The sequence below is a fragment of the Erithacus rubecula genome, assembly GCF_903797595.1.
Source record: "Erithacus rubecula genome assembly, contig: scaffold_542_arrow_ctg1, whole genome shotgun sequence".
Classification (NCBI taxonomy): Eukaryota; Metazoa; Chordata; class Aves; order Passeriformes; family Muscicapidae; genus Erithacus; species Erithacus rubecula.
The window spans coordinates 1-66068 of NW_027635796.1; the positions used below are offsets into that span (position 1 = coordinate 1).

Sequence of the window (66068 nt, forward strand, 5' to 3'; positions counted from 1 at the left end):
GGGGCGGAAGGAAGAGGAGGCGGAGGTGGAGCGCGCCCCCTGGCGGAGCGGAGGTCTCGCTGGGAAATGAGCGAAGGGCGGGGCTTGTGCTGTAGGGGGCGGGGCTTGCATAAAGGGGCGGGGCTTATTAATAGTGGGAGGGGGTCGCACAGGGACCCCCGCCCGAGGTCGGTGGGAGTCACGGGGTGAATCCTGCGGTTCCCTCTGCGATAATGGAGGTGTCGAGGGATACACGTGTGACCTTGACGGGACCCTGGTGTGAACCCCCCTCCCCCTCTGACCCTCCCCCATTGTCGGGATCTCCAATGACCCCCCCACCCCTCCCGTACGACCCCCCTAATGTCACATCCTACCACCCCCCACCCCCAAATTTCCCCCCCCCCCCCGGTCCCACGGGAAAGAGGCGCCGGCAGGAAAAGGAGCCGCTGGGTTTATTGGGGGAGGGGGGAGGAGAGGGAGGATTTTGGGTCCCCCTCGGCCCTCTCGGGTCGGTTTTTTCCTGATTTTGGTCCTTTTTTCCCCAAATCCAACGGCGGGGGCGGGTGGAGGGGTGAAGGCACCTCGCGGGTGGTGGGGGAGGGGAAGGGGGGCACGGACCCGCCCCGAAGGCGCGTGGGGGGAGGGGGGAACCACCCCGACCCCTGGGTCCTCCCCACCCCCACCCCCAGGAGCTCCCAAGGGGGTCGTGGCTCTCGGGGTCCGTCCACCCCCCCCATCCCCAAAAAATCCCATTCCTGCACCAAATCTGCCCTTTTTCCCCCCCTCCCCAAAAAGCCGCGGTGCCGAAAAAACACCTTAAAAAAAGCCAAAACGCCCCTAAAAGGTTCCCCCGAAATGTCCTCAGAGCCGGGGCGCAGCGCCGCCGCCCGCGAGGGGTCCCCAAAACGGGCGGGGGGAGGTGGGGGGGTGTCCCAAGAAGAGGCCGCCCCCTCCCCCTTATCAAGACCCCCCTCCCCCACCATGGGGCACCTGCCCCCCCCGGTAGCCCCGCACGCCGGGTGGGGGCAGCGGGGGCGGCGGGGGCGGGGGGGGGTACACGGTGCGGATCCCCCCCTCCTCGGGGGCGCGCAGCGGCCTCAGCGCCAGCCGCCCCCCCCCTCCGCCACCGCCTTTGGGGGGCGGCAAGGGCGGGCCCCCCCCCCCCCAGCCCCATCCTCCTCCTCCTCCTCTTCCTCCAGCACCCCCCCCAGCACCCCCAAAACCACCCCGGCCGCCGCCGCCGCCGCCGCCCCCAGCGCCGCTGCCGGGGGGAGCGCGGGGGGGCGCAGCGGCATCTCCGGGGGCGGCGGCCGGGGGGGGGTCCCCGGCCCCCGCCCGCGCCTGGGCGCAGAGCGGGGGAGCGGCGGGGGGCTCCAGGGCGGCCAGGCACACGCGGTACGGGGCTCGGGGCTGCAGAGCCCGCACCACGTACTCGCCGCGCTCGCCCCGCACCAAGGTCTCGGTCACGGCTCCCCCGCCGGGCCGCAGCCAGCTCAGCCTCAGCGACGCCCCGGGAGGAGCCGGCGGCCACCGGACCCGCAGGGCCCCTCCCGGCGCCGCCTGCACCCACAGCCCCGGCGTGGTGGCGGCGGCTCCTCCCGGCGACGCGGCGACGGCGGGGGACACGGCGGCGACGGCGGGGGGCGCGCCCCCTCCCGCCGCTCCCCCCGCGCTGTCGCACGCGTCCATCTCGCCCCGCAGCTCGCCCACCGGCAGCCCCCGCAGCCGCGCCGGAGCCTGGCACAGCAAGCCCCGCACCTCCAGGCGCGGCGGGGCGCGGCGGCGCAGCCAGTCCCGCAGCCAGGCCAGGTTGCAGCCGCAGAACCAGGGGTTGTTCCGCAGCCCCAGGTGGCTCAGGCTGCCCAGATCGTCGAAGAGCCCCCTGGGCAGCGTGGTCAGGTTGTTGTCCGACAGGTCCAGCCGCTCCAGCGCCCTCATCCTGGCCAGCGCTCCGGCCGGCACGTGGCTGATGGCGTTGGCGGCCAGCGAGAGGCGGCGGAGCCGAGCCCGGGGCAGGTTGGCCGGCGGAGCCGCCAGCGCGTTGCGGCCGAGCGAGAGCTCGCTGAGGTTGCCCAGGCGGCTGAAGGTGTCGTCGGCCATGCGCTGGTTCGCCAGCAGGTTCCCGTCCAGCACCAGGCGCCGCAGCGCGGGCAGCCCCTCGAAGGCGCGCAGCGGGATGGTGTGGATGCGGTTGTCGTCCAGCCGCAGCTCCTCCAGCGCCGGCGGCAGCCCCGCGGGGACGCTGCTCAGGTGGTTGCGAGAGAGGAAGAGGAGGCGCAGCCGGCGGTTCTCGGCGAACGCGTCCTCCTCGATGCCGGCCGCCGACACCGAGTTATCGTCCAGGTGCAGCCGCTCGAGCAGCGGCGCCCGGGCCAGCGCCCGGCGGCACAGCCCGCGCACGTTGTTCTCCTGCAGGTGCAGCTCCCGCAGCGCGGGCGGCAGGTGAGCGGGCAGCTGCTCCAGCGCGTTGGCGTACAGGTACAGCACCCGCAGCGCCGGCAGCCGGCCCAGGCGCGCCGGGATCCCCGCGTCGCCGATGCGGTTGTTCTGCAGGAACAGCGTGGTGGCGCCGGGCGGGAGCCCCTCGGGCACGGCCGTCAGCCCGCGGTCGTTGCAGTAGACGCGGCCGCCCGAGCAGCGGCAAACGGCCGGGCAGGCGCCGCCGCCGCGGGTGGCGATGCCCAGCACGGTGATGGTGGCCACGGCGGTCAGTAGCCCCGGTGGCCACCGCCGCGGTGCCCGGGGGACGGGAGGGACGGGGAGGGAAGGGGGAGGGGGGGCCATGGGTGGACGGGTGTCCTGTGGGGGGAGGGGAGGGGGGGCAGCGCTCAGGTCCCTTGTGGGGTGTGGAGGGTGATCCCCCTCCCCAGCGTGACCCCAAATGTAAGGCAGGACCCCCCCCCACACTCAATATCCCCAATCAAAGAGGGGTCAGGACCCTCAGCGTGACCCCATAGAAAGGGCAGAGCCCCCCTTTCCCTGTTATAGGGATCCCCCCATTACAGGGAACCCCTGTTACAGGGTATCCCCTTTATATGGCACCCCCATTATTGGCACCCCCATTACAGAGACCCCTCCCATTATAGGGACCCCCCATTATAGGGACACCCACATTATAAATAACTGCTACATTATAGGGACCCCCCCCATTAAAGGCAACCCCTGTTATAGGGTATCCCCTTTTTATGGCACCCCCATTACAGAGACCACCCCATTATAGGGACCCCCGTTATATGGACCCCCACATTATAAAGAATTTCCCCATTATAGGGACCCCCCCATTACTGACATCCCTATTATGGGGACCCCCATTATAGGCAACCCCTATTACAGGGAATCCCCTCATTATAGGAATCCCCCCCCATAAGGACCCCCCCCAAATACTTCCCACACCCTCCCCCCATAGGGGTCACCCCCGACCCCATAGAAAGGGCAGGAACCCCCTCCCCGGATTTTAGGCACCCCCCCATTATAGAGACCCATCCCCCCAATACTTCCCACGCCCCCCCCCGCTCCCCATCCTAGGGGGGTCCCGGCCATCCAGGTGTGCTGGGGGCGGGGCCTCACCTGGCTCCTCTCTCTCCTCGCGGGCTCCAGGCCGTGGCTACCGGCCCCGGGGCTCCATGGCCCCCCCGCCCCGCCGGGGGGGCCCCTGAGGGTGGGGAGGGGGCGTCAGGATCCACATGCGACCCCCCCATCCCCCCTTCAGGTGACACCTGCCAGGACCCAGGTGTCCGGACCCTCCCCCCACCCCTCCGAGGGCCAATTAGCAGCGTCGCTAATGAACCTCCCCTCATTAGCAGCGCCTCGTTAGGGACCCCCCCCCCCCGGGACATTGGTGCCCCAGAGACCCCCTTGCGTCAGCCGCGGCCTGGCGGGAGGGGTCAGGTGACACCGGGGGGGGGGGACACAGGTGACACCCCTGTGACCCCCCCGTGACCCCCCCGCCAGCCCTGGGGGGGCTCAGGGCGGTTTTTTGGGGGTCCCATGGAGATGGGGGGGGGTCGCTGCTCTAAATCCTGATCCTGCCCCCCCACCGCACCTGGAGCAGCCCGGGGGGGGGGTCCCAGGGGGTTTTTGGGGGGTCTGGGGGTGCTGGTGGGAGCGGGGGGTGTTTTGAGGGGGGGTCAGGACACCCAGGCCCCTCTTCCCTCCCCTCCCCCCCCCGCACCCAGCCCGGACGGTCCCTCCCCCCCCGCTGGAGCATCCCCGGGTACCGGGGGGGTTTGGGGGGGTCCTGGGGGTCCCGGTGGGATTTGGGGAGGTCGTGGGGGGGCTCAGGGTGGGGGGAGGGCTGCGCCCGGGTGTCCCCCTCCTCTCCCGGACGCTTGGGCCCCTCCCCCCGGCTGGAGCATCCCTGGGAAGTGGGGGTGGGGACACCGCGGATTTGGGGGGGCTGGGGGGGGTCGGAAGGGGTTGAGGGGGAGGGTCTCTGTGTTGGGGGTGGGGGGGGGTCGCTCCGAGGGGCCACGGGCGGGAACGGGCCCCGCTCCGGCCGAACGGACCCTCCCCCCCCAGGGCTGGAGCATCCGCGGGTACCGGGGGGGTTGGGGTTGGGTTTGGGGGGTCCCGGGGGGGTCCCGGGGGGGGTCAGGGGGTCCTTACCGGGTGGTACCGGGCGGCGCGTGCGGGCCCGGCGGCGGCGGCGGCGGCTGCGGGCGTGGGAAGGCGGCGGCGGAGGGGGGGCCTGGGGAGGGGGGGCCGGACCGGGACCGCCCCCCGGTGCGGGGGGATTTGGGGAGGGGGCGGGAAAGATCCAACCGGGACCGCCCCCCCCCGGTGCGGGGGGATTTGGGGAGGGGGCGGGAAAGATCCAACCGGGACCGCCCCCCCCGGTGCGGGGGGATTTGGGGAGGGGGCGGGAAGGATCCAACCGGTACCGCCCCCCCCCCGGTGCGGGGGGATTTGGGGAGGGGGCGAGATGTGAATCTGGAGCACGGAGGGAATTTGGGGAGGGGGCGGTGGTGATTCCCTGCCTCGGATTTTTCGGGAGGGGAGTGGGAATTGCACGAAGGGTTCCCTGTTTTCCCTCGGTGTGGGGAGGGGCGGATTTGGGGGTCCCGAAGGTGGGGAGGGGGAGGGTCCTGCCCTTGGCTGGGCGAGGTTTGGGACCCCCCTCCCCAAAATTTCCCCCCAGACCCTTCACTGGGTGAAACTCTCCCCCAGCCCCATTTCCCCTCCCAGCTCCCCCCAAGGCAGGCGAGGGGACCCCAAGTGCCCCCCCCAAATCTCAGAGACCCCCAAGTGTCACCTCAAAGGGTCCCCAACTTCCTTCCCCCCACCCCCAGCCTCAAAAGTGGGTCCCCAACTCCTCAATTTCCCCCAAGGGGGGGTCCCAACCTCCTCCCACCCCCTCAATTGCCCCAACTCCCCCTCCCCACCCCAAACTGCCCCCCACAAAGCCCAAATCCCATCCCTGCCCCCTAAATTCCCCCTCCCCACCTTAATCTCCCCTTCCCCACCCAAATTGCCTCTAAAGAGAGTCCAAACCCCCTCCCCACTTACCAAACTCCTCCTCCCCACCCCAAACTCCCCCATCCCACCTTAATCTCCCCCTCCCCACCCCAAATTGCCCCTAAAATCCCCCTCCTCACCCCAAACTGACCCTTAAAGTGAGTCCAAACCCCCTCCCCCCCCCCCAAACCCCCCTCCCCACCTTATCCTCCCCCTCCCCAACCCCAAATTCCTTCTAAATAGAGTCCAAACCCCCTCCCCAACCCCCCTCCCCAAATAAACACGCCGAGCCCTCGGGACCATTTCTTTATTGGGATCACCGGGACGGGAGCGGGAGCGGGGGCGGGGAGGGGCGGCCGCAGCGGGGCCGGGGGGATTTTGGGGACCCCCGGAGCGGGTTTGGGGCTCGGGGGTCACTTGTAGAGGATGTCGTAGTGGCCGGGGCGGTAGAGGAGGCAGACGCGGGGCTGGGAGCCCTCGGGGAACACGTGCGGGTTGGTGGCGCCGCCCTCGCCCCGGTCCATGTATTCCACCAGGATGGAAACGTGCAGCGCCCGCGCCAGCGCGATGATGTGGATGTGATCGCTCTCCTTGCACATGGGCTCCACCTCCTGCGGGGACAGACGGACACGGGACAGACGGACACGGTTATTGGGGGACAGAGGGACAGGGGACAGAGGGACACGGTTATTGGGGGACAGAGGGACAGGGGACAGAGGGACACGGTTATTGGGGGACAGAGGGACAGGGGACAGAGGGACACAGTTATTGGGGGACAGGGACAGGGGACAGGGTCATTGGGGGACAGAGGGGACAGAGGGACAGTGTTATTGGGGGGTGAGGGGGACAGAAGGACAGGAATGGGGTTTTTGGGGGGTGAGGGGACAGGTGACACAGATAAAGGGGACGGGGAGATTGGGGTGTGAGGGACAGAGAAATGGGGTCACCAGGGTATGAGGGGACAGAAGGGACATGGGGACAGGGGGTCATTGGGGTGTGAAGGGACAGAGGGACACAGGGACAGGGTCACTGGGGCGTGAGGGGGACAGAAAGGGGGACAGCAATCACCAGACACAGGGGACACAAAGGGACACGGGACAGGTGTCATGGGGGTGTGAGGGGGACAGGGGTCACCAGGGACAGGGGACAAGAAGGACAAGGGGGGATGGGGGACACAGGGACCAGGCTGAGGAGCAGCTGGGGGGGCTGGGCAGACATTTGGGGGGCAGCAGGAGCCCCATCAATGCCCTGGAGCTGTTGGGGGTCCTGCAGGGCACCGTGCCAGCCCCACCTGCCACACAGGTGGTGACACACCTGCCAGGTGTGCTGTGCCCAGCCTGATCCTGCTGGCTGAGCTGCCAGGTGCCCCAGGTGGCCCAGGCAGGTAACCCAGGTACCCCAGGGGACCCAGGCACAGTGACACAGGTGCCCCAGGTGGGCCAAACAGGTAACCCAGGTGGCCCAGGTGCCCCAGTCAGCCCAGGCAGGTACCCCAGGTGGCCCAGGTAGCCCAGCAGGGTGCCCCAGGTAGCCCAAGCAGGTAACACAGGTAACCCAGGTAGCCCAGGTGGCCCAGGTAGGTAACCCAGGTGGTCCAGGCAGGTAACCCAGGTAGCCCAGGTGGCCCAGGTATGGTAGCCCAGGTGGCCCAGGTGGTCGTACCTGCTGGCAGAACTCCTTGATGCTGCGCCCCCCCTCGAGGAACTGCTCGAAGAAGCGCCGGTGGCGCTGCAGGCAGCCCGAGGTGAGCAGCCGCAGGTAAACCACCAGGTAATCCGAGGTGGCCGGTTCGTTAAAGGCCGCCAGCAGCTCCGGCAGCGGCACCCGGCGCTCCACGCGCTCGATCAGCTCCATCAGCTGTGGGGACACACCTGTCACACCTGTGTCACACCTGTGTGACACCTGTCACACTGCATCACACCTGTGTCACACCTGTATCACACCTGTGTGACACCTGTCACACTGCATCACACCTGTGTCACACCTGTATCACACCTGTGTCACACCTGTGTCACACCTGTCACACTGCATCACACCTGTGTCACACCTGTGTGACACCTGTATCACACCTGTGTCACACCTGTGTCACACACACCCGGCGCTCCACGCGCTCGATCAGCTCCATCAGCTGTGGGGACACACCTGTCACACCTGTGTCACACCTGTGTCACACCTGTATCACCCCTGTGTCACACCTGTATCACACCTGTCACACCTGTGTCACGCCTGTATCACACCTGTGTCACACCTGTATCACACCTGTGTCACACACACACACACCTGTATCACACCTGTGTCACACATAGACACCTGTCCCTGTCCTTAACCCCATGTCCCCCCATGTCCCTGTCCCTGTCCCTGTGTCCCCATGTCCCCCTGTCCCCATCCCTGTCCCTGTCCTGGTGTTCCCATGTCCCCCCATGTCCCTACTGTCCCTGTCACCCTCTCTGTCCTTGTCTCTGTCCCCGTCGTGTCCCTGTCCCTCTCCCCATGTCCCCCATCCCTGTCCCCCTGTCCCTGTCCCATCTCTGTCCCTGTCCCCCTGTCCCTCTGTCCCTGTCACTCCCTCTCCCCATGTCCCCCTGTCCCTGTCCCCCTGTCCCCATCCCTGTCCCTCTGTCCCTTGTCCCTGTCCCATCTCTGTCCTTGTCCCCATGTCCCCATCCCTGTCCCTCTGTCCCTGTGTCCCCATGTCCCTCTCCCCATGTCCCCCTGTCCCCATCCCCCCCTGTCCCCATCCCTGTCCCCATGTCCCCATGTCCCTGTCCCTGTGTCCCCATGTCCCTCTCCCCATGTCCCCCTGTCCCCATCCCTGTCCCCATGTCCCCATGTCCCTGTCCCTGTGTCCCCATGTCCCCATCCCTGTCCCCATGTCCCCCTGTCCCCATCCCTGTCCCCCTGTCCCCATCCCTGTCCCCAAGTCCCCGTCCCTGTGTCCCCATCCCTGTCCCCATGTCCCCCTGTCCCCATCCCTGTCCCCATGTCCCCCTGTCCCCATGTCCCCCTGTCCCCATCCCTGTCCCCATGTCCCCCTGTCCCTGTGTCCCCCTGTCCCCATGTCCCTGTCCCCATGTCCCCCTGTCCCCATGTCCCCATCCCTGTCCCCATGTCCCCATGTCCCTGTCCCTGTGTCCCCCTGTCCCCATGTCCCTGTCCCCCTGTCCCCATCCCTGTCCCTGTCCCACCGTGTTGTGGAAATCCTCGATGGTGAACTCGGTGAATCCCTGCGCCACCAGCTCCTCCTTGCTGCGCGCCGACACCTCCTTGAACCTGGGGGGGCACGGGGGGCTCAGGGGGGCACCCCAAAAATACACCCTGATATCCCAGAGGGGCAAAGAGGACACCCCAATATCCCAGGGGAACCAAAGGAACACCCCGATATCCCAAAGGGGCAAAGGGACACCCCAACATCCCAGGGGGTCTCTGAGCCCCTCTGGGCTCAGGGGGCACCCCAAAATCACAGGGGGCCCAAAAATACACCCCAAAATCACAGAGGGGCAAAGGGACACCCCAACATCCCAGAGGGGCTCAGGGGGGTACCCTAAAATCCCAGGGGTACAAAGGGACACCCCGATATCCCAGAGGGGAAAAGGGACACCCCAAAATCCCCGGGGGGTCTCTGGGTAGTTTGGGAGAGTCTCAGAGTGTTTTTGAGGTCTCAGGGTGTTGGGGTGTCTGTGAGTGTTTTTGGGGTTGTTTTGGGGGTCCCAGGCTGTATTTTGGGTTCCAAGGTGTGTTTTGGGGTCCCAGGTGTATTTTGGGTTTCCAGGTGTGTGTTTGGGGTCCCTGTGTGTATTTTGGGGTTCCCAGATGTGTTTTTGGGGTCCCAGGTGTGTGTTTGGGTTCCCAGGTGTGTTTTTGGGTCCCAGGCTGTATTTTGGGTTCCAAGGTGTGTTTTGGGGTCCCAGGTGTATTTTGGGTTCCCAGGTGTGTGTTTGGGGTCCCAGGTCAGTTTTTAGGGTTCCCTAGCTGTATTTTGGGGTCCCTGTGTATATTTTGGGGTCCCAGGTGTGTATTAGGGATCCCTAGCTGGATTTTGGGTTCCCAGGTGTGTGTTTTTGGGGTCCCAGGTGTATTTTAGGGTCTCTCAGGTGTGTTTTTGGGGTCCCAGGTGTGTGTTTTTGGGGTCCCACCGCTGCAGCTCCTGCCCGTCCTCCAGCAGCGCCTCCAGGTGTGTGTTTGGGGTCCCAGGTGTGTTTTTGGTGTCCCATAGATGGTGTTTTTGGGGTCCCAGGTGTGTTTTTGGGGTCCCAGGTGTGTGTTTTTGGGGTCCCACCGCTGCAGCTCCTGCCCATCCTCCAGCAGCGCCTCCAGGTGTGTTTTTGGGTTCCCAGGTGTGTTTTTGGGTTCCCAGGTGTGTTTTTGGGGTTCCCAGGTGTGTTTTTGGGGGTCCCAGGTGTGTTTTTGGGGTTCCAGGTGTGTTTTTGGGGTCCCACCGCTGCAGCTCCTGCCCATCCTCCAGCAGCGCCTCCAGGTGTGTGTTTGGGGTCCCAGGTGTGTGTTTGGGGTCCCAGGTCAGTTTTTAGGGATCCCCAGCTGTATTTTGGGTTCCCAGGTGTGTGTTGGGGTCCCAGGTGTGTTTTTGGGGTCCCAGGTGTGTTTTTGGGGTCCCAGGTCAGTTTTTAGGGATCCCTAGCTGTATTTTGGGGTTCCAGGTGTGTTTTTGGGTTCCCAGGTGTGTTTTTGGGTTCCCCAGGTGTGTTTTTGCAGTCTCAGGTGTGTTTCAGGGTTCCCAGGTGTGTTTTTGGGGTGCCAGGTGTGTGTTTGGGGTCCCTGTGTGTATTTTGGGTTCCCAGGTGTGTGTTTGGGGTTCCCAGGTGTGTGTGTTTGAGTTCCCAGGTGTGTGTTTGGGTTCCCAGGTGTGTGTGTTTGAGTTCCCAGGTGTGTGTTTGGGTTCCCAGGTGTGTGTTTGGGTTCCCAGGTGTGTTTTTGGGGTGCCAGGTGTGTGTTTGGGGTCCCAGGTGTGTGTTTGGGGTCCCAGGTGTGTTTTAGGGATTCCCAGGTGTGTTTTTGGGGTGCCAGGTGTGTGTTTTTGGGGTCCCACCGCTGCAGCTCCTGCCCATCCTCCAGCAGCGCCTCCAGGTGTGTGTTTGGGGTCCCAGGTGTGTGTGTTTGGGGTCCCAGGTGTGTTTTTGGGGTGCCAGGTGTGTGTTTGGGTTCCCAGGTGTGTTTTTGGGGTCCCAGGTGTGTGTGTTGGGGTTCCCAGGTGTGTTTTTGGGGTCCCTGTGTGTATTTTGGGGTCCCAGGTGTGTTTTTTGGGTCCCAGGTGTGTGTGTTTTGGGGTCCCACCGCTGCAGCTCCTGCCCATCCTCCAGCAGCGCCTCCAGGTGTGTGTTTGGGGTCCCAGGTGTGTGTTTGGGGTCCCTGGGTGTGTTTTTGGGCTGTTTTGGAGTTCCCAGGTGTGTGTGTTTGGGTTCCCAGGTGTGTTTTTGGGGTGCCAGGTGTGTGTTTTTTGGGGTCCCACCGCTGCAGCTCCTGCCCATCCTCCAGCAGCGCCTCCAGGTGTGTGTTTGGGTTCCCAGGTGTGTGTTTGGGGTCCCTGTGTGTATTTTGGGGTCCCAGGTGTGTGTTGGGGTCCCAGGTGTGTGTGTTGGGGTCCCAGGTGTGTTTTTGGGGTCCCAGGTGTGTGTTTGGGGTTCCCAGGTGTGTGTTTGGGGTTCCCAGGTGTGTGTTTGGGTTCCCAGGTGTGTTTTTGGGGTCCCAGGTGTGTGTGTTTTTGGGGTCCCACCGCTGCAGCTCCTGCCCATCCTCCAGCAGTGCCTCCAGGTGTGTGTTTGGGGTCCCTGTGTGTATTTTGGGTTCTCAGGTGTGTGTTGGGGTCCCAGGTGTGTGTGTTGGGGTCCCAGGTGTGTTTTTGGGGTCCCAGGTGTGTGTTTGGGGTCCCTGTGTGTATTTTGGGGTCCCAGGTGTGTGTGTTTTTGGGGTCCCACCGCTGCAGCTCCTGCCCATCCTCCAGCAGTGCCTCCAGGTGTGTGTTTGGGGTCCCTGTGTGTATTTTGGGTTCTCAGGTGTGTGTTGGGGTCCCAGGTGTGTGTGTTGGGGTCCCAGGTGTGTTTTTGGGGTGCCAGGTGTGTGTTTGGGGTCCCTGTGTGTATTTTGGGGTCCCAGGTGTGTGTGTTTTTGGGGTCCCACCGCTGCAGCTCCTGCCCATCCTCCAGCAGCGCCTCCAGGTGCGCGAAGCCGAAGGCGCGATAGAAACAATTCCCGTCCGGCCGCGTCTTGCGGATGTACGAGTACTTCTGCAGCAGGTCCTGTGGGACAGCAAGGGACACCGGGATACTGGGATACTGGGGATACTGGGGATACTGGGACAGGGACACCGGGATACTGGGGATACTGGGGATACTGGGACAGGGACATGGGGATACTGGGGATACTGGGGATACTGGGACAGGGACATGGGGACATTGGGGATACTGGGGATACTGGGGACATGGGGACAGGGACAGGGACATGGACAGGGGACATGGGGACACTGGGGTCAGAGGGACATGGGGACATCATGGGACACTGGGAACAGGGACACGGGGGACATTGGGGACAGAGGGGACATGGCGACACGGGGAACATGGGGACACTGGGGACATCATGGGACATGGGGACAGGAACAATGGGGACAGGGACAGGGACATGGGGACATGGGGACACTGGGGACATCATGGGACATGGGGACAGGGACACTGGGGACATGGGGACATGGGGACACTGGGGACATCATGGGACATGGGGACAGGGACACTGGGGACAGGGACAGGGACATGGGGACATGGGGACACTGGGGACATCATGGGACATGGGGACAGGGACACTGGGGACAGGGACAGGGACATGGGGACATGGGGACACTGGGGACATCATGGGACATGGGGACAGGGACATGGGGACAGGGACAATGGGGACAGGGACAGGGACATGGGGACATGGGGACACTGGGGACATCATGGGACATGGGGACAGGAACAATGGGGACAGGGACATGGGGACATGGGGACACTGGGGACATCATGGGACATGGGGACATCATGGGACATGGGGACAGGGACACTGGGGACATGGGGACATGGGGACACTGGGGACATCATGGGACATGGGGACAGGGACACTGGGGACAGGGACATGGGGACATGGGGACACTGGGGACATCATGGGACATGGGGACAGGGACACTGGGGACAGGGACAGGGACATGGGGACAGGGGGACACTGGGGGGATAATGGGGACACTGGGGGCACTGGGGACACTGGGGGCATTGGGGACAGGGACACTGGGGACACTGGGGGGACACTGGGGGACACTGGGGGGACACTGGGGGCATTGGGGACAGGGACAAGGACACTGGGGACACTGGGGGGACACTGGGGACACTGGGGGGATAATGGGGACACTGGGGGCACTGGGGACACTGGGGGCATTGGGGACAGGGACAAGGACACTGGGGACACTGGGGGGGGACAGGGACACCCCCAGGGGACAGCCCAGGACACACAAACACCCCTGGGGACACCCAGGACAGCCCAGCTGCCAACCCCACCCTGCTGTCCCAGTGCCTCCCAGTGCCTCCCAGTACATCCCAGTGCCTCCCAGTCCATCCCAGTGCCTCCCAGTGCCTCCCAGTCCATCCCAGTCCATCCCAGTGCCTCCCAGTCCATCCCAGTGCCTCCCAGTGCCTCCCAGTGCCTCCCAGTGCCTCCCAGTACATCCCAGTGCCTCCCAGTCCATCCCAGTGCCTCCCAGTGCCTCCCAGTCCATCCCAGTGCCTCCCAGTCCATCCCAGTGCCTCCCAGTCCATCCCAGTGCCTCCCAGTGCCTCCCAGTACATCCCAGTCCATCCCAGTGCCTCCCAGTCCATCCCAGTGCCTCCCAGTCCATCCCAGTGCCTCCCAGTGCCTCCCAGTACATCCCAGTCCATCCCAGTGCCTCCCAGTCCATCCCAGTGCCTCCCAGTGCCTCCCAGTGTCTCCCAGTCCATCCCAATGCCTCCCAGTCCATCCCAGTGCCTCCCAGTGTCTCCCAGTCCATCCCAGTGCCTCCCAGTCCATCCCAGTATCTTCCCATGCTCTCCCCAGCTCCGTCTCAGTGTCCCAGTACCCCCCAGTATCTTCCAGTGATCCCCAGTGCATCCCAGTATCCCTCAGTTCATCCCAGTCCATCCCAGTCTATCCCAGTCCATCCCAGTCCATCCCAGTCCATCCCAGTCTATCCCAGTCCATCCCAGTCCATCCCAGTCCATTCCAGTCCATCCCAGCCCATCCCAGTCCATTCCAGTCCATCCCAGTCCCATCCCAGTGCCTCCCAGTCCATCCCAGTGCCCCCAGTGCCGCACCTTGATCTTCTCCTGGTACACGTGGTCATCCTCCGCGTACTCCTTGTAGAGCTCGGAGAGCTCCAGGCGCTCGGACACCAGCGGGTTCTGCACGGCGATCTGCGGGGGGAGCCGGTCACGGCGGGACCCCCGGGGGGCTCGGGGGGAAATTCGGGGCAAATTCGGGGATTTGGGGGGAATTCGGGGGATTTGGGGGGGATTTGGGGAGGGGAATCCCCCACCTCCTGCTGGATGCGGTCCTGCTGCGCCATGATCGCCTCGTCGTACGCCAGGCAATTCACACCTGCGGGAACACCGGGGGGTCACCGGGGCTCACCGGGATTGGGGTTGGGGAGAACCGGGCGGGGAGGGGATGGCATGGATGGGGATGTATGAGGGAGGAGCCGTCGGTACCGTCGGCATCGCTGCCGCCCAGCGGCTCCGGCTGCGGCTGCTGAGGCTCCTCCGCCGCCATCGCCGCCCGTCCCGCCCCGCGCCGCTTCCGGGGCAGCGCCCGCCGCTTCCGGGGCAGCGCCCGCGCCGCTTCCGGGGCAGCGCCACTTCCGGTAGCGCGAGAACCACGCCCTCAATGGGCGTGGCCAAGGAGTGACCACGCCCATTCCATCATGGCGGCCGCTCCCCTCAGGGAACTGTCGCGATTTCCGTGAGCGCCGCGATCAAACGCTCGCGCATTTGTCATGTTTGCAGCTAAAATGAAGGGAAATGGCGGTTTGCCGTTTTGCTGTTTGTTAATCAGAGCGGGCAAATTAATGATTGGAACACTGAGAACGGCCGGTGATTGGGGTTCCCCCTCCATTTAAAACACGGTTATGGAGAGAAGGTTTTTTTTCTTCGTATTTCGGTTCCTTTTCCCTCTCGCTCTGCGCTTCCTCCTGGCGTCTCAAGGGTCTGTTGGGGAGGGGCTGGGATGGAACGGAGGGATCGTGAAATGGGATGGAAAAGGATCCCAGCGCCTTCTTCAGCAGCGCTCAGGTGCCCTCAGGTACCCCGGACCCTCCTCATCCTCACCAGGAGCAGCCAGGACTCCAAAAATCGTGGCTTTGGACTCCAAAAATCGCCACTTTTCCCCATTCTCCCAATGTTTCGCTGCCGCGCTTAAAATTCCCGCGCTGGCGGGGGAGAGGCGGGGTTATGCAAATTATCATGCGGCACAACAGGTGCATTATGGGAGGATGGTTTTTGCGGGATTTCGCGGTTCCGAGCGCTCGGATCGTGCGGGATGAGAACCGGAGGTGCGGGAAAAAGATGCGGAAAAAAATTGGGGAACGGGGCAGAAGGACGGGAATGGCGGAGAGGGGGCACCGTGAGGTGCGAGCGGGGCTCGCGGCGGCGGGCGCGGGGCGCGGCGGGCAGGCGGCATCGCTTCTCGGCCTTTTGGCTAAGATCAAGTGTAGTATCTGTTCTTATCAGTTTAATATCTGATACGTCCTCGATGAGAGGACTTCATATTAAACGGATTTTTGGGCCTGGGAGTTGGATCCGGAGCTTGCTCCCTCCGCTCCGCGCATCGTCCCGGTATTGCAGTGCCTCCGGGAACGGTGCACCCCGCATGGGGACCTTTAACTGGTTAAAAACAGATCTTAAAAATCACATGAATGGTTAAATCGCAACTCTGTCGCGATATCAGCCCCCCTTGATGGTGGTTTGCAGCTCACAGAGTCTCTATTGCGCTCATTGTCCCGCTATTGCAGCGCCTCCGCGAAAGGTGCCACCCCCCAACGGGGACCTTTCAAGGCTTAAAAAGAGACCTCAAATACCTGATGAATGGTTAAATCGCGATTTTATCGCCATATCAGCCCCCCTTGATGGTGGTTTGCAGCTCACAGAGTCTCTATTGCGCTCATTGTCCCGCTATTGCAGCGCCTCCGCGAAAGGTGCCACCCCCAACGGGGACCTTTCAAGGCTTAAAAAGAGACCTCAAATACCTGATGAATGGTTAAATCGCGATTTTATCGCCATATCAACCACCCTTGGTGGTGGTTTGGAGCTCCCAGAGCATCTGTTGCGCTCATTGTCCCGCTATTGCAGCGCCTCCGCGAACGGTGCATCCCTCACAAGGGACATGAAACGGTGAAAAACGAATCTAAAACTACGGGAATCAGGTTAAATGTTGATTGTATTGCACTGTCAGCCGCTCTCGCTGTCCCTGCGCAGCTCCCGCTCTCTGTGCCGCGCTCCTTGTCCCGCTATTGCAGCGCCACCGGGATCGCCGCTCCCCTCCAGGGAACATTCAGCGGTGAAAAACAGGTCGGAAACAATAAAAAAGTAACAACAGCCGAGAAATGTTACCGGTGCCACCGGGGCTTCGCTCTCCCGGGCTCCCGGCGCTTCTTTCACCGCTCCGCGCATCGCCCCGACACAGCTGAGCGGCTCCGGGCGCTGAGCGCTGCAAATGGGCGGATTTATGCAGATTAGAAAGATGGAACCATGCAAATTTAACCACGCGCCGCAAGGAGCATCCTGGGAGCGAATATTTGGGGAGAATTTTATAATTTTAGGGAACACTGAGTGAGAAAGGCGTGAGAAAAGCGCAGGAGCAGACGGAGCAAAGATGGCGCGGGGCGGCTGAGGAGGGCCCGGAGCGGCAGCGGCGGCACCGTGAGGTGCGAGCGGGGCTCGCGGCGGCGGGCGCGGGGCGCGGCGGGCAGGCGGCATCGCTTCTCGGCCTTTTGGCTAAGATCAAGTGTAGTATCTGTTCTTATCAGTTTAATATCTGATACGTCCTCGATGAGAGGACTTCATATTAAACGGATTTTTGGGCCTGGGAGTTGGATCCGGAGCTTGCTCCCTCCGCTCCGCGCATCGTCCCGGTATTGCAGTGCCTCCGGGAACGGTGCACCCCGCATGGGGACCTTTCAGTGGTTAAAAATAGAATTAAATAAACATTCAAACACGATAATTATAGTTTCTTGGCTATAACTACAATGTTTTGGCGATATATTAGATGCGGTCTCAGCCTTAGAGAATTTAATCCCCAACTCCACGCGTTGTCCCGGCGCCTCTGGGAGCGCTGCCCCGCACACAAATATTGATTCTTAACCCAAACCAGATTTAAACTTTTACATTTAAACCTTTACATTTAAACTCTGCATTTCAACTCTTTACCTTTAAATTAATTAGATTTAAACTTTTAAATTTTAGATTTAAACTCTTTACTCTTCAGAGCGATATTGAACGCGACAATCGCTCTCCGCTGTCTCCGGGTTCCTCTTTCAGCGCTTGACTTGGCTGAGCTCATCAATTATTTATTTAATTAATAAATCCTCACTTCCTGCCTGAATTCTGCAGGTTTCGGTAAAAATATCGAATGTTTAATTTTCTAAAATGGAACTGTGAGCGGGGATTGGGAATATTTCAATAAATGAATCTGTGAGGCGAGCGAGGAGCCTGAGGGAGCGCAGGTTTCCTTCAGGGAAATACGGCCCTGTTGTGAACCCTCGGCGCATCTTCTGCGTTCACTTCCATTAAATTCATAATTTAAACCTGAAATTATTTTAGATATTAAATATTTATTTATTGTATTTTTATCGGTTTTTGAGTCATTTCTCAGTAGGGATTTTCCGCTGCCCTCCTGAGGCCGGGGAACAAAATGGCGGCGGGCGGGAAAGGCGTGAGGGGAGCGCTGGGTGAAGGACGCGCGGGCACCTGAGGAGGAAAAACAGCGACATTTCGGCCTCATGTCGCGATATACACACGATAAACCCCCGCGATTGGATTATCGGCCCCGAACCCTCGGCGGGAGAGACAATTTGGCGTCGTTTTCAGCCTTGTGAGGGGATGGGGGAAATGGAGCCTCCCCAGCGGCGGCACCGCTTTACCCGGAGACAGCGGAGAGAGATTGTCGCGGTCAATATCGCTCTGAAGAGTAAAGAGTTTAAATCTAAAAATTCAAAAGCTTAATGAGTTTAAAGGTAAAGAGTTGAAATGCAAAGAGTTTAAATGCAAAGGTTTAAATGGTTTTGACTGTGGATTAATAAATATCTGTGTGCGGGGCAGCGCTCCCAGAGGCGCCGGGACAACGCGCGGAGTGCGGGAGAAAATTCTCTAAGGCTGAGACCGCATCTAATATACCGCCAAAAAATTGTAATTATCGTGTTTTAATATTTATTTAATTCTATTTTTCACCAGTTTAGGTCCCCGTGCGGGGTGCACCGTTCCCGGAGGCACTGCAATACCGGGACGATGCGCGGAGCGGAGGGAGCAAGCTCCGGATCCAACTCCCAGGCCCAAAAATCCGTTTAATATGAAGTCCTCTCATCGAGGACGTATCAGATATTAAACTGATAAGAACAGATACTACACTTGATCTTAGCCAAAAGGCCGAGAAGCGATGCCGCCTGCCCGCCGCGCCCCGCGCCCGCCGCCGCGAGCCCCGCTCGCACCTCACGGTGCCCCCTCTCCGCCATTCCCGTCCTTCTGCCCCGTTCCCCAATTATTTTTCCGCATCTTTTTCCCGCATCTCCGGTTCTCATCCCGCACGATCCGAGCGCTCGGAACCGCGAAATCCCGCAAAAAGCATCCTCCCATAATGCACCTGTATTGCCGCATGATAATTTGCATAACCCCGCCTCTCTCCTGCAGCGCGGGAAATTTGCGTCACTTTTTTATTAGCATAATAACCGTCTTTTATTTGCATATTCATATTTTAGGATGGGTTTGCCCCGCCCCTTTCCCCCACACTGCGTTTGTGGGAACCGTTTTAGGGCAATTGAGGGGCGTCCTTCTCCCTCTCGGGGGGGTTTTGGGAGAATTGGGGTCCCTCCTTTCCCCTCGGGAAGTTTTGGGGGTCCCTCCTTCCCTCCCAAGGGGATTTTTGGGGGATTGAAGGCACCGGCACCGCTCGGCTCTCCCGGTCTCTCACATTCGGAATCAATCGGGTGTTTCCGTGATCGCTCGGCTCTTCGCCCATTTCCGGCGCTCGGCTTTCTCCGCCCATTCGCTGCGCTCGGGTATTTCCGGCACCGCTCGGCTCCCTCCGCTTCTCCCCTGCGCTCGGGTGTTTCCGGCATCGCTCGGCTCCCTCCGCTCTCCCCTGCGCTCGGGTATTTCCGACATCGCTCGGCTCCCTCCGCTTCTCCCCTGCGCTCGGGTATTTCCGGCACCGCTCGGCTCCCTCCGCCCCGCTCCTGCGCTCGGGTATTTCCGGCACCGCTCGGCTCTTTCCGCCGCTCCCATTGAAAACTCCACAGTTTCTTCTCATTATCAGACTCCAAATCAACGCTAATTAAGCTCCTCCCTCTAATTACCGCCCCGCCAGCGGCTCAGCGACCCACGCCAACCCCCTAAAAGCCCCCAAGCCGCCCGTAGAGCAGAGTAAAACCAGTCCCATAAAGCAGAGAACGCCCCGAAGTGCTGGGAGTGGAACCCAAATTCCTTTATTGGCTCAGGAGTTGGCGTTGGGCCCCTTCTTCTTGCCGAAGGTGGGCACCACGTTGACGAAGCGCCGGTTGTACTGCATGCGCCGCTTGGCCCGCCCCGTCTTCTTCTTCTTCTTCTCCTGCTTGGCCACCTGGTTGAGAAATGGGGGGTCAGGGGGGGTCCCCAAATCCCGGGCAGGGTCGCCTAAAGGTGGGGGAGCCCCCTCATTGCTCACCTTGGGGGTCTGGCCCCTCACTTTGCCGGCGCGGGCGAGGGAGCCGTGCACTTTACCTGGAGGGGGGAAGGGAATTGAGGTGTTGGGGGGGGGGGTTGTTTTGTTAATTAGCACGTTGTTAATTAGCCCCTCCCCCGGAATTACCGCCCAGCAGGCGCGTGGAGAGGTCCAGGGTGGTGAATTCGGGGAGGGGGCTCTGCCCCAGCACGGCCTCATCGTCCAGGGGGGTCCCAGCGTGGAGCAGCACTTGGTCCTCAGGGGGGATCCCCCAAAGCTCAGCCACCCTCTCCTGGGGGGGGAACAAAGAGGAGGGGTCAGCACCCCAAAATCTGGGGGGGTTTGGGGAGGGGGACACCCCGAATTTGGGGGCTCACCTTGATCTGGGCGAGGGTCTCGGAGCCGGAGACCTCGAGGGTGAGGAGGGTCTGGCCACGGATGAAGAGCTGCATGGTGGGGGCTGGGGGGGATTTGGGGGGGATTAGGGGGGTCCCCACTTCCCAAAAATGGGGGGAACCCCGTGGAAGGGGGAGGGGGAGGCAAGGGAGGGGTGGTCTGAGGGTTATTTCTGGGGGGTCAGTGTGTTTTGGGGGTGACTGGGGCTGCTACTGCAGAATTGGGGCTGTTTGGATTGTGCCTGTTTGGGGTCAGAGTGTTGGTGTTTTGTTTGCATTGTGCCTGTTTTATTTGAATTATTGCTGTTTTGGGTCAGATTGTTGCTTTTGTTTGGATTGTTGCTGTTTTATTTGGATTGTTGCTGTTTTATTTGAATTATTGCTGTTTTATTTGAACTGTTGCTGTTTTATTTGAACTGTTGCTGTTTTGGTCAGATTGTTGCTGTTTTATTTGAACTGTTCCTGTTTTATTTGCATTGTTGCTGTTTTATTTGAACTGTTCCTGTTTTATTTGAACTGTTCCTGTTCTATTTGAACTGTTGCTGTTTTATTCGGGCTGTTGCTGTTTTATTCGAACTGTTGCTGTTTTATTTGAACTATTCCTGTTTTGTTTGAACTGTTGCTGTTTTGTTTGAACTGTTCCTGTTTTATTTGCATTGTTGCTGTTTTGTTTGAACTGTTCCTGTTTTATTTGCATTGTTGCTGTTTTGTTTGAACTGTTCCTGTTTTATTTGAACTGTTCCTGTTTTATTTGCACTGTTGCTGTTTTATTTGAACTGTTCCTGTTTTATTTGAACTGTTGCTGTTTTGTTTGCACTGTTGCTGTTTTATTTGAACTGTTGCTGTTTTGTTTGAACTGTTGCTGTTTTGTTTGAACTGTTCCTGTTTTATTTGAACTGTTGCTGTTTTGTTTGAACTGTTGCTGTTTTATTTGAACTGTTCCTGTTTTATTTGAACTGTTGCTGTTTTGTTTGAACTGTTCCTGTTTTATTTGAACTGTTGCTGTTCTATTTGAACTGTTCCTGTTTTATTTGAACTGTTCCTGTTTTATTTGCACTGTTGCTGTTTTATTTGAACTGTTGCTGTTCTATTTGAACTGTTCCTGTTTTGTTTGCACTGTTGCTGTTTTATTTGCACTGTTGCTGTTTTATTTGCACTGTTGCTGTTTTGTTTGAACTGTTGCTGTTTTGGGTCTCTCCCGCCCGCAGGGACTTTGTCACCTGGCCCGGGGCCGTGGGGACAAAGGGCAGTGAGGGGAGGGGACACGGGGGGTCCACGGGCAGCACCCCTGGGAGCCCCCCACCCTCAGAGCTGCCCCCAGTGACACCCCCAAACCTTCACAGCCCCCCAGAGCCCCCCCAGAGCATCTGCAGCCCCCCATCCCCATAACCCTGCAGAGCCCCCTCAGAGCCCCCCAATAAACCCCAATTCCCCTAAAACACCCCCTAAACCCCCCCCCAGAGCCCCCCAATAAACCCCAATTCCCCCAAAACACCCCCTAAACCCCCCAGAGCCCCCCAATAAACCCCAATTCCCCCAAAACACCCCCTAAACCCCCCCAGAACCCCCCAATAAACCCCAATTCCCCCATAAACCCCCCCAGAGCCCCCCAATAAACCCCAATTCCCCCATAAACCCCCCCAGAGCCCCCCGATAAACCCCAATTCCCCTAAAACACCCCCAGAGCCCCCCAACATCTCCTCAGCCCCCAATAAACCCCAATTCCCCCAAAACACCCCCTAAAACCCCCCCAGAGCCCCCCAATAAACCCCAATTCCTCCAAAACACCCCCTAAACCCCCCCAGAAAACCCCAATTCCCCCAAAACACCCCCTAAACCCCCCCAATAAACCCCAATTCCCCTAAAACACCCCCTAAACCCCCCCAGAGCCCCCCAATAAACCCCAATTCCCCTAAAACACCCCCTAAAACCCCCCCAGAGCCCCCCAATAAACCCCAATTCCCCCAGAACACCCCCTAAACTCTCCCAGAGCCCCCCAATAAACCCCAATTCCCCTAAAACACCCCCAGAGCCCCCCAACATCTCCTCAGCCCCCAATAAACCCCAATAAACCCCAATTCCCCTAAAACAACCCCCTAAACCCCCCCAGAGCCCCCCAATAAACCCCAATTCCCCCCTAAACCCCCTCAGAGCCCCCCAATAAACCCCAATTCCCCCATAAACCCCCTCAGAGCCCCCCAATAAACCCCAATTTCCCCAAAACACCCCCTAAACTCTCCCAGAGCCCCCCAATAAACCCCAATTCCCCCAAATCATCCCCTAAATACCCCCAGAGCCCCCCAACACCTCCTCAGCCCCCCAATAAACCCCAATTCCCCCTTAAACCCCCTCAGAGCCCCCAACACCTCCTCAGCCCCCCCAATAAACCCCTATTTCCCCAAAAACACCCCCTAAACCCCTCTAGAGCACTCCCCCTTCTCAAACCCCCTCAGGTTCCCCTCTGAACCCCCCCAATCCCCCCCTAAACCCCTCCAAAGCCCACAGAGCGTTCTCCTTACCCCAAACCCTCTCAGAGCCGCCCCAAACCCTCCCCAGCGCCTCCCCTGCCCTTTCCCCGACCCCCCGTAGCCCCCAGACCCCCCAAATCCCCCCGAAATCCCCCCAAAATCCCCGTCCCGGGTCCCGGGCTCGGCCTCACCTCAGCGGCTCCCTCAGAGCTGCGAGCGCCGCGCGGAGAGAGCGCGATGACGTCACGCGCACGCTGCGTGATGACGTCGGGAAGGCGGAGGAGGAGGAGCCAAGATGGCGGCGATGGCGGCGTTGTGCCGGAGACTGAGGGCGCTGGGCTGGGGGGTCAGAGGGGTGCAGGTGCGGAGGCGGCGGGGTTGGAATGATTTTCTGAGGGGGATTTGGGTGTGTGGGTGATTCTCGGGGGGGGTTTGGGTGTGTGGGTGATTCTCGGGGGGGGTTTGGGGGACTCAGGTCCTGAGGGTGCGGCGGGAGTTGTGAGGGGAGGATTTGAAGCGTGAGGGGGGAATTGGGTTGGGGGGTTTGTGAGGGGGAATTGCGATGGGGGAGCGGAAAGGGAGGGGAAATTGGGGTGTTCCTGAGGGAGGGGGCGAGGGGGGATTTTGGGGAGGGGGCAGCGGGACTGGGGGGGTTGGGGTGAATTATGGGGAGGGGGAACGGGGGGAACAGGGATTTTGGGGTCTCTGAGCGATTTTTGGGGGGTCTGAGGGATTTTTGGGGGTCTCTGAGCGATTTTTGGGGGTGTTTCTGAGGGATTTTTGGGGGGGTCTCTGAGCGATTTTTTGGGGGCTCTCTGAGGGATTTTGGGGGTGTTTCTGAGGGATTTTTGGGGGTGTCTCGGGGATTTTTTGGGTGTCTCTGGCGGATTTTCGGGGTGTCTCTGGGGGATTTTCGGGGGGTGTCCGAGGGATTTTTGGGGGTGTCTCTGGGGGATTTTCGGGGTGTCTCTGCGCGATTTTCGGGGGTGTTTCTGAGGGATCTTTGGGGTGTCTCTGGGGGAATTTTCGGGGGTGTCTCTGGGGGATTTTCGGGGTGTCTCTGGGGGATTTTTGGGGGTGTCTCTGTGGGATTTTCGGGGGTCTCTGGGGGATTTTCAGGGGTGTCTCTGCGCGATTTTCGGGGGTGTCTCTGTGGGATTTTCGGGGGTCTCTGGGGGATTTTTGGGGGGGTCTCTGTGGGATTTTCGGGGGTCTCTGGGGGATTTTCGGGGTGTCTCTGCGCGATTTTTGGGGGTGTCTCTGAGGGATCTTTGGGGGTGTCTCTGTGCGATTTTCGGGGGGTCTCTGAGGGATTTTCGAGGGGTGTCTGAGGGATTTTCGGGGGTGTCTCTGAGGGATTTTTGGGGGTGTCTCTGGGGGAATTTTCGGGGGGGTCTCTGAGGGATTTTCGGGGGGTGTCTGAGGGATCTTTGGGGTGTCTCTGGGGGAATTTTCGGGGGTGTCTCTGGGGGATTTTCGGGGGTGTCTCTGTGCGATTTTTGGGGGTGTCTGGGGGATTTTCGGGGGTGTCTCTGGGGGATTTTCGAGGGGTGTCTGAGTGATCTTTGGGGGTGTCTCTGGGGGATTTTTGGGGGTGTCTCTGGGGGATTTTCGGGGGGTGTCCGAGGGATCTTTGGGGGGTCTCTGAGCGATTTTCGGGGTGTCTCTGCGCGATTTTCGGGGGGTGTCTCTGTGGGATTTTCGGGGGGTCTCTGAGGGATCTTTGGGGGGTCTCTGATCGCTTTGGGGTCCCGCAGACCCCCCCGGGGCCCCCCTGCTATGAGGAGTCCTCGGCCGAGTTTGCGCTGGTGCAGCGGCTGCTGCCCCCCAGCCGCGTGCCCGACCCCCCCCCGCACCCCAAATACCCCACCCCGAGCGGCTGGAGCCCCCCCGCAGGTCAGCGACCCCCGGGGGGCGTTAACGGGCTAATTAACGGGCTAATTAACGGGCTAATTAACGGGGCTGAGAATACCGGGGGGCTGATGAGTTAGTGTGAGGTGTTAATTACCCCGAGAGGATATTAATTATGCCTGTGTGCTGTTAACTACCCCGAGAGTGTGTCAATTATCTCTGTGTGCTGTTAATTAACCTGGAGTATGTTAATTATCCCTTTGCACTGTTAATTAACCCCCAAAATGTTCCCCCCAAGGCAAAATTATTCACCCCAAACCAAACCCCGAATATTTATTTATTCCCCCCAAACCGGGTTCAGTTGCCCCCAGGGTGGGCTGAACTCCTTGGGTGGGGCATTAATTACTTCGGGGGGCTGTTAATTATCCTCGGAGGGTATTAATTACCCCGGTGAGGGTGTTAATTATTCTCAGGGGGTGTCCAAAATATTTCCTTGAAGATGGAAATTACCGATTCCAAAGGGAGCAGTGAGGAGAGTTTCCTTACCCGGGGGTGGGTCGGATAAATTCGGGGGGTGTTAATTACCCTCGGAGGGTGTTAATTACCCTCGGAGTGTGTTAATTACCCTCGGGGGTGTGTTAATTCCCCTCGGGGGTGTGTTAATTCCCCTCGGAGGGTGCTAATTACCCTCGGAGGGTGTGTTAATTACCCTCGGAGTTGTGTTAATTCCCCTCGGAGGGTGCTAATTACCCTCGGAGGGTGTGTTAATTACCCTCGGAGGGTGTGTTAATTACCCTCGGAGTTGTGTTAATTCCCCTCGGAGGGTGCTAATTACCCTCGGAGGGTGTGTTAATTCCCCTCGGAGGGTGTGTTAATTACCCTCGGAGTGTGTTAATTCCCCTCGGGGGGGGGTGTTAATTACCCTCGGAGTGTGCTAATTACCCTCGGAGGGTGTGTTAATTACCCTCGGAGGGTGTGTTAATTCCCCTCGGAGGGTGTGCTAATTACCCTCGGAGGGTGTGTTAATTACCCTCGGAGGGTGTTAATTACCCTCGGAGGGTGCTAATTCCCCTCGGAGGGTGTTAATTCCCCTCGGAGGGTGTGTTAATTCCCCTCGGAGGGTGTGCTAATTACCCTCGGGCGCTAATTGCCGTTGCCAGGCCCGCCCCCCGCCCTGCCCTATCTGGTGCGCCGCTCCCGCCTGCACAACCTGCCCGTGTACCTGAGCCGGCGGCAGGGCCGGCGCCTGACGGAGCTGCGCCGCATCCACGGCGACATCTGGGTGAGTGGGGGGCTCGGGTGGGGTTTGGGGGGCGCGCCGGGGGTCGCGCTGACCCCCCCGCGCCCCCCCAGGCGCTGGAGCGGGAGCTGCGGGCGTTCCTGGGCGCGCGGGGGCTGCCCCAGGTGCAGGCGCAGGTGAACGAGGTGACGGGGACGCTGCGGCTGCGCGGGCACTGCGGGCTGCAGGTGCGGCAGTGGCTGCTGCAGAGCGGCTTCTGAGAGAGCCCCAACCTGCGGGGGGACCCCAAAACCTGCCAGGGGAGCCCCAAAACCTGCGGGGGGACCCCGAAACCTGCCAGGAACACCCTGAAACCTACGGGGGGACCCCGAAACCTGCCGGGGACGCCCTGAAACTTACCGAGAATACCCCAAAACCTGCGGGGGACACCCTGAAACCTGCCAGGAACACCCTGAAACCTGCCGGGAACACCCCAAAACCTGCCGAGAATACCCCAAAACCTGCGGGGGGACCCCGAAACCTGCCGGGGATGCCTCAAAATCTGTCAGGAACACCTCAGAATCTGCCCGGGGACGCCTCAAAAACTGCCACGAATACCCCAAAACCTACCAGGAATGCCCCAAAACCTGCCGGGGGCACCCCGAAATCTGCCAGGAATGCCCCAAAACCTGCCGGGGGCACCCCGAAATCTGCCAGGAATGCCCCAAAACCTGCCGGGGGCAACCCCGAAATCTGCCAGGAACACCCCAAACCTGCCGGGGGCACCCCGAAATCTGCCAGGAATGCCCCAAAACCTGCCAGGAACACCCCAAAATCTACCAGGAACACCCCAAAACCTGCCGGGGGCACCCCGAAATCTGCCAGGGAGCTGCTGTGGATGCACCTGGAACATCCTGGACAAAGCAATATCTGCTGGGGGTGCCTCAAAATCCACCTGGAACAGCCCAAAATCCATTTGGGGCACCCCAGAATCCACCTGGGGCCCCCCAAAATCTCCCTGGAATCTGCTGTGGAGAGCCCAAAATCCCTTTGGAGCCTCCCAAAATCTGCTTGGGGCACCTCAAAATCCACCCTGAGCACCCCAGAATCTATTGGGGGTACCTGAGGATTCACTGGCATTCTGAACTCCACCTGGGCCACCCCAAAAATCCTTGGGGGAACCCTGAAACCCATCGAGGACACCCCAAAACCCACCCTGGGCCATCCCCAAATCTGCTGGGAGCCCCCGAAAATGGAAGAAACCCCCCCAAAACCAGAACAAAACCAAATAAACCCCTCGGGAAACTCCTCACAGCCTCTTTATTTACAATGCCTCCCACCCACCCCAAATTTTGGGGAGGGGTCCCACACTCTGTGCAGGGGATTTGGGGGGGTTAGGGGGGGTTAAAGGGGAATTTGGGGGGGTTAAAGGGGAGTTTGGGGGGTTTGTGGGGATTATTGGGGTTTTATTGGGATTTTTACAGGGGAAATGAAGAGGTTGGGGGGAAACTGGAGGGTTTGGAAGAGAATTTGGGGGTTTAGAGGGGAAAATTGGGGGGTCATTAAAGAGTCTGAGGGGTTCATTAATGATCCTGGGGAATCATTAACAGCTCTGGGGGTTCATTAGTGAGTCTGGGGGTTCATTAATGACTCTGGGGGTTCATTAACAGCTCTGGGGGTTCATTAGTGAGTCTGGGGGTTCATTAACAGCTCTGGGGGTTCATTAATGACTGGGGGTTCATTAACAGCTCTGGGGGTTCATTAGTGAGTCTGGGGGTTCATTAATGACTCTGGGGGTTCATTAACAGCTCTGGGGGTTCATTAATGGCTCTGGGGGTTCATTAGTGAGTCTGGGGGTTCATTAACAGCTCTGGGGGTTCATGAATGACTCTGGGGGTTCATTAATGAGTCTGAGAAGTTCATTAACAGCTCTGGGGGTTCATTAATGAGTCTGAGAGGATCATTTACAGCTCTGGGAGTTCATTAATGACTGGGGGTTCATTAACAGCTCTGGGGGTTCATTAGTGAGTCTAGGGGTTCATTAATGACTCTGGGGGTTCATTAGTGAGTCTGGGGGGTTCATTAATGACTCTGGGGGTTCATTAACAGCTCTGGGGGTTCATTAGTGAGTCTGGGGGTTCATTCATGAGTCTGAGAGGATCATTAATGACTCTGGGGGTTCATTAATGACTCTGGGGGTTCACTAATGGCTCTGAGAGGATCATTAACAGCTCTGGGGGTTCATTAATGACTCTGGGGGTTCACTAATGGCTCTGAGAGGATCATTAACAGCTCTGGGGGTTCATTAATGACTGGGGGTTCATTAATGAGTCTGAGGAGTTCATTAACAACTCTGAGGGTTCATTAATGAGTCATTAATGAGCTCTCCCCTCCTGCAGCTCTGTCCAGGCACTGAAGTCCTGGGGGTTGCCCTGAGCCGCCCCCCAGAGCCGCTGGAACTCGGGGGGCTCCCAAAATCCCCTCACAACCCCTCAGCCCCCTCCAACACCCCAAAAATCCCTTCAGAGCCCCCCAAAATTCCCCTCAGAACCCCCAAACTCTCTCAGACATCCAAATCCCCTCAGATCTCGCCCCCTCCTCACCCCAAATCCCCTCAGCACCCCCAAAATCCCCTCAGAACCCCCAAATCCCCTCAGATCTCGCCCCCTCCTCACCCCAATCCCCTCAGCCCCCCAAAATCCCCTCAGAACCCCAAATCCCCTCAGAATCCCCCAAAATCCCCTCAGATCTCGCCCCCTCCTCACCCCAAATCCCCTCAGCCCCCCAAAATCCCCTCACAACCCCTCAGCCCCCTCAAATACCCCCAAATCCTCTCAGAGTCCCCCAAAATCCTGAGTCCCCAAATCCCCTCAGACCTCGCCCCCTCCTCACCCCAAATCCCCTCAGGAACCCCAAAATCCCCTCAGGATCCCCCAAATCCCCTCAGATCTCGCCCCTTCCTCACCCCAAAACCCCCTCAGAACCCCCAAATCCCCTCAGTCCCCTCAAACCCCCCCAGACACCCTCAGCCCCCCAAATCCCCTCAGCCCCCCAAAATCTCCTCAGTCCCCTCAAACCCCCCCAGACACCCTCAGCCCCCCAAATCCCCTCAGACCCCTCCCAGATCCCGCCTCCATCACGGCCCCTCAGCCCCCCCGGAACCCCCCCGTTTCCTCACCCCCGCCCGCAGCCGGGCTCTCACCGCCGTCCCCGTCCCCCTCCCTCGCCCCCTCCGCCGCCATCGCGCCGCGCGGGACCCGGATGTGGCGGGACCCCGCGAGGGCGCCCCCTGGCGGGCGGGAGGAGCCGCAGCGCCGCCAGAACCATCGAGATGAACGGGGCGGCCAGAGCGGCTTCCGGTGCGGCCGGCACGGCCATGGAGACAGAGCGGCCCACGGAGGAACGCACCAGTATAAACCAGTATAAACCAGTATAAACTCGTTCCGCACCAACCGCGGGGGATGCGGAACCATCACAAACCATTATAAACCAGCACAACGCGGCGCTGATGGGCCACAAAGGCCCTGAGGGAGAACCATAGAGAGGCGGGCGGGGCCGCGCGCCCCCTGGCGGGCGGGAGGAGCCGAGCTTTACTGCAACCTTTATTGCCGTATTTACATCGGAGCTGGTAAAAATTTGTACATTATTTACAAATTAAATAATTCCGCCGCCGCTTCGGGGGGAGAGAAGGAGCGATTTTGGGGGTTCAGTCCCCCCCCCGGAACGATCCCTCCCCTCCCCGCGGCTTCACCCCAAAACGAGGAGATTTTGAGGAATCCGCCCAAAAAAAACTCAAAACAGACCCCAAGAGACGATTTTGGCTCAAAACGGGTAAAAAAAAACAACACGGAAGGGTTAAAAATCAACACCCCAAAGCGGCGCCGCTTCGTTATTGCCAAATTCCTCATCAACCCACTCAAGCTGGGGCCGAAAGCGCCCAAAAAATTAAAGGGAAAGGAAAAAAAAAAAAATCCACCTCAAACCCAAAAATCCCAATTCGGCTCCTTTTTGCCCCAAACTCCGCCCGTTTGGCTCCCCAGGCGCCGATTCCCGTCGCTCCCGGCCGCGGGTTTTGTGTTTTTTTGTGGTTTTTTTTGGTTTTTTCCCTGAGAATTTGGGGTTCCGAGAGGCACTGGGGGCGGGGCCGCCCCAAACCCGGCGGGATTTGGGATAAAAGCGCTGGAAATGGGGCAAAAAGCGGCAAAAACTGCAAACCTGGCGGCGGGAAACCAGTACAGACCAGTTTGGGACTGGGGGAATGGGGGGTGGGGGTTTGGGGTGTCCCCGGGCAGGGAGGGGTTAATACTGTTCATGGGAATGGGGGGGGAGGATTCCCAAAATTCCAGTGGGAACCCCAAAATTCCGTGGAGGGGACCCGGAATTCTCATGGGAGGAGTCCCCAAAATCCCGGGGGGACACCCCAAAAATCCCAGGGGAAACAGGGACCCGATCCTGGCTCAGTGGAGAGGGAGAATTGGGGAAAATGGGGTGAAAATTGGGGAATAATGGGGGAAAAATAGGGATGAAAATGAGGGAAAATTGGGGAAAAATAGGGATGAAAATGAGGGAAAATTGGGGAAAAATGGGGATGAAAATGAGGGAAAATTGGGGAAAAATGGGGATGAAAAATGAGGGAAAATTGGGGAAAAATGGGGATGAAAATGAGGGAAAATTGGGGAAAAATGGGATTCACTCCCAGCTGGGAATTTCAGTGGGAAATGGGGAGGGGGATTGGGGGGGTCCTGGAGCCTGGGGGGTTTTGGGTCAGTTTTGGGGGGTCCTGGTCATTTTGGGGGGGGAGTCCCAGTCAGTTTTTGGGGGGGTCAGTGGGGGGGGGGGGTTCATGGTCAGTTTTTGGGGGAGGTCCCAGTCAATTTTGGGGGGTCAGTGGGGGGGATCCCGGTCGGTTTGGGGGGGGGTCCTGGTCAGTTTTTGCGAGGTCCCAGTCAATTTTGGGGGGTCAGGGGGGGGTCCTGGTCGGTTTTTGTGGGTCAGTGGGGGGGGGTCCCAGTGAGTTTTTGGGGGTCAGTGAGGGGGGGGGGTCCCAGTCAGTTTTTGGGGGGTCCTAGTCAGTTTTTGGGGGTCAGTTTTGGGGGTCCCAGGCGGTTTTTGGGGGGTCCCAGTCAGTGTGGGGGGTCCGGTCAGTTTTGGGGTCAGTGGGGGGTCGGCAGTGGGGGGGTCCCGGTCAGTTTTGGGGTCAGTGGGGGGGGTCCCGTCAGTTTTGGGGTCAGTGGGGGTGGGTCCCGTCAGTTTTGGGGTCCAGCGTTTTTGGGGGTCAGTTGGGGGTCCCAGTCAGTGGGGGGGGTCCCGGTCAGTTTTGGGGGTCAGTGGGGGGGGTCCCGGTCAGTTTTGGGGGGTCAGTTTTGGGGGTCAGTTTTGGGGGTCCCGGTCAGTTTTGGGGGTCAGTTTTGGGGGTCAGTGGGGGGGGGGTCCCCAGCCTCTGCAGCCGCCGCCGCCGCAGCTCGGCCGTGTCGGGGCTCTCGGGGCTCTCGGGGCCTTCGGCCGCATCCTCCTCATCCTCGGGGGGGGGCGGCTCTGCTGGGACAGCACAGCCCGTCTGAACCGGTCTGAACCGGTTTGTACCAGTCTGAACCGGTTTGCACCAGTTTGTACCAGTCTGAACCAGTCTGTACCAGTGCAGAAACAGTTTGTACCAGTCTGTACCAGTCTGTACCAGTCTGTACCAGTGCAGAACCGGTTTGTACCAGTTTGTACCAGTCTGTACCAGTGCAGAACTGGTTTGTACCAGTTTGTACCAGTCTGTACCGGTCTGAACCAGTTTGTACCAGTTTGTAGCAGTGCAGAACCGGTTTGTACCGGTTTGCACCAGTTTGTACCAGTCTGAACCAGTGCAGAACCAGTTTGTACCAGTGCAGAACCGGTTTGTACCAGTTTGTAGCAGTGCAGAACCAGTTTGTACCAGTCTGTAGCAGAGCAGAACCAGTTTGTACCAGTTTCATCCAGTTTAGCACCAGTTTAACCCGGTCTCACCCCATTTAACACTGGTTTATCCCAGTTCAGAACCGGTTTATCCCAGTTTAACCCAGTCCAGCATTGGTTTATCCCAGTTTAATCCAGTTCAGCACTGGTTTATCCCAGTTCCACCCAGTTCAGCACCGGTTTATCCCAGTTTAACCCAGTCCAGCATTGGTTTATCCCAGTTTAATCCAGTTCAGCACTGGTTTATCCCAGTTTAACCCAGTTCAGCACCAGTTTAACCCAGTTCAGCACCGGTTTATCCCAGTTCCACCCAGTTCAGCACCGGTTTATCCCAGTTCAGCCCAGTCTATCCCAGTTTCCCCAGTCTGGGGGTCCCCACTCACCCGTGGCTGCAGCAGCTCCGGAGGCTCCCGAGGGTCCCGGGGCCGGGGGCTCCTCTGGGGGGGCCTCATGGGGTGGGGGCGGCCTGGGGTGGCTCGGGGGGGTCCTGGGGGGGATCCTGGGGTCACCCCAAAGCCTCCCAGTGCTCCCAGTTCATCCCGTTCCCAGTGCTCCCAGTGCCCCGTTCCCAGTGCCCCCAGCCCCATTCCCAGTGCCCCCAGTTACCCCAGTGCCCCCAGCACGCCCAGGTACTGGTTGATCTGTGCCCCCAGCCCCATTCCCAGTTACCCCAGTGCCCCCAGTTACCCCAGTGCCCCCAGCACGCCCAGGCACTGGTTGATCTGTGCCCCCCAGCCCCGTTCCCAGTGCCCCCAGTTACCCCAGTGCCCCCAGCACGCCCAGGTACCGGTTGATCTGTGCCCCCAGCCCCGTTCCCAGTGCCCCCAGCCCCATTCCCAGTGCCCCCAGTTACCCCAGTGCCCCCAGCACGCCCAGGCACTGGTTGATCTGTGCCCCCAGCCCCGTTCCCAGTTACCCCAGTGCCCCCAGCCCCATTCCCAGTGCCCCCCAGCCCATTCCCAGTTACCCCAGTGCCCCCAGCACGCCCAGGCACTGGTTGATCTGTGCCCCCAGCCCCATTCCCAGTGCCCCAGTTACCCCAGTGCCCCCAGCACGCCCAGGCACTGGTTGATCTGTGCCCCCAGCCCCATTCCCAGTTACCCCAGTGCCCCAGCACGCCCAGGTACTGGTTGATCTGTGCCCCCAGCCCCACTCCCAGTCCCCCCCAGCCATTCCCAGTTACCCCAGTGCCCCCAGCACGCCCAGGTACCGCTTGATCTGTGCCCCCAGCCCCGTTCCCAGTTACCCCAGTGCCCCCAGCACGCCCAGGTACTGGTTGATCCGTGCCCCCAGCCCCATTCCCAGTTACCCCAGTGCCCCCAGCACGCCCAGGTACTGGTTGATCTGTGCCCCCAGCCCCACTCCCAGTGCTCCCAGTGCCCCGTTCCCAGAGCCCCCAGCCCCCTTCCCAGTGCCCCCAGTTACCCCAGTGCCCCCAGCAAGCCCAGGTACTGGTTTGATCTGTGCCCCCAGCCCCACTCCCAGTGCCCCCAGTTACCCCAGTGCCCCCAGCATGCCCAGGTACTGGTTGATCTGTGCCCCCAGCCCCACTCCCAGTCCCCCCCAGCCCATTCCCAGTTACCCCAGTCACCCCAGTTACCCCAGTGCCCCCAGCACGCCCAGGTACCAGTTGATCTGTGCCCCCAGCCCCACTCCCAGTCCCCCCCAGCCCATTCCCAGTTACCCCAGTGCCCCCAGCACGCCCAGGCACTGGTTGATCCGTGCCCCCAGCCCCATTCCCAGTTACCCCAGTGCCCCCAGCACGCCCAGGTACTGGTTGATCTGCAGCATGGCCGCGTCCAGCAGCGTGTGGATGTTGTGCAGGCACTGCAGCCGCGCCTCCAGGTGCTGCCGCTCGTGCCCCTCCAGCGCCCGCAGCTCCTCCTCGGTCAGCCCGGCAAAGCCGGCGGGGGGCACCGGCATGGGGGGCACGCCTGGGACACAAAACATCAAATGGTAAATATGGCAAATACCAAACCAGAAATACCCCAAATACCAAATACCAAACCAGAAATACCCCAAATACCAAATACCAAACCAGAAATACCCCAAATACCAAATACCAAATCATAAATACCCCAAATACCAAATACCAAACCATAAATACCCCAAATACCAAATTATAAATACCCCAAATACCAAATACCAAATCAGAAATATACCAAATACCAAATCAGAAATATACCAAATACCAAATCATAAATACCCCAAATACCAAACCATAAATACCCCAAATATCAAATACCAAATCAGAAATATACCAAATACCAAATCATAAATACCCCAAATACCAAACCATAAATATACCAAATCGTAAATACCCCAAATACCAAATCAGAAATACCCCAAATATCAAATACCAAATCATAAATACCCCAAATACCAAATCATAAATACCCCAAATACCAAATACCAAACCATAAATACCCCAAATACCAAATCATAAATACCCCAAATACCAAATCAGAAATATAACAAATACCAAATCAGAAATACCCCAAATATCAAATACCAAATAATAAATATACCAAATACCAAATAATAAATACCCCAAATACCAAACCATAAATACCCCAAATACCAAATCATAAAGACCCCAAATACCAAATACCAAATCAGAAATATACCAAATACCAAATCATAAATACCCCAAATACCAAATACCAAACCATAAATATACCAAATACCAAATCATAAATACCCCAAATATCAAATACCAAATTATAAATATACCAAATACCAAATCATAAATACACATAAACACCCATCCCCACCTAGTACCAAATCCTGAATCGTAAATACACCAAATACCAAATCATAAATACCCCAAACACCAAATACCAAATCATAAATACACATGAATACCCATCCCCACCTAGTACCAAATACCAAATCATAAATACCCCAAATACCAGATCCTGGATCATAAATACCCCAAATACCAGATCCTGGATCATAAATACACCAAATACAAAATTCTCAAATCCCCAAATCCCCAGTTTCAAACCCTCAACCCCAAATCCCCCAACCCCAATTCCCAACCCCAAATCCCCCAACCCCTAATTCCCAACCCCAAATCCCCCAACCCCAATTCCCAACCCCAGATCCCCAAACCCCCAATCCCCCAAATCCCAAAATCCCCAATCCCAACCCCAAATCCCCCAACCCCCAATTCCCAACCCCAAATACCCAAACCCCCAATCCCCCAAATCCCAAAATCCCCAATTCCCAACCCCAAATACCCAAAGCCCCAATTCCCAACCCCAAATCCCCCAACCCCCAATTCCCAACCCCAAATCCCCAAACCCCCAATCCCCCAAATCCCAAACCCCCAATTCCCAACCCCAAATCCCCCAACCCCAATTCCCAACCCCAAATCCCCCAATTCCCAACCCCAAATCCCCCAACCCCCAATTCCCAACCCCAAATCCCCAAACCCCCAATCCCCTAAATCCCCAAAATCCCCAATCCCAACCCCAAATCCTACCAAACAGGGGTGGCCAGGCCATCCCCACCCAGGGCGGGGGCAGCGGCAGCCCCGGCACGGCCCCGGCAGCGCCCGGATCCGAACCAGAACCGGGACCAGAACCGGGACCAGAACCGGCACCGGCAGCGGCGTCACCGGCACGGGAACCTGGGGGGACACGGGACAACTGTGGGATTGGTGGGGTTTGGGATTGGGGGATTGGGGTGGGAAAAGGAAGGAGAAGAGGATGGGATTTGGGGAGGATCTGGGATGGGATTTGGGGTGGATTTGGGATGGATTTGGGATGGATTTGGGATGGATTTTGGGATGGATTTGGGATGGATTTGGGGTGGATTTGGGATGGATTTGGGATGGATTTTGGGGATGGATTTGGGATGGATTTTGGGATGGATTTGGGATGGATTTGGGGATGGATTTGGGATGGATTTGGGATGGGATTTGGGGATGGATTTGGGATGGATTTGGGAATGGATCTGAGATGGGATTTGGGAAGGATCTGGGAAGGATCTGGCATGGATTTGGGATGGAATTTTGGGCTGGATCTGGGCTGGGTTTGGGATGGGATTTTGGGCTGGATCTGGGCTGGGTCTGGAATGGATTTGGGATGAATTTGAGAAGGATCTGGAATGAATTTAGGATGGATCTGGGATGGATTTAGGATTAATTTGGGATGGATCTGAGCTGGGTTTGGGATGGATCTGGGCTGGATTTAGGATGAATTTGGGATGGATTTGGGCTGGGTCCGGGCTGGGTTTAGGATGAATTTGGGCTGGGTCTGGGCTGGGTCCGGGCTGGATTTAGGATAAATTTGGGATGGATCTGGGCTGGGTCTGGGCTGGGTTTGGATGGGTCTGGGATGGATTTAGGATAAATTTGGGATGGATTTGGGCTGGGTCTGGGCTGGGTTTAGGATGAATTTGGGCTGGGTCTGGGCTGGGTTTGGGATGGGTCTGGGATGGATTTAGGATGAATTTGGGCTGGGTCTGGGCTGGGTTTGGGCTGGGTCTGGGCTGGGTTTAGGATGAATTTGGGCTGGGTCTGGGCTGGGTTTGGGCTGGGTCCAGGCTGGGTTTAGGATGAATTTGGGCTGGGTCCGGGCTGGGCTTAGGATGAATTTGGGCTGGTTCAGGCTGGTTCTGGTCACTCACCAGCAGCACTGCCCGCTGTGCCGGCCGCGCCCTCGGCTCCGGCCTGAGCCCCCGGCGCTCCGGGCACGGGCGGGAACGGCCCCACGGGCGGCCAGAACGGGAACATGCCCGGGGGGAAGGGAGGGAGGAGCCCCTGGGGAACTGGGGGAGACAGGGCAGAGCTGAGAACCAGCGAATCCCCCACAATTGCACCCCAATTTCCCCAAATTCCCATCAGCACCGAGCCCGGCACCTCACAGGTGGGAACAGCCCCATGGCTACACCTTGGGCTGCCCAGAGAGCCTCCCCCTCCCATCCCTCTGTCACCTCCCTGTCCCCATCACTCACAGCTGTGTCCCTGTCCCCTCTGTCACTCACAGCTGTGTCCCTGTCCCCATCACTCACAGCTGTGTCCCCTCTGTCACTCACAGCTGTGTCCCCTCTGTCACTCACAGCTGTGTCCCTGTCCTCTCTGTCACTCACAGTTGTGTCCCTGTCCCCTCTGTCACTCACAGCTGTGTCCCCTCTGTCACTCACAGCTGTGGGTCCCTGTCCCCTCTGTCACTCACAGCTGTGGGTCCCTGTCCCCTCTGTCACTCACAGCTGTGTCCCCTCTGTCACTCACAGCTGTGTCCCTGTCCCCATCACTCACAGTTGTGTCCCTGTCCCCTCTGTCACTCACAGTTGTGTCCCCTCTGTCACTCACAGCTGTGTCCCCTCTGTCACTCACAGCTGTGTCCCTGTCCCCATCACTCACAGCTGTGTGTCCCTGTCCCCTCTGTCACACAGCTGTAGGTATTTCCCCCTCTGTCACTCACAGCTGTGTCCTCTCTGTCACTCACAGCTGTGGGTCCCTGTCCCCTCTGTCACTCACAGCTGTGTCCCCTCTGTCACTCACAGCTGTGTCCCTGTCCCCATCACTCACAGCTGTGTGTCCCTGTCCCCTCTGTCACACAGCTGTAGGTATTTCCCCCTCTGTCACTCACAGTTGTGTCCCTGTCCCCTCTGTCACTCACAGCTGTGTCCCCTCTGTCACTCACAGCTGTGTCCCCTCTGTCACTCACAGTGCTGGGGCTGTGCTCCCCCCGCTCCCGGTGCCGCTCCCGGTGCCGGTGCCGGTGCCTCTGGCGCTGCCGGTGCCGGTGCCGAGGCTCTCAGCACGTCCATGCGGCACGTGGGGCACGTCTGCTGCCGCTGGAACCACGAGCGCAGGCAGCTGTGGGGCAATCACACTGCTAATTAGTGCCCTAATTAATGCCACCCCACAGCCCGCCTGCACTATTCCCCCAGCAATGATTAACCCATTAATTAACAACCCTCTCATTAGTCGCTGGCCAAAGACCCCTCGTGTCCCTCGTTCAAACCTTCCCCCAGTAATGAACACCTGATTAATTAATCCTGAATTTACTAATGACCTCATTAACCTGCAGTGCTGGGGACTGGGATGGGATCGGCATGGGATCGGGATTGGGATGGGATCAGGATTGGGATGGGATCAGGATTGGGATGGGATCGGGATTGGGATGGGATCAGGATTGGGATGGGATCAGGATTGGGATGGGATCAGGATTGGGATGGGATCAGGATTGGGATGGGATCAGGATTGGGAAGGGATCAGGATTGGGATGGGGTCAGGATTGGGATGGGGTCAGGATTGGGATGGGGTCAGGATTGGGATGGGATCAGGATTGGGATGGGATCAGGATTGGGATGGGATCAGGATTGGGATGGGATCAGGATTGGGACTGGAATTGGGATGGGATCAGGATTGGGATGGGATCAGGATTGGGATGGGATCAGGACTGGGATGGGATCAGGATTGGGACGGGATCAGGATTGGGATGGGATCAGGATTGGGATGGGGTCAGGATTGGGATGGGGTCAGGATTGGGACAGGATCGGGATTGGGATGGGATCAGGATTGGGATGGGGTCAGGATTGGGACTGGAATTGGGATCGGGATGGGATCAGGATTGGGATGGGGTCAGGATTGGGATGGGGTCAGGATTGGGATGGGATCAGGATTGGGATGGGATCAGGATTGGGATGGGGTCAGGATTGGGATGGGGTCAGGATTGGGATGGGGTCAGGATTGGGATGGGATCAGGATTGGGATGGGGTCAGGATTGGGATGGGGTCAGGATTGGGATGGGGTCAGGATTGGGATGGGGTCAGGATTGGGATGGGGTCAGGATTGGGATGGGGTCAGGATTGGGATGGGATCAGGATTGGGACTGGAATTGGGATCAGAATCGGGATTAGGATTGGGATCGGAACTGTGATTGGGATTGGGATGTGATTATGATTGGAACCAGGATTGTCATTTAGATTGGGATTGAGATTGGGATCGGGACTGTGACTGGGATCAGAATTGGAATCAGGATTTGGATCAGGATTGGAATCAGGACTGTGATTGGGATTGGAATTGGGATCAGAACTGGGATTGGGATGTGATCATGACTGGAACCAGGATTGTCATTTAGACTGGGATTGGGATTGGGATTGGGATCCCAGAGCCCCCAGCAGCACCTGGTGTGGAAGATGTGGTTGCAGGGCAGGCGCTTGGCCCCCGTCACCATCTCCTCGCGGCAGATGATGCACACGTTGTCCACGGCCTGCAGCTCCTCGGCCGTGGCGTCGGGGTAGCTGCAGGGTGGGGAGCGTGTTCAAAACCCCAAACTGGCCCCACACACCCCAAAAACCCCCAAACTGACCCCAAAACCCCAATCCAGAAACCCCCAAACTGGCCCCCAAAACCCCCAATCCAGAAACCCCCAAACTGGCCCCAAAACCCCCCATCCAGAAACCCCCAAACTGGCACCAAAACCCCCCGTCCAGAAACCCCCAAACTGGCCCCAAAACCCCCAATCCAGAAACCCCCAAACTGGCCCCAAAAACCCCCAAAACCCCCAGTCCAGAAACCCCCAAACTGGCCCCAAAACCCCCAAACTGACCCCAAAAACCCCAATCCAGAAACCCCCAAACTGGCCCCAGAAACCCCAATCCAGAAACCCCCAAACTGGCCCCAAAACCCCCCATCCAGAAACCCCCAAACTGGCCCCAAAACCCCCAAACTGGCCCCAAAACCCCCAATCCAAAAACCCCCAAACTGGCCCCAAAACCCCAATCCAGAAACCCCCAAACTGACCCCAAAACCCCAATCCAGAAACCCCCAAACTGGCCCCCAAAACCCCCAATCCAGAAACCCCCAAACTGGCACCAAAAACCCCCCAAAACCCCCAATCCAGAAACCCCCAAACTGGCCCCAAAAACCCCAATCCAGAAACCCCCAAACTGGCCCCAAAAACCCCCCAAAACCCCCAATCCAGAAACCCCCAAACTGGCACCAAAAACCCCCAATCCAAAAACCCCCATCCAGAAACCCCCAAACTGGTGCCAAAAACCCCCAATCCAGAAACCTCTAAACTGGCCCCAAAAAACCCCAATCCAGAAACCCCCAAACTGGCCCCAAAAACCTCCAATCCAGAAACCTCTAAACTGGCCCCAAAAACCCCCCAAAACCCCCAATCCAGAAACCCCCAAACTGGCCCCAAAAACCCCCAATCCAAAAACCCCCAAACTGACCCCAAAAAACCCCAAACTGGCCCCAGAAACCCCCAAACTGGCCCCCCAAACTGTTCCCAAAAACACCCAAACTGTTCCCAGAAATCCCCCCTTTGTCCCCAGAAATACAATGCACACAGGGCTTTTCCCAGATTTGGGGTGTTTGAGATGGATGCACACAGGGGTTCCCCAGATCTGTTTTTGGGGTGAATGGATGCAGGGTTCCCCAGATCTGGTTTTTGGGGTGGATGCACACAGGGTTCCCCAGATCTGTTTTTTGGGGTGGATGCACACAGGGTTCCCCAGTTTTGGGGTGTTTGGGGTGGATGCACACAGGGTTCCCCAGATCTGTTTTAGGGTGGATGCACACAGGGTTTTTCCCCAGATCTGTTTTAGGATGGATGCACACAGGGCTTTTCCCAGTTTTGGGGTGTTTGGGGTGGATGCACACAGGGGTTCCCCAGATCTGGGTTTTAGGGTGGATGGATACACACAGGGTTTTTTCCCAGATCTGTTTTTGGGGTGTTTGGGGTGCACACAGGGTTCCCCAGATCTGGTTTTTGGGGTGGATGCACACAGGGTTTTTCCCCAGATCTGTTTTTGGGGTGTTTGGGGTGCACACAGGGTTCCCCAGATCTGGTTTTAGGGTGGATGCACACAGGGTTCCCCAGATCTGGGTTTTAGGGTGGATGGATACACACAGGGTTTTTCCCATATCTGTTTTTGGGGTGGATGGATGCAGGGGTTACCCAGATCTGGGTTTTAGGGTGGATGGATGCAGAGGTTTTCCCCAGATCTGGGTTTTAGGGTGGATGGATGCAGAGGTTTTTCCCAGATCTGGTTTTTGGGGTGGATGCACACAGGGTTTTTCCCATATCTGTTTTTGGGGTGGATGCACACAGGGTTTTTCCCAGATCTGTTTTTGGGGTGGATGCACACAGGGTTTTTCCCCAGATCTGTTTTTGGGGTGGATGCACACAGGGTTTTTCCCCAGATCTGTTTTTGGGGTGGATGCACACAGGGTTTTTCCCCAGATCTGTTTTTGGGGTGGATGCACACAGGGTTTTTCCCATATCTGTTTTTGGGGTGGATGCACACAGGGTTTTTCCCCAGATCTGTTTTTGGGGTGGATGCACACAGGGTTTTTCCCATATCTGTTTTTGGGGTGGATGGATGCAGGGGTTCCCCAGATCTGGGTTTTAGGATGGATGGATGCAGAGGTTTTCCCCAGATCTGGTTTTAGGGTGGATGCACACAGGGTTTTTCCCAGATCTGGTTTTTGGGGTGGATGCACACAGGGTTTTTCCCCAGATCTGTTTTTAGGGTGGATGCACACAGGGTTTTTCCCAGTTTTGGGGTGTTTGGGGTGGATGCACACAGGGCTTTTCCCAGTTTTGGGGTGTTTGGGGTGGATGCACACAGGGTTTTTCCCCAGATCTGTTTTTGGGGTGTTTGGGGTGCACACAGGGGTTCCCCAGATGTGTTTTGGGGCACTCACAGCGTGTTCATGTTGCAGATGGCCCGGCGGGACATGATGGCGTCGGTCACGGCCTTCTTGAACTGCCTGGAGCAGAGAGAGGGGATGGGTGGGATTGGGTGGGATTGGGGTGGGATTGGGTGGGATTGGGGTGGGATTGGGGTGGGATTGGGGTGGGATTGGGGTGGGATTGGGGTGGGATTGGGTGGGATTGGGTGGGATTGGGGTGGGATTGGGTGGGATTGGGTGGGATTGGGGTGGGATTGGGTGGGATTGGGGTGGGATTGGGTGGGATTGGGTGGGATTGGGTGGGATTGGGTGGGATTGGGGGGATTGGGGGATTGGGTGGGATTGGGTGGGATTGGGTGGGATTGGGTGGGATTGGGTGGGATTGGGGTGGGATTGGGTGGGATTGGGTGGGATTGGGGGGTTTGTGGATTGGGGTGGGATTGGGTGGGATTGGGTGGGATTGGGTGGGAGTGGGGTGGGATTGGGTGGGGATTGGGGTGGGATTGGGTGGGATTGGGTGGGATTGGGTGGGATTGGGGTGGGATTGGGTGGGTTTGGGTGGGATTGGGTGGGTTTGGGTGGGATTGGGGTGGATTTGGGTGGGATTGGGGTGGATTTGGGTGGGATTGGGAAGGGTTTGGGTGGGATTGGGGTGGGATTGGGGTGGGGTGGGGTGGGATTGGGGTGGGATTGGGTGGGATTGGGGTGGGATTGGGTGGGATTGGGGTGGGATCGGGGTGGGATCGGGGTGGGATTGGGTGGGATTGGGGTGAGATCGGGGTGGGATTGGGGTGGGATCGGGGTGGGAGTGGGGTGGGATGGGATCAGGATCTGGACTGGGATCAGAGCTGAAATCAGGGCTGGGATTGGAATCAGGGCTGGGATCAGGATCAGGTTTGGGATCAGAGCTGGGATCAGGATCAGGATCAGGTTTGGGATCAGGATCAGGTTTGGGATCAGGGCTGGGATCAGGATCAGGATCAGGTTTGGGATCAGGGCTGGAATCAGGATCAGGATCAGGTTTGGGATCAGGATCAGGTTTGGGATCAGGTTTGGGATCAGGATCAGGATCAGATTTGGGATCAGGTTTGGGATCAGGGCTGGGATCAGGATCAGGATCAGGTTTGGGATCAGGGCTGGAATCAGGATCAGGATCAGGATCAGGTTTGGGATCAGAGCTGGGATCACAATCAGGATCAGGATCAGGATCAGGTTTGGGATCAGGATCAGGATCAGGTTTGGGATCAGGATCAGGATCAGGTTTGGGATCAGGATCAGGTTTGGGATCAGGATCAGGATCAGGTTTGGGATCAGGATCAGGTTTGGGATCAGGGCTGGAATCAGGATCAGGATCAGGTTTGGGATCAGGATCAGGTTTGGGATCAGGATCAGGATCAGATTTGGGATCAGGGCTGGGATCAGGATCAGGATCAGGTTTGGGATCAGGGCTGGAGTCAGGATCAGGATCAGGTTTGGGATCAGAGCTGGGATCACAATCAGGATCAGGATCAGGATCAGGTTTGGGATCAGGATCAGGATCAGGTTTGGGATCAGGATCAGGATCAGGTTTGGGATCAGGATCAGGATCAGGTTTGGGATCAGGGCTGGGATCAGGATCAGGATCAGGTTTGGGATCAGGATCAGGTTTGGGATCAGAGCTGGGATCAGGATCAGGATCAGGATCAGGTTTGGGATCAGGATCAGGATCAGGTTTGGGATCAGGATCAGGTTCGGGATCAGGATCAGGTTCGGGATCAGGATCAGGTTTGGGATCAGGTTTGGGATCAGGGCTGGGATCAGGATCAGGATCAGGTTTGGGATCAGGATCAGGATTGGGATCAGGATCAGGATCAAGTTTGGGATCAGGATCAGGTTTGGGATCAGGATCAGGATCAGGGTCAGGATCAGGTTTGGGATCAGGATCACGTTTGGGATCAGGATCAGGATCAGGTTTGGGATCAGAGCTGGGATCACGATCAGGATCAGGTTTGGGATCAGGATCAGGATCAGGTTTGGGATCAGGATCAGGTATCAGGGCTGGGATCAGGATCAGGATCAGGATCAGGTTTGGGATCAGGGCTGGGATCAGGATCAGGTTTGGGATCACAGCCTGGTCTCACCTCATGGCCAGGTACATGGGGCGGATGGCGAAGAGTGGGAAGGTGTGAACCTTGATCATGATGGTCATGAAGGCCATGTAGAGCAGCACCTTGATCAGCCCTGGGACAGGGACCCCAAAACCATCACCTGGGAGCCAGGCACCCCAAATCCATCACCTGGGCAGCCTGGCACCCCCAAATCCATCACCTGCACAGCCTGGCACCCCAAATCCATCACCTGGGAGCCAGGCACCCCAAATCCATCACCTGCACAGCCTGGCACCCCAAATCCATCACCTGGGAGCCAGGCACCCCAAATCCATCACCTGGGCAGCCTGGCACCCCAAATCCATCACCTGGGAGCCAGGCACCCCAAATCTATCACCTGGGCAGCCTGGCACCCCAAATCCATCACCTGGGAGCCTGGCACCCCAAATCCATCACCTGGGCAGCCTGGCACCCCAAATCCATCACCTGGGCAGCCTGGCACCCCAAAATCACCTGGTCCTACTGTGGCACAGTTTGGGTGAGGGGCTGGCACCCCAAGGTGCAATTTTGGGATAACCAAAGGTCATTGGGGTGACCCATTGACCCCACCAAGAATGTGAGTTTTGGAAAACCAACCAAGGCCAGTTAAACACCAGGATTTTGAGTGTTCACTAATGAGCAAAAACCAATTAGAGACCAAGAGTTTGACTCTTTGCTGACTGCTGGTTTTGGGCTGGTTCTGGGTTATTTTTGGGTTATTTCTGACCTGGTTCTGGGTTATTTCTGACCTGGTTCTGGGTTATTTTTAGGCAGGTTCTGGGTTATTTCTGGGCTGGTTCTGGGTTATTTCTGACCTGGTTCTGGGTTATTTTTGGGCAGGTTCTGGGTTATTTCTGACCTGGTTCTGGGTTATTTCTGACCTGGTTCTGGGTTATTTCTGACCTGGTTCTGGGTTATTTCTGACCTGGTTCTGGGTTATTTCTGGGCTGGTTCTGGGTTATTTCTGACCTGGTTCTGGGTTATTTCTGGGCAGGTTCTGGGTTATTTCTGACCTGGTTCTGGGTTATTTCTGGGCAGGTTCTGGGTTATTTCTGACCTGGTTCTGGGTTATTTCTGACCTGGTTCTGGGTTATTTCTGGGCTGGTTCTGGGTTTTTTCTGGGCTGGTTTCACGGGGTTTTGGGTGAAAACCAACACTTGGAGCTCTCATTAAGGAACAGAACTCTGTTAAAACCCAAGAGTTTGGCTCTCTGCTGACCCCCAGCCCTCGTTAAGCCAGCCCTAATTGCCCCCAGGCCCCCCAGTACCCGTGAGCAGCTCAGTGTAGAGCATGAACACGGCCTTGTTGTCCCAGGGGTTCTCGTTCTGCAGGTCGATGGAGTGCAGCACGTACTTGATGAAGATGGTCAGCACCATGGTCAGCAGGATGGCGTACTGGGGACAGGTAATTAACACTTAATTAATGACCCTCTCATCACTCATTGGCCCCCCAGACCCCTCTGTGTCCCTCTGATCCCCTAAAGGAATTTAACCCTTCCACTGCTAATGAACATCTGATTAATTAATCCTGAGTTAACTAATGGCCTTGGTAACATCCACTGTGGTGCTGGGGATTGGGATGGGATTGGGATGGGATCAGGATTGGGACTGGGATGGGATCAGGATTGGGACTGGGATGGGATCAGGACTGGGACTGGGATGGGATCAGGACTGGGATTGGGATCAGGATTGGGATGGGATCAGGATTGGGATCAGGACTGGCATTGGGATCAGGATTGGGATGGGATCAGGATTGGGATGGGATCAGGATTGGGACTGGGATCAGGATTGGGACTGGGATCAGGATTGGGACTGGGATCAGGATTGGGACTGGGATCAGGATTGGGACTGGGATCAGGATTGGGACTGGGATCAGGATTGGGACTGGGATCAGGATTGGGACTGGGATCAGGATTGGGATGGGATCAGGATTGGGATGGGATCAGGATTGGAATCAGGATCAGAGCTGGGATGGGATCAGGACTGAGACTGGGATCAGGACTGGGATTGGGATCAGGACTGGGATTGGGATCAGGATCAGAGTTGGGATGGGATCAGTATTGGAATCAGGATTGGGACTGGGATGGGATCAGGACTGGGACTGGGATCAGGATCAGAGTTGGGATGGGATCAGGACTGGGACAGGGATCAGGACTGGGATTGGGATGGGATCAGGATTGGGATTGGGATCAGGATTGGGATCAGGATTGGGATCAGGACTGGGATTGGGATCAGGACTGGGATTGGGATCAGGATTGGGATGGGATCAGGACTGGGACTGGGATCAGGACTGGGACTGGGATCAGGACTGGGATGGGATCAGGACTGGGATGGGATCAGGACTGGGATGGGATCAGGACTGGGATGGGATCAGGACTGGGATGGGATCAGGACTGGGATGGGATCAGGACTGGGATGGGATCAGGACTGGGATTGGGATCAGGACTGGGATGGGATCAGGACTGGGATGGGATCAGGACTGGGACTGGGATCAGGACTGGGACTGGGATCAGGACTGGGATGGGATCAGGACTGGGATTGGGATCAGGACTGGGATGGGATCAGGACTGGGATGGGATCAGGACTGGGACTGGGATCAGGACTGGGATGGGATCAGGACTGGGACTGGGATTAGGGCTGGGACTGGGATCAGGACTGGGATGGGATCAGGACTGGGATTGGGATCAGGACTGGGATTGGGATCAGGATCAGAGTTGGGATCAGGACTGCGATGGGATCAGGATCAGAGTTGAGATGGGATCAGGATTTAGGTCTTTTCACCAAAAACTTTCAGCATGCACTTTAACACTTGTGCCATTCTGCCTTTCCAGACTGATGTGCCTTTACAACAAACACCTTTATTAATAACCTTAATTAATGATAGCTGAGTTTTGTTAATTAAAGGTTTTAATGGACCCACCTCGAAGCCGAAGACGAGCTGCACGGAGGCGCCGCGGGTCAGGATGCTGTGATAGGCATGGCTGACAAAGAGCAGGTCCAGCACCCCCAGCAGCAGCATCAGGGCTGGAGGGGACCCAAAAACACCCCAAAATGTCAATGGGAACCACCCCAAAAGCAGCAGCAGGGCTGGAGGGGACAGGAGACCCCAAAAACACCCCAAAATGTCAATGGGAACCACCCCAAAAGCAGCAGGGCTGGAGGGGACAGGAGACCCCAAAAACACCCCAAAATGTCAATGGGAACCACCCCAAAATCAGCATCAGGGCTGGAGGGGACAGGAGACCCCAAAAACACCCCAAAATGTCAATGGGAACCACCCCAAAATCAGCAGCAGGGCTGGAGAGGGACAGGAAACCCAAAAACACCCCAAAATGTCAATGGGAACCACCCCAAAAGCAGCAGCAGGGCTGGAGAGGGACAGGAAACCCAAAAACACCCCAAAATGTCAATGGGAACCACCCCAAAATCAGCAGCAGGGCTGGAGGGGACAGGAAACCCAAAAACATCCCAAAATGTCAATGGGAACCACCCCAAAATCAGCATCAGGGCTGGAGGGGGACAGGAGACCCCAAAAACACCCCAAAATGTCAATGGGAACCACCCCAAAATCAGCAGCAGGGCTGGAGAGGGACAGGAAACCCAAAAACACCCCAAAATGTCAATGGGAACCACCCCAAAAGCAGCATCAGGGCTGGAGAGGGACAGGAGACCCCAAAAACACCCCAAAATGTCAATGGGAACCACCCCAAAATCAGCATCAGGGCTGGAGGGGACAGGAGACCCCAAAAACACCCCAAAATGTCAATGGGAACCACCCCAAAATCAGCATCAGGGCTGGAGGGGACAGGAGACCCCAAAAACACCCCAAAATGTCAATGGGAACCACCCCAAAAGCAGCAGCAGGGCTGGAGGGGACAGGAGACCCAAAAACATCCCAAAATGTCAATGGGAACCACCCCAAAATCAGCAGCAGGGCTGGAGGGGACAGGAGACCCCAAAAACATCCCAAAATGTCAATGGGAACCACCCCAAAATCAGCATCAGGGCTGGAGGGGACAGGAGACCCCAAAATGTCAATGGGAACCACCCCAAAATCAGCAGCAGGGCTGGAGGGGACCCAAAAACACCCCAAAATGTGAATGGGGCAGCTCTGGGGGAGGGTCTGTACCCCACTGCTGATTAATGAGGCAGGGCTGCACCCACTAATTAATGCTAATTAATGAGGGGGGTCGTTAACTGATCGCTGCAGTTCAGGCACAGCCAGGAGCTCCCACCCCCCAAAACAACAAAATCCCCCCAAAAATTGGTTTGTACATCCCATAATCCCATTTGGGGAAATCCATCCCATAATCCCACCATGGGAATTCCATCCCTGATCCCATTTTGGCAATTCCATCCCTAAATCCCCTTTCCCAATTTTGGGAAGTCCATCCCCAAATCCCATCTCCCCGAACCCCATTTGGGGTTTTGTTTTTGCTCTGCAGAGCTCATTAACTTCCCTAACGAGCCCCTCGTTAAGGAGCTGCTGCTGATTGGGGTAATTAAACCTTATCAGGCCCCAGCAGGCCCAGCTGTGCCCCAAAATTATGCAAATGAGGAGCCAAGGAGGGGCACTCACAGACGATGCGGAAGTGGAAGAGCCACGAGATGTTTGGGCTCCTCTCCATCTGTGAGGGGAGAAAAATCAGATTTTCCATAAAAATGGGGCTGGGGGTGGGTGGGATTATTTTGGGTTATTTTGGGGGTTTTGGGGGTATTTTTAGGATTAATTTGAGTTATTTTGAGGGTAATTTGGGCTGGTTCAGGGTTATTTTTAGGGTTGGTTTCAGGTTATTTTTGGGGTGGTTTGGGATGAATTTGGGTTATTTTTGAGCTGATTTGGGGTTGGGTTGGGGTTGGTTTAGGCTGATTTTGGGTTGGGTTTGGGTTGGTTTAGGCTGATTTTGGGTTGGGTTTGGGTTGGTTTAGGCTGATTTTGGGCCGGTTTAGGCTGATTTTGGGGCCGGTTTAGGCTGATTTTGGGCCGGTTTAGGCCGATTTTGGACTGGTTTCAGGTTATTTTGGGCTGGTTTCAGGTTATTTTGGGCTGGTTTCAGGTTATTTTGGGCTGGTTTAGGCTGATTTTGGGGTTGGTTTAGGCTGATTTTGGGGTTGGTTTAGGCTGATTTTGGGCTGGTTTAGGCTGATTTTGGGGCCGGTTTCAGGTTCTTTTGGGGCCGGTTTCAGGTTCTTTTGGGGCCGGTTTCAGGTTCTTTTGGGCCGGTTTAGGCTGATTTTGGGCCGGTTTAGGCTGATTTTGGGCCGGTTTAGGCTGATTTTGGGCCGGTTTCAGGTTCTTTTGGGCTGGTTTCAGGTTCTTTTGGGCTGGTTTCAGATTATTTTGGGCTGGTTTCAGGTTATTTTGGGGCCAGTTTCAGGCACGCTCCGCGTTGATCCCGGCTCTTTTTTGGGCCGATTTTGGGGGTTTTTTGGGCTGTTTTTGAGCTGCTTCCCCCCCTCCCAACACTCACAAAATCCACCCTGTCCTCAGCCAGCCAGTGGAAGCACTTGAGGAAGAGCAGGAGGGTGAAGAGGGCGACGAAGCGCGGGCTGAAGTCGTCCCTGAAGACGGTGAAAGCCAAGCAGGTCTCGGTCACCGCGTACCACGAGCGCTCCAGGAGGTGCTGGGGGCACAAAGGGGGACCCCAAAATGGGGCTGGGGGTGCTGAGAGCCCCCCAGAGTGGGGCCAGGGACTCTGGGGGTGCTGAGAGCCCCCAGAGTGGGGCCAGGGACTCTGGGGGTGCTGAGAGCCCCCAGAATGAGCCCAGGGACTCTGGGGGTGCTGAGAACCCCCAGAGTGGGGCCAGGGACTCTGGGGGTTCAAAAGTCACCCCAAAATGGGGCTGGGGGTGCTGAGAGCCCCCCAGAGTGGGGCCAGGGACTCTGGGGGTGCTGAGAGCCCCCCAGAATGGGCCCAGGGAATCTGGGGGTGCTGAGAGCCCCCAGAATGAGCCCAGGGACTCTGGGGGTTCAAAAGTCACCCCAAAATGGGGCTGGGGGTGCTGAGAGCCCCCCAGAGTGGGGCCAGGGAATCTGGGGGTTCAAAAGTCACCCCAAAATGGGGCTGGGGGTGCTGAGAGCCCCCAGAGTGGGGTCCAGGGACTCTGGGGGTTCAAAAGTCACCCCAAAATGGGGCTGGGGGTGCTGAGAGCCCCCAGAATGAGCCCAGGGACTCTGGGGGTTCACAACTCACCCCAAAACGGGGCTGGGGGTGCTGAGAGCCCCCCAGAGTGGGGCCAGGGACTCTGGGGGTTCAAAAGTCACCCCAAAATGGGGCTGGGGGTGCTGAGAGCCCCCCAGAGTGGGGTCCAGGGACTCTGGGGGTGCTGAGAGCCCCCAGAGGGAGCCAAGGGACTCTGGAGGTTCAAAAAAATGTTCTGGGTTGACAAATTCCCCTGAAAATAGTACCAAAGATATTCTGGGGTCCAAAATTCCCTCTTAAAACAGCCCCAAAGCCTTTCTGGGGTGACAAACCCCCCCCAAAACAGCCCAAAAGCCTTTCTGGGGTGACAAATTCCCCCCCAAAACAGCCCCAAAGCCTTTCTGGGGTGACAAATTCCCCCCAAAAACCTTTCTGGGGTGACAAATCCCCCCCCAAAACAGCCCCAAAGCCTTTCTGGGGTGACAAATTCCCCCCCAAAGCCTTTCTGGGGTGACAAACCCCCCCCCAAATTCTCCTGGAGCCCAAAGCTGCCCCAGCCCTGCTCACCTCCATCTCAGCTGCTCGCAGCTGCCCGAAGAACACCTTGCCCATGAACTTGCCCAGCAGGAAGACCAGCACAAAGGCCTGGATGTACAGCACCTGCAGCCCCCACAGCACTTTTTGGGGACACCTGGGGGCGTTTGGGGCCCCAAATTCACCTCCCCGGGGGGGATGGAGGGGGTGGAAGCAGCCCCTGGTGCTGCCTCCCCCCTCCCCAGGGGGGTTTGGGGAGCAGCTCAGCCCCCCCAAGCTGGGTAAAAGCAGAAGTGAGAGAGGCTGGGCAGAGCCCCGGGGTTAATGAGGGGTAATTAAGGGTTAATGAAGCACTCACGGCCATGCTGGGGCTGGATTTGGTGAGATAAACCACGGTGGGGTAGAACTGGTGCTTCAGGTAATAGGCGTGGGCAACCACGGCTGTGGTGAGAGCCAGGCTGCCAGCCATGACCAGAGCTGTGCACAGCATGGCCTGAAAACACCAAAAAATAAAATTATAAACCATTAAATAACCCGTGTTTAACTGGAGAGTCACACCAGGCTGCCAGCCATGACCAGAGCTGTGCACAGCATGGCCTGAAAAACACCAAAAAATAAAATTATAAACCATTAAATAACCCGTGTTTAACGGGAGAGTCACACCAGGCTGCCAGCCATGACCAGAGCTGTGCACAGCATGGCCTGAAAACACCAAAAAATAAAATTATAAACCATTAAATAACCCGTGTTTAACTGGAGAGTCACACCAGGCTGCCAGCCATGACCAGAGCTGTGCACAGCATGGCCTGAAAAACACCAAAAAATAAAATTATAAACCATTAAATAACCCGTGTTTAACGGGAGAGTCACACCAGGCTGCCAGCCATGACCAGAGCTGTGCACAGCATGGAAACCACCAAAAATAAAATTATAAACACAAAATGAATCCGTGTTTAAGTGCAGAATCAGGGCTCAGGCTCCCGCACAGCATCGGCCCTTTGGAACCCCCAAAAACGGGGATTGAACCCAACCCTGGGATCCAACACCCCGGAATTCAGGGCTTGCCTCGGCCATGGCCTCGGAATTGAGTTTTTTTAGCTCATTGATGATTCCCCTGAACGGTAAAACCGGGATTTACAACCAGAGCTGCCGGTCCCCGGTGGCGCCTCCCGGTCACCTCAGCCGGGTCTGTCCCCGTGCGCCCCCTCACGCCTGCACCCCCCGCCCCTCACATCGCCGTCCCCTCCTCCGGCAGAGCCCAGCCTGTCATCGCTCCCGCTTTGCCCCCTCCCCTCCCCGGTCCCGCTTTTCCCGCCGGGACTCACCGGGCGCGACCCCGCCCGAGCCCCCAGCCCCGGCCGCTCCCACACCGGAACCGCCTCGGCGCGCGACACCTCACTTCCGCCCGGGCCGCACCACTGCTGCCGCGGGGGGGGGACACACGGGGGGTGCGCTCACTGCCTGCTGAGCCCAGCTCGCCCCGCAAACCGCTCCTCCTACAGAGATACCGAGAGATCCCCGCCCTTCTTTCTGTACAAAGAGTGTGGCGGATCGCGGCTCCTCTAAACCGCAACGCGCTGAGCTCCCCCCCCGCACGCCCGCGCTTGGTACGGCCCGAGCGGCCGCGCGGCGGGCGCTGGGGGGCGGGAACGCGCAGGGTCCCGTGGCTCGCGCTGATTGGCCCGGCCCGGCGCGGCTCCGCCAATCACAAAAATCCCCGCGCGGCGCCGCTCGGCCGCCCGCTGTTGCTAAGGGAGGGGCGGCGCGGCCGAGGGCAGCGATCCCCCCAACATGGCCCGGATTTGTCTCTTTTCCCCTTTTTCTCGTTCCGCGCGTCACGCCCGATGCTTTGCGCCTTCCCTGATCCCCTTCCCCCCTCAAAACCCCCCCAGCCCCTCACCAGCCCCTCCCTTCACACCTCTCCCCTCACGCTCCCAGCCAATCAGCGGCGTCCGCTCCGCGCCCTTCGCTCTGATTGGCTGATACCGCACAGCGCCCCGACGCCTTTAATAAGCAGCTAATGGAGAAAGGGGCGTGGCTTCTCAAATCCCTGCCTATGATTGGCTGGTGGCTCCCGAGAGGGGCGGGGTTAATCCGCTGACGGGCGGGAAAAGGCGGGAAAGCGCCGGAGCTCTTGAGGGGATTTTCCCGCCTTGCGCTGTGGCGGCTTCAGAAAATAAATTCAGCGCTTAAATCTTACTGAAATACAGCAAGGAAGAAAAGCTTAAATTCGAAAGAAAACTTTAAATTTCCTTTCTCATGGACAGCCCAGATGCTGTTGCCCTCGACCCCGTTTTGGGGCTGGAACAGGGAATTCCTGCGGCGCCAGCGAGAGGCCGAGTGAAACCTGTGCTCACTCGAAGGTTTTTGGGATTAAACGTTTGTTCTGGTTTTGGGAGGATTTAGGGCTTTTGAGGCATTTAAACGGATTTGGGTTGAGGAGATTTTGGGGTTACTTGAAGCTTTATGGGGGGGAAATGGTGATTCTTGTTCTGGGGGTCATTGAGCTTTGCTCCAAATTGGGCAAAAACCTGCCCCCCCCTCCCATTCCAGGACCCCCAAACTGGGCAACTCCCCCCCCCCTCCCATTCCAGGACCCCCAAACTGGGCAACTCCCCCCCCCTCCCCTCCCAGGACCCCCAAACTGGGCAAACTCCCCTCCCCCTCCCATCCCAGGACCCCCAAACTGGGCAAACCCCCCCCTCTCCCATTCCAGGACCCCCAAACTGGGCAAACCCCCTCCCCCTCCCATCCCAGGACCCTCAAACTGGGCAAACCCCCCCCTCCCATTCCAGGACCCCCAAACTGGGCAAACCCCCCTCCCCCTCCCATCCCAGGACCCCCAAACTGGGCAACCCCCCCCTCTCCCATTCCAGGACCCCCAAACTGGGCAAACCCCCTCCCCTCCCATTCCAGGACCCCCAAACTGGGCAAACTCCCCTCCCCCTCCCATCCCAGGACCCCCAAACTGGGCAAACCCCCCCTCTCCCATTCCAGGACCCTCAAACTGGGCGTTTTCCCCCTAAAATAAATGATTTTCCTGCTGTTTTTCTCCTCCCCCATAGGACACCATGGTGCAGCTGTTCCTCTCCAGGAACAAGGTCAGTCCTATCAAAAACACTTTTTGTTGTTATTTTTTTAAGAAAAACAACCTTTTTTTCCTGAATTTTGTTGGGGTTTTTTTGCCAAAAGCAGCTGTTTTCACCCCATTTTGCAGGACCTGCTGGATGCACCCCCCTCAACCTCTTCCCTGCCCTGTGAGTCCTTAATTAGAGCCCTAATGAAGCCCTGCCTTAATTACAGCCCTAACACCCTCCCATTCAAGTAGGGGTCCTAATGATGCCCCCAGTAATTAAGTGGGGGCCCTAATGAGGCTCCTGTAATGAACTGGGGGGGGCTCTAATGAAGTGGGGGGGGGTCTCAGGATATTCCTGCTAATGAATTAGGGAGCTTTAATTAAGCAGGGAGCTCTAATGACACCCCCATTATTAAAGCAGGGAGGCTTAATGAAGTTCCTAATAATGATGCCTGACCCTGATGCTGCTCCCCCAATCAATTAGGGGCTCTAATCAAGCCATGCTAATGAATTGGGGAGCCCTAAGATGCCCCTGGGCCTTAATTAACCCCAAAGGCGATTTCATCCCAAATTTAAACCCTTTTTTTGTTTGTTTGTTTGTTTTGCTTTTGGCCCCAAATTGGCTGTTTTGGTTTTTCAAACCCCCAAAATGCAAAGGGGTGAGGAGGGAGTTGCCCCAAAAATCCTGGAGGAGGGGGCTGAGCCCCCCAAAAACTGCAGGGGGGTTTGTCTTGACCCTGCAGGTTTGGGGTGACACCCCCTGGAATTGGGGCTGTGCCACCCTCGGTGCCCCCCCTGTGGTTTTCACACCAGCAATTTTGGGGGTTTGGAACCCAGCCCCCCTTTTTGCCGTGGTTTTGGGTGATATCTGCTCAGCTTTTTTACCATTTCCGTCTCACTTGTCACCCACACTCTTCAGAACTGCCCAGAATCGCTCGTTTTCTTCTGCTGACTCGTATTTTTGTGCAAAAAACATAGAAAATGGGCAACTCATATTTTAAAAAGCACTAATTTTGATTTCTTTCTGTGTGAAAAATGGTATAAAAAGGGTTAAAGAGTGGCTGGATCTGACTTGGGGGTGCATGGTGAGTGTGTCACACCAGCAGGAACGGGACAGAAATGTCACACCCATGGCAAGTGTGACACACAAACAGCCCAGTGTCCCCCCAGTGTCCCCCAGTGTCCCCCCAGTGTCTCCTCAGTGTCCCCCCAGTGTCCCACCCCTGTCCACCCTCCCCAGTGTCCCCCCAGTGTCCCCCCAGTGTCCCCCAGTGTCCCCTCAGTGTCCCACCCCTGTCCACCCTCCCCAGTGTCCCCCCAGTGTTCCCACCCCTGTCCAGCCCCCCAGTGTCCCCCCAGTGTCCATCCCAGCCCCCCCAGTGTCCCCCAGTGTCCATCCCAGCCCCCCTAATGTCCCCCCAGTGTCCCCTCAGTGTCCCACCCCTGTCCAGCCCCCCCGGTGTCCCCCCAGTGTCCATCCCAGCCCCCCCAGTGTCCCCCAGTGTCCATCCAGCCCCCCCAGTGTCCATCCCAGCCCCCCCAGTGTCCCCCCAGTGTCCATCTCAGCCCCCCCAGTGTCCCCCCAGTGTCCATCTCAGCCACCCCAGTGTCCCCCAGTGTCCATCCCAGCCCCCCCAGTGTCCCCCAGTGTCCATCCCAGCCCCCCCAGTGTCCATCCCAGCCCCCCCAGTGTCCCCCAGTGTCCATCCCAGCCCCCCCAGTGTCCATCTCAGCCCCCCCAGTGTCCCCCCAGTGTCCATCTCAGCCACCCCAGTGTCCCCCCAGTGTCCATCTCAGCCACCCCAGTGTCCCCCCAGTGTCCATCCCAGCCCCCCCAGTGTCCATCCCAGCCACCCCAGTGTCCCCCCAGTGTCCATCCCAGCCCCCCCAGTGTCCATCCCAGCCACCCCAGTGTCCCCCAGGGTCCATCCCAGCCCCCCCAGTGTCCCCCAGTGTCCATCCCAGCCCCCCCAGTGTCCATCCCAGCCCCCCCAGTGTCCATCCCAGCCCCCCCCCAGTGTCCCCCAGTGTCCATCCCAGCCCCCCCAGTGTCCATCCCAGCCACCCCAGTGTCCATCCCAGCCACCCCAGTGTCCCCCCAGTGTCCATCCCAGCCCCCCCAGTGTCCATCCAGCCCCCCCAGTGTCCCCCCAGTGTCCATCCCAGCCCCCCCAGTGTCCATCCTAGCCCCCCCAGTGTCCCCCCAGTGTCCATCCCAGCCCCCCCAGTGTCCATCCCAGCCCCCCCAGTGTCCATCTCAGCCACCCCAGTGTCCCCCAGTGTCCATCCCAGCCCCCCCAGTGTCCATCCCAGCCCCCCCAGTGTCCCCCCAGTGTCCATCCCAGCCCCCCCAGTGTCCATTCCCACATGTCCCACCCCTGTCCAGCCCCTCCAATGTCCCTCCCCCTTCCCCTGCGGTGAAATTCCCGCAGGATCCCGAGCCCCCCAACCCCCCCCGGGCCCCCCCAAACCGCTCGGTGTCCCCTCCCCGCGGGTGGGGGAGGGAGGGAGCGGCTCAGGGAGGAGTCTCGGGGGGGGGTGGGGTGGGGTGGGGGGAGGGCGGCCTCGCCTTCCTGCTCCAGGAAGTTTGGGGTAAGAAATTCGCTTTTTGCCCCGGTTTTCTCCCCCCAAAAAAAGCGGCGAGCCCGGGAGCGCCGCCCCCGCAGGCAGAGGTAGGAGCGGGGCCCGGGAGGTGACACGGCGGGGACACAGCGGGGACACAGCGGGGACACGGCGGGAGCGCTGCCAGAGCCGCTGCCTCCCCGGCTCCGGAACGGGGCAGAACCCCCGGGGAGAACGGGGAAAAACCGGGGAACGGGAAAACCCCTGGGGGAACGGGCCGAACACCGGGAGAACGGGAAAACCACCGGGGAACGGGCCGAACACCGGGAGAACGGGAAAACCACCGGGGAACGGGCCAAACACCGGGGGAACGGGCCAAACATCGGGAGAAGGGGTAGAACCCCCGGGAGAACGGGCAGAACTCCTGGAGAACGTGAAAACCCCGGGGGAAAAGGGGAAACCACCGGGAGAACGGGAAGAACCCCGGGGGAACGGGAAAGCCACCGGGGGAACGGGAAAACCCCCGGGAGAACCGGAATACCCCCGGGCCAAAGCTGCCCCGGGCCCGCTCCGTTCCCTCCTTGCCCCGGGAGCTGGGGGGGCTCCCCCACCCCGCCCCCCGAGCTCTGCCTTAGCCAAAAAAGGGGATTTCGGGGTGCGGGAGCTGCCTGGGGCCGGGAATGGGGCTTGGCGGGGGTTTTGCTGGAGCCGTGCTGGTTTTTACTGGGCTGTGAGTTTTTTTGTCCCGGCGTTTCCTCCCCAGCACCTGCCGGGGCTCGGCACCCAGCGCGGGGTGAAAGAGGCGACCCCTGCCCCTTCACCCCAAAATCGTACGCGGGGAGGGGGCGGGGGGACCCGGCCCTGTGCGGGAGGGGGGCTCAGGGAACACCCCGGGGGGCAGGGTGGGGTTGGACTCCCCGCCACCCCCCATTTTGGGGTTATATCCGTGAGGTTTTGGGGCACAGTCCCCCCAAACAATCCCCGAGTTTTGGGGTGTCCCTGACCCTCCACGCCGGGGCTGTGCTGGGGTTTGGGGTGACACAAACTCCCCGTGTTCGGCCTCATTTGGGGGGGCTGCGCTGCCCCCACTCCTGCCACGGCTCTGTCACTCCTTGGTGACTCTGATTAGCGCTTAATTAACATGCCTGCTGCTTAATTAACCACCCGCATGCCTAACGAGCCTGCCCGGGGCTGGGGGAAGCGCTCGGGGCTGGAGCCGCGGCCGCGCCTCGACCTGCGGGACCAGTTTGGGGCAGTTTCCCCTCGTTTCCTCTGGGGCTGTTCCGTGCCGGGTTTGGCTCTGACGGGGCCATTTCCAGGTCAAACCCCAGGATTTGGGACCCCTGGAATTCCCGTTTTTTACCCCAGAACAGCGTCACACTTAACTCACCAAAATAACCCCAATTTCTTCAAAGATGACACGGGCAGGACTCCAAATCTGGGGGGAAATCCCTATTCCCCCCAAATTTCCTATTGTCCCCAAAAATCCCTGTTCCCCAAAGAAACCCCAGGTCCCATCCCCGTGCGGAACATGCGTCTCACCCCCTTTTCTCCCTGAATCCTGAGCATGTTTTCCAAGTTTCTCCCCCAAATTTCAGCCCCCCAAAAAACCCCACATCCCCCGAAATCCCATCCCTGTGCAGAACACCCATCTCAGTCCCGTTTCTCCCAATCCTGAGTGTATTTTCCCCCATCCTCCCTCAAAAAAACCCAAATCCCCCCAACCCCATGCAAAACCCGCTCTCACCCTGAATCCCGAGAGCATTTTCTCCTTTTCCCCCCAAAAATCCCCAAATTTTCTCTCAAAACCCCAAACCCCACCCCCATGCAGAACACCCGTCCCATCCCCGCTTCTCCCTGAATCCCGAGCGCGTTTCCCCATTTCAACCCCCAAATTCCCCACCAAAAAACCCCCAAATTTTCTCTCAAAACCCCCAAATTTTCTCTCAAACCCCCAAACCCCACCCCCACGCAGAACACCCATCCCATCCCTGCTTCTCCCTGAATCCCGAGCGCGTTTCCCCATTTCCACCCCCAAATTCCCCACCAAAAAACCCCCAAATTCCCTCCAAAAAAACCCCACCCCCACGCAGAACACCCGTCCCATCCCTGCTTCTCCCTGAATCCCGAGCGCGTTTCCCCATTTCAACCCCCAAATTCCCCCCCAAAAAACCCCCAAATTCCCTCCAAAAAAATCCCCAAATTCCCTCCAAAAAACCCCCAAATTCCCTCCAAAAAACCCCAAACCCCACCCCCATGCAGAACACCCATCCCACCCCCGCTTCTCCCTGAATCCTGAGCGCGTTTCCCCATTTCCCCCCCAAATTCCCCCCAAAACCCCCCAAATTTTCTCTCAAACCCCCAAACCCCACCCCCACGCAGAACACCCATCCCACCCCCGCTTTTCCCTGAATCCCGAGCGCGTTTCCCCCATTTCCACTCTCAAATTCCCCCCAAAAAACCCCTAAATTTTCTCTCAAACCCCCAAACCCCACCCCCATGCAGAACACCCATCCCATCCCTGCTTCTCCCTGAATCCCGAGCGCGTTTCCCCATTTCCACCCCCAAATTCCCCACCAAAAAAACCCCCAAATTCCCCCAAAAAACCCCAAACCCCACCCCCACGCGGAACACCCGTCCACCCCCTGCTTTTCCCTGAATCCCGAGCGCATTTCCCATTTCCACCCCCAAATTCCCCCCAAAAAACCCCAAATTCCCCCCAAAAAACCCCAAACCCCCCCCCCATGCAGAACACCCATCCCACCCCCCCGCTTCTCCCTGAATCCTGAGCGCGTTTCCCCATTTCCACCCCCAAATTCCCCCACAAAAACCCCCAAATTCCCCCCAAAAAACCCCAACCCCACCCCCATGCAGAAACACCCGTCCCACCCCTGCTTTTCCCTGAATCCCGAGCGCGTTTCCCCATTTCCCCCCCCAAACCTCCACAGTCCCCCGGCCCGCCGCAGCCCCCGTTTCCCGCAGGATGGCGGAGCCGCCGGTGGTGCCGGTGTTCTGCACCGGGGTGTCGGCGCAGGTGCGACGCCAGCGCGCCAAGGAGCAGGGGCTGGGCCGGCACGACCAGGCCGTGCGTTACCTGGGCCCAGGATTTCGGGCGGCTGGCGCAGGAATGCCGCGAATCTGGGACCCTGTTCCGCGACCCCACCTTCCCCCCGGCCGCCGCCTCGCTGGGATTCCGCGAGCTGGGCGCCGGCTCGGCCAAACGCGCGGCGTGGAGTGGAAGAGGCCCACGGTGAGCGCGGCTGCGCCCCCCGCGCCCCCCGCCGCGGTTCGGGCAGGGGGGACACGGCGGGTGTTGTGTTCCCGCAGGAGCTGTGCCCGCGGCCCGGCGCTTCATCGTGGACGGCGCCACGCGCACCGACATCTGCCAGGGCGCGCTGGTGAGGGCTGCTCCCCGCCCCGGCCCCGCTGCTGATGGGTTTTTGGGGATGGTTTTGGCGGGAATTTGGTGGTTTTGGCGCCTCCCAGGTGACTGCTGGCTGCTGGCGGCCATCGCCTCGCTGACGCTCAACGAGACGCTGCTGCACCGCGTGGTGCCGCACGGGCAGAGCTTCCAGCAGGACTACGCCGGCATCTTCCACTTCCAGGTCAGCAGCCCCGGCCGGGCTCCCTTCTGCAGGCAAATCCCCTTTTGGGGCTCCCTTCTGCAGGCAAATCCCCTTTGGGGCTCCCTTCTGCAGGCAAATCCCCTTTTGGGGCTCCCCTCTGCAGGCAAATCCACTTTGGGGTCCCCTTTTGGGGCTCCCTTCTGCAGGCAAATCCGCTTTGGGGTCCCCTTTTGGGGCTCCCTTCTGCAGGCAAATCCGCTTTGGGGTCCCCTCTGCAGGCAAATCCCCTTTTGGGGCTCCCCTCTGCAGGCAAATCCCCTTTTGGGGCTCCCCTCTGCAGGCAAATCCCCTTTTGGGGCTCCCCTCTGCAGGCAAATCCCCTTTTGGGGCTCCCCTCTGCAAGCAAATCCCCTTTTGGGGCTTCCTTTTTGGGGCTCCCCTCTGCCCTGTGCAAGGCAAATCCCCTTTTGGGGTCTCCCTTTGGGGCTCCCTTCTGCAGGCAAATCCCCTTTTGGGGCTCCCCTCTGCAGGCAAATCCCCTTTGGGGGCTCCCTTCTGCAGGCAAATCCCCTTTTGGGGCTCCCCTCTGTAGGCAAATCCCCCTTTGGGGCTCCCCTTTTTGGGGCTCCCCTCTGCCCTGTGCAAGGCAAATCCCCCTTTGGGGCTCCCACCATCACCTGATGCCTCCTCTTGTTCTGAGAAGCTCCCACACCTTTCTGGGGCTTTCTTCACCCTTTTAGGCCTCCCCTTTTGAGGGGATCCCCCACAGTTTTGGGGCTCCACTCTGCAATTTTCGGGTGACCCCCCCAATGTTTTAAAAATTTGCTCCAACATTTAGATCACACCCCCAATTTTGAGAGGATCCCCCCCTACTTTGGGCCCTTTCCCATCCCAATTCCTCGCGTCCCCCTCCCATTGTGGCGACTCCATTTCCCCCCTGCCTTGTGCGACCCCAAACTGGGCGTTTTCCCCCCAAAACCTCCATCCCTGGCTCACCCAGGGGGTTCCTCCTCCTCGCCCCCCCAGATCTGGCAGTTTGGCGAGTGGCTGGACGTGGTGGTGGACGATTTCCTGCCACCAAGGACGGGAAGCTGCTCTTCGTGCACTCGGCCGAGGGCTCCGAGTTCTGGAGCGCGCTGCTGGAAAAGGCCTACGCCAAAGTAGGGCCCATCCCCCTCCCCGAGCCCATTCCGGGGGGCAGAACCCCCCCCCCAAAACGCCCGTGGGTGCCCCGCAGGGTGAACGGCTGCTACGAGGCGCTGTCGGGCGGCAGCACCTCCGAGGGCTTCGAGGATTTTCACGGGCGGCGTCACCGAGTGGTTCGACCTGCGCCGGCCGCCGGCCGAGCTGTACCAGATCATCGTGAAGGCGCTGGAGCGCGGCTCCCTGCTGGGCTGCTCCATGACGTGAGGGGCCGGCTGGGCGACGGTGGGAGCGGCGGGGGCCGGGCTCCTGCCCTGCCCCCTGACGCCGCCGTGGCCTCCCTGCAGATAAGCAGCGCCTTCGACAGGAGGCCGTGACCTTCAAGAAGCTGGTGAAGGGCCCGCCTACTCGGTGACCGCGCCAAGCAGGTGAGGGTGCGCCGGGGCCGGGGGGCGTCGGTGCATTGGGGGTCTCCTGATGTGCCAGCCTCAGATCCCGTACCGAGGGCAGGCGCTGGAGCTGATCCGGATGCGCATCCCCTGGGGAGAGGTGGAGTGGACGGGAGCTGGAGCGACGGGTGAGGCTTCGTTAGCGCCGGGCTCGTAGTAGGTCTGAATGACCCCTGCTGACCCCAGTGACCCCGCTGACCCCAGTGACCCCGCTGACCCCAGTGACCCCCAGTGACCCTGCTGACCCCAGTGACCCCGCTGACCCCAGTGACCCTGCTGTCCCTGCTGACCCCAGTGGCCCCGCTGACCCCAGTGACCCCACTGTCCCCGCTGACCCCAGTGACCCCCGCTGACCCCAGTGACCCCAGCTGACCCCACTGACCCCAGTGACCCCGCTGACCCCAGTGACTCCGCTGACCCCAGTGACCCTGCTGACCCTACTGACCCCACTGACCCCGCTATCCCTACTGACCCCAGTGACCCCGTTGACCCCAGTGACCCTGCTGACCCCAGTGACCCCATTGTCCCTGCTGACCCCACTGTCCCTGCTGACCCCAGTGACCCTGCTGACCCCAGTGACCCTGCTGACCCCACTGTCCCTGCTGACCCCAGTGACCCCGCTGTCCCTACTGACCCCAGTGACCCTGCTGTCCCTACTGACCCCAGTGACCCTGCTGACCCCACTGTCCCCTCTCACCCCGTTGTCCCTGCTGACCCCACTGACCCCCCTGTCCCCACTGACCCCACTGACCCCCCTGTCCCCGCTGTCCCTGCTGACCCCACTGTCCCCACTGTCCCCACTGACCCCACTGACCCCCCTGTCCGCAGTGACCCCACTATCCCTACTGACCCCAGTGACCCTGCTGTCCCTACTGACCCCAGTGACCCTGCTGTCCCTGCTGACCCCACTGTCCCCACTGACCCCCCTGTCCCCGCTGTCCCTGCTGACCCCACTGACCCCCCTGTCCCCACTGTCCCCACTGACCCCCCTGTCCCCCCTGTCCCCGCAGCTCAGCCGAGTGGCACGCGTTGACCCGGCACTGCGCCAGCAGCTGATGGTCAAGATGGAGGATGGGGAGTTCTGGTAGAAAGGTTCAACTCAAACCCTTTCCCGGCTGTTCCACACCCGGAATTGAGAGACCCGTTCCTGCAGGATGTCCTTCCGGGATTTCCTGCGGGAATTCACCCCGCCTGGAGATCTGCAACCTGACCCCTGACGCGCTGCGTCCCGCAAGTTCCGCAAGTGGAACACGCGGCTCTACGACGGCACGTGGCGGCGCGGCAGCACGGCCGGCGGCTGCCGCAACTACCCCGGTAGGAGCCGGGAGCACCCCGGGGCTGCCGGCCCCCGGCGCGCCCGCTGAGCCTGCGCCGCTCCGCAGCCACCTTCTGGATCAACCCCCAGTTCAAGATCCAGCTGGAGGAGGTGGACGATGAGCGGGACGAGGACGGCGGGCAGCGAGCCGGGCTGCAGCTTCCTGCTGGCGCTGATGCAGAAGCACCGGCGCCCGCTGAGCGCCGCTACGGCAAGGACATGGAGACCATCGGCTTCGCCGTCTACGAGGTAGTGGGGTCAGCTGGGAGCAATTGGGGTTAGCTGGCATGGGCTGGGGTCACTTGGGGTCAAATGTGGTCAACCAGCACCAGTTGACTCAACTGGTGTCAACTGGCATCACTTTGTGGTCAGCTGGGATTAACTGGGGGTCAGTCAGGGTGAGATGGAATCGGTCAGGGTTACCTGGGGTCAGGTCCAGCTGAGGGTCACTCAGGTCCAGCTGAGGTCACTCAGGGCCAGCCGAGGTCAGTCTGGGTGAGCTGGGGTCACTCAGGGCCAGTGAGGGTCTCTCAGGTCCAGCTGAGGTCACTCAGGGCCAGCCGAGGTCAGTCTGGGTGAGCTGGGGTCACTCAGGGCCAGTGAGGGTCTCTCAGGGTCCCAGCTGAGGTCAGTCTGGTGAGCTGGGGTCACTCAGGTCCAGCTGAGGGTCACTCAGGTCCAGCTGGGGTCACTCAGGTCCAGCTGAGGGTCACTCAGGGCCAGCTGAGGTCAGTCTGGATGAGCTGGGGTCACTCAGGTCCAGCTGGGGTCACTCAGGGCCAGCCGTGGTCGCTCAGGTCCCGCTGCTGTGCCCTGGTGCCATCCCCTGATCCGAGCTCTGTCCCCGTTTCCCGCAGGTCCCTCCCGAGGTGGGTACCCGGTTCCGGTGCGGGGGGCTCGGGGGGCCGGGGGTGCCCCGGCTGTGGGGCGGTTCCGGAGCCTGTCCCGCTGCCCGCAGTACGTGGGGAGGTCGGGCTGTGCACCTCAAGCGCAGAGTTCTTCCTGGACAACGCGTCGCGCGCAGGCGCTCGGAGCAGTTCATCAACCTGCGCGAGGTGAGCACAGCGCTTCCGCCTGCCCGCCCGGCGAGTACATCGTGGTGCCCTCCACCTTCGAGCCCAACAGGGAGGGCGACTTCGTGCTGCGCGTCTTCTCGGAGAAGAGAGCGGGCACGAGTGAGCTGGGCGGGGCTGGGCGGGGCTGGGCGCGGCAGGGCGGGGCTGGCCTGGGCGGGGCTGGGTTGGGCTGGGTTGAGCTGGGCGGGGCTGGGCTGGGCAGGGCAGGGCTGAGCTGGGCCAGGTGGGACTGGCCTGGGCAAGGCTGGGTTGAGCTGGGCTGGGCTGGGCGGGGCTGGGCTGGGCAGGGCTGGGCTGGGCAGGGCTGGGCTGGGCAGGGCTGGGTTGGGCTGGGCAGGGCTGGGTTGGATCAGGCTGGGCTGGGTTGGGCTGAGCTGGGCGGGGCAGGGCTGAGCTGGGCTGGGTGGGGCCAGGCTGGGCGGGGCTGGGCTGGGCTGGGTTGGGTCAGGCTGGGCAGGGCTGGGTTGGATCAGGCTGGGCGGGGCTGGGCTGGGCGGGGCAGGGCTGAGCTGGGCTGGGTGGGGCCAGGCTGGGCGGGGCTGGGCAGGGCTGGGCTGGGCTGGGTTGGGTCAGGCTGGGCTGTGCTGGACGGGGCAGGGCTGAGCTGGGTGGGGCTGGGCTGAGCTGGGCCAGGTGGGGCTGGGCTGGGCGGGGCTGGGTTGGGCTGGGTTGAGCTGGGCGGGGCTGGGCTGGGCGGGGCTGAGTTGGGCTGGGCTGGGCCGGGTGGGGCTGGGCTGGGTGGGGCTGGGTTGAGCTGGGCGGGGCTGGGCTGGGCGGGGCTGAGTTGGGCTGGGCAGCACCACCACGCCCGCGCTCACACGCTCTGCCCGCAGGGAGATGGACGACAAGGTGCAGGCCACGCTGCCGGACGAGGTCAGCGGGGTCAGCGGGTCAGGGGTGGCACTGTGGGGTGCCGGGGAGGGGCCGGTACCAAAATGGGCGGTTTTGTCCCCAGAAAGTTCTGTCGGAGGGAGAAATCGATGAGAACTTCAAGCAGCTCTTCAAGCAGCTGGCGGGGCCGGTGAGGGGACCATGGTGGCATCGCTGCTGGTGGCACTGATGGTTGGCCATGACATCACTGTTTGGTGGTGACGTCACTGACAGCAGGCTGAGGGCGGTGTTGATGATGGGCTGTGATGTCATTGGTTGGCACTGACTCCATTGGTTGGCGGTGATGCTGTTTGCTGGCCATGATGTCATTGTTTGGCAATGATGTCATTGTTGGTGATGATGTCATTGGTTGGGAATGATGCCATTGGTTGACTGTGATGTTATTGGTTGGCTGTGGCATCATTATTTGGATGTGATATTGGTTGGCAGTGATGTCATTGGTTGTCAATGACATTATTTGTTGGCCGTGGGGTCCTTGGTTGGCTATGATGTCACTGGTTTGTTGTGACATCATAGTTGGTGATGATGTCATTGCTTGGCAGTGATGTCATTGGGTGTTGATGGCATCATGACAATAAGCGTTGTCATTGGCTGCCGATGATGTCATTGGTTGCTGATGACATCACTGCCTGATGGTGGCACCGTGTCCCCTCCCCAGGACCTGGAGATCAGCGTCACCGAGCTGCAGACCATCCTCAACCGCATCATTGCCAAACGTGAGCCGGGGCTGGCACCGGGGGCTTCCACCCTAATTAACACCAGCCTCGTTAATGAACCCCAGCCCTCGTTAATGAACCCCAGCTCCCACTAATGAACCCCAGCCCTCGTTAATGAGCCCCAGCCCCTCATTAATGAACCCTAGCTCCCATTAATGAACCCCAGCCCCCCATTAATGAACCCCAGCTCCTCGTTAATGAACCCCAGCCCCTCGTTAATGAAGCCCAGCTCCTCATTAATGAACCCCAGCTCCTCGTTAATGAACCCCAGCCCCTCATTAATGAACCCCAGCCCCCATTAATGAACCCCAGCTCCTCGTTAATGAACCCCAGCCCCTCGTTAATGAACCCCAGCCCCTCGTTAATGAACCCCAGCTCCCATTAATGAACCCCAGCTCCTCGTTAATGAACCCCAGCCCCTCGTTAATGAACCCCAGCTCCTCATTAATGAACCCCAGCTCCCACTAATGAACCCCAGCTCCCATTAATGAACCCCAGCTCCCATTAATGAACCCCAGCTCCTCGTTAATGAACCCCAGCTCCTCATTAATGAACCCCAGCTCCTCGTTAATGAACCCCAGCCCCTCGTTAGTAAACCCCAGCCCCTCATTAATGAACCCCAGCCCCTCGTTAATGAACCCCAGCCCCTCGTTAATGAACCCCAGCTCCTCATTAATGAACCCCAGCCCCTCGTTAATGAACCCCAGCCCCTCGTTAATGAACCCCAGCTCCTCATTAATGAACCCCAGCTCCTCGTTAATGAACCCTAGCTCCCATTAATGAACCCCAGCCCCCATTAATGAACCCAAATTCCCAATTCCAGACAAAGACCTGCGCACCAAAGGCTTCAGCATCGAGTCCTGCCGCAGCATGGTGAACCTGATGGACGTATCCTGTGCCTGGGCTGGGGGCTTGGGGAGGGCCCTGAACCCCCCTTAAGCCCCCCTGAACTGGGGGAGCCCCTGAACCCCCTTTTCCTTAACCCCCCTCCCCCAGAAAGACGGAACGGGAAGCTGGGGCTGGTGGAGTTCAACGTGCTCTGGAACCGGATCCGCAATTACCTGGTGGGGCTTGGGGGGGGATTTTGGGGTCTCTCTCATGGGTGCCCCCCATTTTTGGGGGGATTTTGGGGTCTCTCTCTTCATGGAAAACCCCCCTTCCACTGTTCCCCCCCTTTTCTGGGGTGTAATGAGGGAGGTTGGGCTGTGGGGTGAAGATTTTGGGTCTCTCCTCATGGGTGAATTTTTGAGGGAATTTTGGGGTACACTGGGGGTGTTTTGGGGGTCTCCCATCCCGAGTGACCCCCATTCTTTTGGGGGTGATTTTGGGGTACACTGGGGGTGTTTTGGGGGTCTCCCATCCCGAGTGATCCCCATTCTTTTGGGGGTGGTTTTGGGGTACACTGGGGGTGTTTTGGGGGTCTCCCATCCCGAGTGACCCCCGTTCTTTGGGGGGGGTTTTGGGGTACACTGGGGGTGTTTTGGGGGTCTCCCATCCCGAGTGATCCCCATTCTTTGGGGGTGGTTTTGGGGTACACTGGGGTGTTTTGGGGGTCTCCCATCCGATGACCCCCATTTCTTTTTGGGGG

General features: G+C 58.9%; 5 protein-coding genes and 1 pseudogene across 6 annotated transcripts; 2 read left to right on the forward strand and 4 right to left on the reverse strand.

The window, feature by feature from the left end:
* Window positions 1-959: 959 nt before the first annotated feature.
* On the reverse strand, window positions 960-2775 carry LOC306816371 (leucine-rich repeat transmembrane protein FLRT1 pseudogene; annotated as a pseudogene). The gene has a single exon. The product of its transcript is annotated as a leucine-rich repeat transmembrane protein FLRT1 pseudogene (transcript).
* Window positions 2776-5726: 2951 nt separating this feature from the next.
* OTUB1 (OTU deubiquitinase, ubiquitin aldehyde binding 1) lies at window positions 5727-14295 on the reverse strand. Its single transcript, XM_079332826.1, has 7 exons — window positions 14151-14295; window positions 13979-14040; window positions 13758-13856; window positions 11566-11684; window positions 8619-8703; window positions 7096-7290; window positions 5727-6044 (listed from the first exon to the last, which is right to left on the reverse strand). Exons 1-7 carry the CDS (start codon window positions 14209-14211, stop codon window positions 5847-5849), a joined length of 819 nt encoding a protein of 272 aa, XP_079188952.1. The 5' UTR covers window positions 14212-14295; the 3' UTR covers window positions 5727-5846.
* Window positions 14296-19112: 4817 nt separating this feature from the next.
* On the reverse strand, window positions 19113-22465 carry FAU (FAU ubiquitin like and ribosomal protein S30 fusion). Its single transcript, XM_079332825.1, has 5 exons — window positions 22402-22465; window positions 19725-19807; window positions 19495-19639; window positions 19351-19406; window positions 19113-19266 (listed from the first exon to the last, which is right to left on the reverse strand). The coding sequence occupies exons 2-5, from the start codon at window positions 19797-19799 to the stop codon at window positions 19141-19143; spliced, it is 402 nt and encodes a 133-aa protein (XP_079188951.1). The 5' UTR covers window positions 19800-19807; window positions 22402-22465; the 3' UTR covers window positions 19113-19140.
* A 25-nt stretch (window positions 22466-22490) lies between these two features.
* Window positions 22491-25600, forward strand: MRPL49 (mitochondrial ribosomal protein L49). Its single transcript, XM_079332824.1, has 4 exons — window positions 22491-22571; window positions 23968-24106; window positions 25222-25343; window positions 25415-25600. The coding sequence occupies exons 1-4, from the start codon at window positions 22506-22508 to the stop codon at window positions 25559-25561; spliced, it is 474 nt and encodes a 157-aa protein (XP_079188950.1). The 5' UTR covers window positions 22491-22505; the 3' UTR covers window positions 25562-25600.
* A 5069-nt stretch (window positions 25601-30669) lies between these two features.
* On the reverse strand, window positions 30670-50176 carry SYVN1 (synoviolin 1; the record flags this gene model as incomplete). Its single annotated transcript, XM_079332822.1, has 15 exons — window positions 30670-30815; window positions 31604-31707; window positions 32968-33154; window positions 34708-34854; window positions 35856-35996; window positions 36899-37050; window positions 38364-38480; window positions 40897-40962; window positions 43005-43104; window positions 44278-44404; window positions 45930-46033; window positions 47589-47637; window positions 48481-48633; window positions 49720-49812; window positions 50045-50176. The coding sequence occupies 15 exons, from the start codon at window positions 50174-50176 to the stop codon at window positions 30670-30672; spliced, it is 1818 nt and encodes a 605-aa protein (XP_079188948.1).
* A 5132-nt stretch (window positions 50177-55308) lies between these two features.
* CAPN1 (calpain 1) lies at window positions 55309-65831 on the forward strand. Its single transcript, XM_079332823.1, is given in 38 exon segments — window positions 55309-55434; window positions 58307-58421; window positions 58423-58546; window positions 58549-58574; window positions 58652-58669; window positions 58672-58722; window positions 58810-58929; window positions 59917-59965; window positions 59968-60185; window positions 60187-60289; window positions 60292-60296; window positions 60381-60396; window positions 60399-60431; window positions 60434-60448; window positions 60451-60461; window positions 60526-60595; window positions 60598-60610; window positions 61493-61506; window positions 61509-61566; window positions 61636-61669; window positions 61671-61704; window positions 61707-61796; window positions 61865-61940; window positions 61942-61990; window positions 61993-62046; window positions 62655-62666; window positions 62756-62770; window positions 62772-62789; window positions 62791-62820; window positions 62823-62867; window positions 62870-62966; window positions 62969-62972; window positions 63707-63746; window positions 63829-63894; window positions 64423-64480; window positions 65304-65368; window positions 65477-65480; window positions 65483-65831. Coding segments are annotated over 37 exon segments (2061 nt in total). The 5' UTR covers window positions 55309-55434; window position 58307; the 3' UTR covers window positions 65695-65831.
* The last annotated feature ends 237 nt before the right edge of the window (window positions 65832-66068 follow it).

What these genes read in the sequence shown, in the direction of transcription:
- FAU (XM_079332825.1), bottom strand. Translation starts at nt 19,799, where the DNA reads ATGCAGCTCTTCATCCGTGGCCAGACCCTCCTCACCCTCGAGGTCTCC. An exon ending in AGACCCTCGCCCAGATCAAG is followed by an intron (nt 19,640 to 19,724) that starts GTGAGCCCCCAA and finishes TTCCCCCCCCAG; the next exon opens with GAGAGGGTGGCTGAGCTTTG. An exon ending in CTCCACGCGCCTGCTGGGCG is followed by an intron (nt 19,407 to 19,494) that starts GTAATTCCGGGG and finishes TCCCCCCTCCAG; the next exon opens with GTAAAGTGCACGGCTCCCTC.
- OTUB1 (XM_079332826.1), bottom strand. Translation starts at nt 14,211, where the DNA reads ATGGCGGCGGAGGAGCCTCAGCAGCCGCAGCCGGAGCCGCTGGGCGGC. An exon ending in TCGAGGATTTCCACAACACG is followed by an intron (nt 7,291 to 8,618) that starts GTGGGACAGGGA and finishes GTGTCCCCACAG; the next exon opens with CTGATGGAGCTGATCGAGCG. An exon ending in TCAAGGAGTTCTGCCAGCAG is followed by an intron (nt 6,045 to 7,095) that starts GTACGACCACCT and finishes CTGTCCCCGCAG; the next exon opens with GAGGTGGAGCCCATGTGCAA.
- MRPL49 (XM_079332824.1), top strand. Translation starts at nt 22,506, where the DNA reads ATGGCGGCGATGGCGGCGTTGTGCCGGAGACTGAGGGCGCTGGGCTGG. An exon ending in GGGGGGTCAGAGGGGTGCAG is followed by an intron (nt 22,572 to 23,967) that starts GTGCGGAGGCGG and finishes GGGGTCCCGCAG; the next exon opens with ACCCCCCCGGGGCCCCCCTG. An exon ending in CGGCTGGAGCCCCCCCGCAG is followed by an intron (nt 24,107 to 25,221) that starts GTCAGCGACCCC and finishes TGCCGTTGCCAG; the next exon opens with GCCCGCCCCCCGCCCTGCCC.